The 72,089-nt window shown below is 32.2% G+C and overlaps 4 protein-coding genes and 1 non-coding gene across 6 annotated transcripts; 1 reads left to right on the forward strand and 4 right to left on the reverse strand.

The window, feature by feature from the left end:
• Positions 1-3,730: 3,730 nt before the first annotated feature.
• On the reverse strand, positions 3,731-5,714 carry LOC120276455 (NDR1/HIN1-like protein 1). Its single transcript, XM_039283208.1, has 2 exons — positions 4,935-5,714; positions 3,731-4,141 (listed from the first exon to the last, which is right to left on the reverse strand). The coding sequence occupies exon 1, from the start codon at positions 5,573-5,575 to the stop codon at positions 4,961-4,963; it is 615 nt and encodes a 204-aa protein (XP_039139142.1). The 5' UTR covers positions 5,576-5,714; the 3' UTR covers positions 3,731-4,141; positions 4,935-4,960.
• Positions 5,715-12,860: 7,146 nt separating this feature from the next.
• LOC120275854 (NDR1/HIN1-like protein 12) lies at positions 12,861-13,767 on the reverse strand. Its single transcript, XM_039282571.1, has one exon. It carries the CDS (start codon positions 13,732-13,734, stop codon positions 13,000-13,002), a length of 735 nt encoding a protein of 244 aa, XP_039138505.1. The 5' UTR covers positions 13,735-13,767; the 3' UTR covers positions 12,861-12,999.
• Positions 13,768-19,758: 5,991 nt separating this feature from the next.
• On the reverse strand, positions 19,759-23,355 carry LOC120276520. 2 transcript variants are annotated; one of them, XR_005541262.1, is made up of 3 exons: positions 22,979-23,355; positions 22,829-22,912; positions 19,759-19,817 (listed from the first exon to the last, which is right to left on the reverse strand). XR_005541262.1 is itself a non-coding variant. In XM_039283279.1 (3 exons), exons 1-3 carry the CDS (start codon positions 23,092-23,094, stop codon positions 20,254-20,256), a joined length of 387 nt encoding a protein of 128 aa, XP_039139213.1. In that variant the 5' UTR covers positions 23,095-23,355; the 3' UTR covers positions 20,215-20,253. The 2 variants fall into 2 exon arrangements, 1 of the variants encoding a protein (XP_039139213.1); XM_039283279.1 differs by lacking the exon at positions 19,759-19,817 and adding an exon at positions 20,215-20,440.
• A 10,025-nt stretch (positions 23,356-33,380) lies between these two features.
• On the reverse strand, positions 33,381-33,487 carry LOC120276560. Its single transcript, XR_005541276.1, has one exon. It is a non-coding gene; the product is annotated as a small nucleolar RNA R71 (small nucleolar RNA).
• A 1,003-nt stretch (positions 33,488-34,490) lies between these two features.
• LOC120276071 lies at positions 34,491-35,117 on the forward strand. Its single transcript, XM_039282809.1, has one exon. The coding sequence runs from the start codon at positions 34,491-34,493 to the stop codon at positions 35,115-35,117; it is 627 nt and encodes a 208-aa protein (XP_039138743.1).
• Positions 35,118-72,089: the final 36,972 nt, after the last annotated feature.

Consider the following 72,089-nt stretch of genomic DNA (forward strand, 5'->3'; position numbering starts at 1 on the left):
CTCATAATCATAGTTTTAATTGGTCTCAAAACTTATTCTTAATCACATATAGTTAGTCAAGTAATAAAGTGGGAAGACCATTAATAAGATAGACAATCATGATAAAATATATGTCATGTAAGAATAAAAGTACTCGTTTCCTTAATACAAATTACATTTGTATTTTGCAATTCCATTTGATCTATTTTCTTTGTCACATCATTAAGTACATTGATCTTTTTTAATTGTATTTTCAAGTCGGATATTTTGATATTTGAAATACATCTCAAAAAGGCCATTTGCATCCACCATCATCTCAACTTATATATATATATATATATATATATATATATATTTACTTTACATAATAAAAGATCACACTTTCTCAAAGAAATTATCAATATAACTATGAAATACAATGTTTTTTTAGTAGTTTATAATTCATAGAGCCAATATTAGTATTTTAATCGAACTTCAAGTGGTAGGTTATTCAAAATTAAACTAGTTTAATTCGATTCTTCTGCCAAACACACAATATGGGTATGGAGACATTGTTTTGGAAAGATCGTTGGGTGAATGGTTGTGCCCCTATGTACCTTTGGCCTGAGGAATTCAGATGTTCTCCGGCCCCCAATGGCACGATTAGAGAATTGAGATCTCTTTTAGATCAGGCGCCCTTCTCTGATAATGTTGTTGCGTCTGCAGGGGCCATTGGAAAGCTTGGGGGACAGGAAATGGTGGAGGCTGACAGGAAATGGTAATTTCTCCATTAAATCCTTTTATAATTTCCTAAACGATGGTGGTCTGCGGTGCCCGATTGTGAGATTTTTCTGGCATAAGGGGTGTCCTAAAAAAATTTCTATCTTCAATTGGCTTGCTTGGCATAATAGGATTCTCTCGCTTGAGAACTTGGCCAATAGAAGATGTAATCTACTCCCTTCTGCTACCTGTGTGTTGTGCCATGCGGGGATAGAAAAGGTGGATCATCTGTTTCTACAGTGCTCGTTTGCTAAACAGGTGTGGAATTATTTCGTGAGGGTACTTCGTCTCCCGGATCCTCCTATTTCCTTGTCCTTGGCTTGGGGATCCTGGAGAACTGTTGTGAGACCGGCTTGCAGGGATGTGGGTGATCTTGTAGTAAAAGCTATTGTGTGGAATATCTGGTTGGCTAGGAATGATTGCATATTTAATGCCAATTGCTTGTCTGTGCATGCTATTATCATTAAAATTGACCAGATGTTGTTATCTTGGTTCTCTACAGTTGCTGAGGGTCCAAGAGAGAAGATGGAGGATTCCATTGTTGCCATCCGCCGGAGTCTGGATTTTTTAGGCCCGAGGGTGGAAGAGTCAGGAGGCATTGTTCCTTCTGAGGAGGTTCAGACTCAGATCACGGGCTGATTGTTGTTGTAGTTTCTGTTTTTGCCGCTTAGTGGTGGCCTATGTCGTGGTGTCTTTTTGGGTTGCCATCTCTCTGTGTTGTGCCACTTCTTGTGGCTTTTTTGTTGTTTCTTGTTTTGTTCCCCTATGTCGGTATGTGTGCCGATAGTGGGAGACCTGTAGTTCTGTTTCTTAGTTCTGTTTCATTTAATTGAAGTGGTTTATCCACCTTTTCAAAAAAAAAAAACAATATGGGTATTGGGATTATGTCACTAATTATTTTACAATGTGTAACAAATTAAAATAATTTTTTATATATTAATATGAAATGTTATAATATTGACATATACTTTACATTAATTATAAACATAAAATTTTATTTGAAACTTTTTATATTAGTCCCTATTAAAATTAAAACTGGGTCAGTTCTAAATAAATTATTTTTCTTCAAAAATATATATATATATATATATATATATATATATATATTTATATTTATATTTGAGAAATATAGATAAATCACAAATTGAACCCTCGACTTTGATCGGAGAAAAGGAATGAGATGCAAACACTTTAAAAATAAATTCAAATCTAAATTCTAAAAGTACCCTTTTAATTTGGCTCAACCAAATAACATAATATAATTTTTATAGAAGAGGAATGTTTGAAAATCAAATTTCTTCTAAACTATGTTACACCCTAACTAGAAATAGTTGTTTATCTATATTAGAGGCCCCTTGTCAATACCCTACCATGCCAAATTTATGTTAAAAATAAAGACATCTTCAACTGCACTTTTCTCACCCCTTAGATAAAGCCGAAAACTCTCTACGAAAATTATCGTAGATAAAGCATAACGGAACAAAAAAAATTCACTATTCTCAACAAATTTTTCGTAACTAAATTTCGTAGAGAAATAAGGACACCATTGCCTATAATTTTATTCGTAGCCAATAATCTTTTCCCTCTACGATTTTTAATTTAGCCACGAATATTGTTTACATTTCTCTATGAAAATAACGTAGAGAAAGATTCTAAGTTCCGGCTACGAAAATAGGAAATCGTAGGTAAATACTTTTACCTACGGGCCGTTCTCTACGTTTTGTTCTACAATTTTTTTTTGTAGGTAATAATATTTACCTACGATTGTGATATATTTCCCTATGAATGGTTACCGTAGACATTAGTCAAATTTGTTGTAGTGTGTTTAATTAATCCCAATGCATAGTATGTATTTTCCCCCTTTTTGCAAATTCCAGTTCATCTTTGCTTTTGCATCTTTCAATCTGTTTGATAAGGTTGTTGAACAAAGCATGTTCATTATATATATAAGTCAGTGTATTGATATTTCCAAGGACCATTTGTTCCTTAGGAGACATGCATCTTCTTTAGACAGAAAAATCATGGTACCATCAATTTTAAAAAGTATTTGTTTTGAGTTTCCCTTCATTTGAAGGTGAGATGATTTGATTTGTCCCAACAACATAAACAAAAATAAGAGTGCAAGGTTCATGCACAGGATATGATGGTTGGTTTCAGTTGGTGTGTTGACCAATGTGGAAGTTGCCCACTACATAAGCAAAGGAGGAAAAAAGCTGTTGAGAGGGAAAGAAAACAATAGAGGACAGAAGAGAAATAAACTAACAAAATAAATTTTTTGTCACCTCAAGTTTTTCTTCAAGATGCACCAATATAACAATTATATAAATAAATATATTTTTAAATATTAATTTATTTTGTTAATAATTATAGGTAGAGCTAGCTAATCGACCAAATGAACTTGTCCTTCTATCCCGAGTCAACAAGTATAAACTAAAATCACCTGTAAATTTATATGTATACAATTGATTTATAAATGTTAGGAAAGCTGTTATATTTTAAAATATGTTTATTTATATAAATTTTATATTTATGCACTAAAATCATAGTTGAGAGATTTAGTTTGAAATTATTTGAATATGGGAGGAGAAAGATAGTTTTTTTTAAAAATAATTTAACTATTTAATATAATAACCCATAAGTAACCAACAGTGGTGTGTACATAAGCAATAACATCAATTTTTCTATGGTGGCACATGATAGACAAGACTTTATGGTGTGTATGTGTAATTTTATATTTGTCCAAGGGTAAATATGTAAACATACATTTTTCCAAATTTAAGACCCCACCACATTGGAAACTGTGGGCAAGCGTATGAAATATAAATAAAAAATAAAAAATAAAAAATGAAAACTCACAGCCACAAGAAAGTTTGACATTAATAATTAAACGAATGAAGTCATCATCCTTGAAGCATCCAATTCATTAAATTATAGTCATCAATTGAATATGTTTACTCCTTTTTATATTTAATAGAATGCAGCCTTTACTAAATTTGATTAATTTACGGACTCTATTTCAACTCATAATAAAATTTACATGAGAGTACCACCAAGTTTATAATCGATAATAATAAACACATTGGAATATGAAACAAAGCCATTTTTATATTAAAAAAAACTATTGCAATTTACTAGTAATAATAATACATTACTAATAATAAATTGGGTCCTTGATTGAATAATTAAGTAGGAAAAGGACTAGTGACCAGCTTGATTCTTTCACAAATGGGACACTCTTCAATCCCATTCACAGATGACTCCTTGTTTGTTTTCATCTCTTTTTTTTCTTTTCTTTAAGCTCATATAACCTTATCCTTTTGTATTGATTGGCATTCATAACATCCTCTTGCAAAGTCCTAAGAAGCTCCAACTTCTCTTCCAATTCATGTCAATCTACATTTCTCTGCATTTAATAATATCTTTCTTTGTGAGTTGTTATATCAACTTTTGTTTCTAGTTATCACCATATAATGCTTGAGAAATTAAACATAATAAAGACATTATTTTCAAGATCAATATAATAATAAGTGCTAAATTTAAGAGAAAGAAAAAGAAGAAAACAGTTACGAGTGGGAGAAGGTGGATTTATTAATTTCTTCATCTACTTGATTAAGTGACCACTCACATATATTTATGACAAATAATTCAATATTTAATGGTGATCAAAACAAATCCATAATTTAATGGTCCTAAAATTTTCTTCCATTAGGATTATAGACTTGAAATTTTCTCACATTTTAATCATCAAATTTAGCATAAATAAGAATAACTTATAGAAAATTGATATTAGTGGGCAAATATTGAAGGCACTTCATACATATAGGCAACAAATAGGATCATCCCATTTCATTTTTATGTTTATAACTAGATAAAATTAATTACCTCTAATCTAAATTTAATAATAATAAAACATATCATCTCCATAAAGAACTACACATATAAAAACAATAAAAAAAAACACTCCCCTCACTGCATTTAATATAAAATTAATCCTATTCATTCAAGAAAAACCCAAACTAATTAACACTACTTCATACTGTATAATTCAAATTTTTTTTCTTTAAAAAATATAGAGAAGCCAAACTGCAATTGTTCAGCAGAGGAGAAAAAAAAAACATATGTATATATATAAGCAATATTATCATGAAAGAAATGATCGATAATGAAGAAAAAATAAACAAATGATATTTAATTACCATGATGATGATGTTGCAAATTAAGATCAGACATCCACAGTGCAAGAAGTAGGTTGGCGAAAGCGGAAAGAATACTTAAGACCATCAAAGGTGAAGAAGGCAGGGCAACGAACAGTAATATGGTATTGGCCAGACATCCAACTGCCAACCCTCCACCTCAACTTCCCATCAACCTGTACATACAAAAGCAAGAACCCTGCATTCTCATCCTGCTCCAAAGCAACCGTTAAAAATGGAGCCAAAGGAACGTCAGTCCCATACAAATAAGGAGACCAAATGGAGACATCATGGTGGCCTTGATAGCCATTAGGAAGGGCAGTGGCAAGGGTTATTTGCTGCCCTTTGTAAGTGATGAAGGTGTCAAGACGGTCATAATAAATGCCGATGCGATCATTAGGGTTGTGAGAATAGAGGGTGACTTGGAGAGTGGTGGTTAAGAAGTTGGTGTTGGAGGAGAAGTTGAGTTGGATGATGGAGGAGTCTTGGAGGGCAAAGCCAGGGCGGGAAGGACGGAGAACGAGCCAGACGATGAGGATGGCGAGGAGGATGAGGATGATGAAGAAGATGATGGTGAAGACGATGCGGCGGTAGAGTTTCCGGTGCTTGTGGTGGCCGTGGTGGCCGCAGCTCTTCTCTGACATGGGTGAAGGTTGAAGAAGAGAAAGTATCAAGAGTTTTTAGTGTGCAGTTGGAGGAGTGGGATGAAGGTGGGAGATGTTATTATAGAATGGTATGGATGGTTGAGGGGTGTGGTGCTTCGCGGTGGAGAATAAAAGTAGTTCTTGTTAACGTGGTAAAGATTAATTATATATATATATATATATATATAGGTGGCCAAAGGGTTGATAACTCGGCTGCTTTGGTCTCGCTATCAAAGGTATTAATATGAAAATTTATGAAAATTTAAGAGCCATATATTTAAATTTTACTAAATACAATAATAGATGTAGGGTTATAGTTTAAACCCTGTGTCACCGAATGAGGATGCATAATTAATTCCAAACCCTTATGCAAGCCCTTAACTATCTTATACTTATTAAATTTATCAAAATAAAATAATGTTTAACACCTTACTATTTTCACATTATAAAAAATCTATTATTTTCTAATGAAAGACTAGGAGAGATTGAGGGATAAATTTATTTTCATAATATTAATTGGTTGGAGTGAGTGACTTATTTATTTTATTAAAAAAATTAATTATTTATTATCAGTTGTCTAATATGGTGATAGAACCAGTAACGACAGAGAAAGATATAAATACCTTTTAAAAAATTATGAAGTTATGCATGTGTATATATGTATGGTTTTTAGGGAGATTAGATAAGGAAGAGAGCAAAAATAAATTAAAAAATTATATATATATTTGTGAGATTTAATGAGAAATTAAATTCAGGGGATTAAATGATTGGATCTTCATGAAAATTGAAAGATAATAATGAGTCATATAGTTTGGTGACAAAAAGGTGATTCTTTTTTTTTTTTTTTAATGTTATGATTCAACCACTCTATATGTATACATAAATTACATATGAGTACAACGTTTCTTTCAATTTAGGTGGTGACTAAGTGAGGTTGGATGATAGAGTGGGGACTTTTGAATTTATTAAAAACATTAAAAGCATATGTAAATGGTTTTGGGTTTATACATACATACATGCATAACTTTTTTTTGTATTTTAATAACAGTTTGTGTAATAAATTTATATTAAATATATTGTTTATGCACTTATTTTATTGCGAACTAACTAATTTATGAAGAATTTACATTTTATTTATTTGGTTAAGCCAAACCCCAAATAATGCTTAGTGGGGACAGAACTATATATGAAATTTCAAATAAATTTGAAAAATTAAAAATTATCTTCAAAATTGTTTCTCCATATATCTCCAAAGAAATAAATAAATAACTAGAGAGAGAAATTTATTTATAAAAAAAAAAAATCATGGAATAAGAGACAATGAGGTAATAGATGATGAAGGTGTGATGGAAGGAAGCTCTTAAAGAAAAGTTGAAATGGTCATATTGTGCTTTTAGAAAGCAAAGTCTCTTTCTAGACTTCAATAATAGATATATATATCTATACACACAAATATATATATATATATATATATATATATATATATATATATATATATATATATATATATATATATATATATATATATATATTAATATGTGGATGCACTACCTAACTTCTTTTTCTTGTTGATAATGATATGTTATTCCACCATCCTCCTCTTCCAATTCCTCATTATTATATCAACCACTAAAGTTGAGGTTGTTAGCCCCTTGGTCCTCTACTAAACTTCACTAAACTATTTATTACCCACACTTATACAATTATGTGTTTAGTTGAAGTTGGAGAGTTAGTTGCACAAAGTGTTGTGATTCTTGTAAAGTTTGAATTTTGCTTGAAAATAAAAATTTAGATTTAAAAAAAATAGATAAACCACTTTAAACATATTTGAAAAAAAAAAATATTATAAATGTAGATATAAAAATAATAATATGCACTAAAAATGTATAAAGGAATTAAGTACACTTAGAAATAAATAATGAAAAACCGCTAGTGATTATTAAGTTACTTTACAATGATGACATAGTTTTGAAAACATCATAATTTAAAGAAATTATTTATTTATAATCGCTCTATTAAACTGGAACATTAAAGATCACTTTTAAAATTCTTATAATAATATATATAATTCTTTGTTTACATCAAAAAGGAGAATTTTTGCTTTTGTTCATGTGTTTATAGCACATAGACTTAACAATTATTTCCCTAATGACACAAAAAGAAATTAAAATTAAATATTTGTTAGAAGAAAAGTGGGCAATAAAACATATTTTTATATTAACTATTGTTAATATAGATATCAATCAAGTTCAACATGTAAAATATCTACTTGCTAGTAAAATACGATAACCAACAATTTATTAGGGATGTTGTTTTAACTTAAAACATCAAGCTATTGTTATTAATATGATGATTTTTATCAAAGTTTTTTTAATTTATTATTAAGCTCAAAAACTTGTTTCTACAACAATTAATGTTTTTAAATATATATATATATATATATATAATTGTCAATCCACTAAAAGACTATTTAAATTTAGGATTGACAGAAGTGCCACAGGTGGATGACATTCCTCTCATGATTATCTCCTGAAAACCAAGTATGTATGTCACTTTTATTTTTATTTTTAATATATATCCACCCTTTCATGCGCAAACTAAAACCCTTAAAAATAATCTGCAAGTGAAAGTGAAGATAAATCTGCAGGCATGCGACAACCAAAAGCAAGATTTAAAATGATGGATGCTGTACTATAAAATAATAAAAACTAACGCTATTTGATAGTGATCAACCTTTAATATTGTCCAAACAAACAAACCCTAAATATTTTCTAACTTTTAATTCATATAAATATTACAACCTTTCAACAACACTCTTAATGTCACCATCTCAATTACATTTATGAAATCAGTATAATGCTTTTAATTATGTGTTACGAAAATTGATAGCAAACAATGTGACATATTTGCTTGTAATGAGTATTATCAAATAATAATACTATCAAAAAGAGACAAATTAGAAGAATGAAAACAAAATTTACATCAAATTTTTTTTTAAAAAAATTTGAACATGTGCATTAAAATTTTCATGTCACTCAAAAACCTCAAAAATATGTTTCCTTTTTTTTTGTAATAAATAAACTTAAAAGATAAAGACATGACAAGGAGATGATAAGATTATCCCTGTTTTTAAGAATTTCATATTAACTAAAAACAAGCATGAATATTCAAAGAAAAAGAAAAAGGGCAAGTTGATAAGCCTGCTGGGCATTCAATCAAGCAAAGGATATCCCTGAACCTCAATGTAAAAGAAAACTGAAAAAGAAAAGGAGATGATTTCACAAACAGAGAATTTCAAAGGACTAATTCTTAATTTTCCCTCCTTAAAAAGTCTTACGAGGTATCTTTATAAGCACAATTTTGAACATTAATGAAAAAGGAACAACATAAAAAAGCTTAAAAGGAAAAGAGAGATGGCTTCACAAATGAGGGATTCTATGAAAAAATGAAAAAAAGAGAAAAGCATAACAGAGATGGTGATAGAAAAGAACAAAGAATAAACCAAACTAAAAAAAATTGGTGATACAACCAAATTGTTCTATTGCATTCTTTTCTTTCATAATTGAAAGAAGAGAAAAGGAGAGACAAAAGGAAAAAAGAGATAAGACCCTGGTATAAAGTGTCAAAGAATATACAATCAACAGATAATGTCAAGAGAATGCATTTCATGGCCTTGTAATTACTCATTTAGACATACATTGAAGAAGCATTCTTGCAAGAAAAAGAAAAGATCAAAATGAGCAATTTGAGAACAGAATGATATATTCTAATGATGATGAGAAAAAAAAAAAACATGAATAAATTTTAATATTAGAGAATTGCAGAAACAGTAAGTACAAATAAACTGAAAAGAAATGATATAATTAGAACAAATGAATTAGAGATTAGTTTCTGTTTTCTTGATTCTGTATCCTAATTGTCAATTGATACTATCCAAAACAGAGTAAGATATTTTCCAACAAAATAATGACCCATAACAAAAGCAATGAAAGGGATTGAGCAAGGCTGATAATTTTCATAATAATACTGTCAAAAGATAATATAAAGAGATGTCTGGTGGCTCATCACATCCCAGACTCAAAACCAATACTAGAGGAGGATACGTCACCATAACAAATAGTCGGTTGAGTCATCCTGTCAATTTATTTAGGCACCCGTCATATCATTTAAAGAATCATCCAAGCAACCAAAAAAATCTAGGGTCCCTTGATACCTCAAGAACTTAATATTTACAAAGCAAAGCATATCCCATAAGAGCTAAGCTCTTCAAAGGAATCATCATTTCTAAGGAGAAAATCACAACATACTAAAATTTCATTATTTGTTTCCCATTTTTTTATAATTTAGGATGCAAAAATTGCAACTAATGAAGCAAAAGACATTAGCATCTCAAATGGGTTATAAATCCAGATGCTGTAATATAAATGAAAATATTCAAAATACTCCTGGGCCAGTAAATTTATAAAGCAGTCTTAAGTCATGCTAACTCCCTCAACATTTTCTGCTTTTATTTCTCATTCTTCCACATTTCAAAACAAAAATTGCTTCAGTCATTGGATATATGGTGAGCTTAACAATGTTACGGAAGATGCATTGAACCTGACTCATCAATAAAGCTTGAGATGGGAATTCTTCACCCAATATATTGATTTTCAAATATACATTCATGAATAACAATTAATGTTTTCAAAGTATATATAGAAACATAACTATTAACAATTTCTTGAAACTAATAATACATAAATTCATTAGACTTCTGTCAAAATAACACTATATGTTGTTATGTAATCATTCGTTTGAATAAGAGAAAGAGCAATGAACACCAAAAACTTACATAATAAGGGTTTTTTTTTTCTTTAGTTTTCTGTCATATAAGACCCTCAAGTAACAGGTAAAGCAAATAAATTGCAATTACAAGTTCCTATTAATTAGAATATAGTAAAAAGTCTCCTGCTCGGATAAAAAAGAAAGAAGGTTTATACCGACTTCACCTCTTAGTTTGAATTAGGATAAAGAAAAACATGAGGAGAAAAACTTAATGCAACATACTCAAAGGAGATAACTACAAGCTTTGCTAAAACATTTAATTTGAGCCAGAAAATTCAATGTGCATGCAAAAATTCAAAAACAATCAAGCTGAGCCAACAAAACTCAACATATAAGAGATCCCTTAATGTGAGCAATCGAACCAGAATTAAAACATTTCTAACAACAAAATTAAGAAAGATGCAAAGGGTCAATATAACAGTGGCAGAGGGTGCAAGATCATCATTATATTATTATGGTTAACATCCAATATGCTGGGTTACGCTGTTTCAACAAAACAGTTTCAGACTTGATGAATATGCCATGGAAAGCCTGAAAATTCAGGCCTGTATTTAGCACCAAGAAGATGGACATGTTTTCTGTAAAATAGTCTGGACTCTAGCCCTGGAGAAATTTGGTCCATGACTGATCAAGGCCAACTGTTAACAGCATTGTGTCATGCAATGATTGGCCAATCTAAGAAAACCATAAACATCCAAAGTGATCTTGAAGATTAAAAGAACATACAATCAGTACTAAAAGTTTCTCTGCAAGTTGCAAGCAGTTTGTCACTGGGTTGCTCCCCTCTCCCCAAACTAGTATTGACTCTCTCAAATTTAACTCATAACAGCATAATCCATGCAAAGCCAACTGTTAACAGCAATGTGTCATGCAATGATGGCCCAATCTAAGAAACCCACGAACATCCAAAGTGATCTAGGAGATTAAAAGAACATACAATCAGTACTAAAAATTTCTCTGCAAGTTGCAAGCAGTTTGTTACTGGGTTGCTCCCCTCTCCCCAAAGTAGTATTGATTCTCTCAAATGCAACTCATAAAAGCATAATCCATGCAAGGCCAACTGTTAACAGCAACGTGTCACGCAATGATGGCCCAATATAATAAAACCACGAACATCCAAAGTGGTCTTGGAGATTAAAAGAACATACAATCAGCACTAAAAATATCTCTGCAAGTTCCAAGTAGCTTGTTACTGGGTTGCTCCCCTCTCCCCATAGTTGCAGACAAATGACATAATTATGTCATTAAAAAAAAAGCATATTAAAAAATTAATTAGTTCTAGTTCTGCTTATGTTCTCACATCACACAGGTGCCTTTGAACATATCAACAACAAAAAGTTCAGCATAGCTTCCAATTACTTTACAAAGTAACTAGTAAATCTGTGTAAAATTACAACCCACATTTTAGAAAGAAAGCACAACAATCAGATTCATTACAAGCAAACATAGCATGTTGACCATGATTTTTATAAATTTAATCGAGTATACCACTTGTGTCTAAAAGAATAAGCTAACCTGACAAGAAAGGGGCCAGGCATGAAAAATTGTATAAAACTAGACAAGGAGTGGTACTCTCCTCTCCCTAGCTTATTTATATGCTGTGGTCTACACATTCAATCAGAAGACAAGGAGCATTATCCTCCTCATTAAGCTTTTTCTAATTGCATCACTACTAACTTTCAGGCCAAGATGATCCATCCAAGGAAAAAAAAACCTGTATTACGCATTGCCTAAGATTAAGCCAAATTACTCTGAACAATGCAATTCACTTCAGGGTGAAATCTTTTCTGAGCACTTTCATAAACAGAAGAAGATAGCACTTACCAGTAGGACAACATTATACTAGTATTTATCCAAGATAGAACAGTTTAAAATTCTATTCTATCAAAGCACATATTCTTGAACAGCTTACTTTTTTAGAAGTCGTTGAAGCACTTGCACATAATACTTACACAAGCAAAGAGGAGATATCAGCTAATCAGAAGGCAATGTCTTCACCACTTTCTAATGATAGAAGAAAATCTAACTTGTAAACTCCAAAGGATATATACAAACACAGAATAAACTGAAAGAGATGTAGTCCATGCTTCACGTTGTTTGCACTTCCCAAACAAGAGAAACACAGTAGAACAAGGACAAAAAAAATAAATATTAAACCATAATGCTGCTTACAACAGGTAGTTAATCCAAGGTGACACTGTGACATCCGCACCCCATGAATATGGCATCAGGCATTCAAAAACACATTATTTCTGGTACAAGGGCATAGTCAACCAAGATTCAGCAAAATACTTTAAATTGCTTCGCACAAGCACAAAATTCAACAATCAAATTTGTGGAACGCCAAAAACAGAAGATATCCTAGATTTTCCCTCAACCACACAACCATTCCCTGAATACCCCCCCTAACCTTTGAATATCAGCAAGAAGTTAAACTGGAACAGAGATAAGCATTTCCACAGTAATATAATTTCTTATGGGATACATTAATTAGGAAAAAAACAGAAACTTGAAAGGAATCCATTCAAAAAAGAGAACCAAACACAATCAACAACAAGACCATTATGAACATTAGGAAGCTTATAAACAAACAATACTCACAATCTCACCAAGCAAGGTTTGGCAGTCCCATCAAGCAACCCACCATTTGCAGTAGCATTTGCAAACTTGATCCTCACATCATCGCAGAAGACCCTCAAAACATTCGTTCTCGTCCACCAGAACCCTGAGCTATACCTCACCAACGACAAAACCCTAACTTGGAACCCCACCGTCCCCATAGTACGCCTTTCGCTCTCGATTCTCTGGCCAACATCCTCCCCGACAAACTCCCCCATGGCCACCAACCTCGCTTTAATCTCCGTCACATTCCCCTTCTTCTGATCCATCGGCGGAAGCGCAACATCAGAAATAGTATAAAAATCATACAAAGCCTCCGCCCGGAAATCGTAGTAATGGATGGTCATCTTGTGGTTAGGGTTTTGAACAGAGATGGAGACGGAGAGATCAGACGAGAGCTGGGAGGAGGAGAGATTGAAGGAGGATAGAGATGCCGAGGAGATGGAGAAGATGGGAAGGCGAGGTCGGAGAACAAGCCAAGTGATGAAGATGGCGACTCCGGTGGCGACGATCGTAGCCGCGATGATGATGAGGAAGCGGCGGAGAAGGGTGGTGCTCGAGTGCTGAGCATGTGCCGGTGCCGAGTAGTATCCCGGATACGGCTCCCCGTAGTATCCCGGGTACGCCGTCGGAGCGCCGTAGGCCGGCGGTGGCGGTGGTGGCGGCCGAGCTGCCGGGTTTGCAATGCCGGAGGGTTTGGGATCGCTTGCCATCGAAGAAGAAAACGAGAGTTCAAGAAGGAAAGAGAAGGTGGTTTGTTTTAAGGCGGTAATCCAGTGTTCGGTGTAGGTTAAGATAACGTAAACTTCTACGTGGCGAGATGTTATTGGGTGAAGAATAAATTAAGGAGTTAGTTATCAAACTTATCGTGTTCCTGCGAAGTGAGTGGAAAGATTGCAGTTGAGAACAAATGGGATGGACATGGATGAAGGTTTTCTATAAATGGCATCCATGTAATTTAGAATAATTAATTTTTTAAATCAACATTATTATTTTAATTAATGTTAATTAAAGTATTCTGTATTTTTATGAGGTTGTTGTTTGCGATTTTTTTTTTAATTAAAGAACAAATTGAGCCATTTTTATTCATCCAAATTTATTTTATGTTGCTCTAAACAACTTCTGTTTGGAAAAATAGTATGCATGCCAAAATAATAATAATAATACTAATAATAAAATCTACAACTACGTAAAGTTATAAGCACAAACAAAATTTATTTTCACAACATACAAACTGATAAAGTTATTTTTAACATTTTTAATATATATATATATATATATATATATGCAAGAATTGCTCTATAATATCCACATTGATTTTATTTTTTTTAAAATCCAATTAGAGCTATTAGTGAAGTTTATGGATACAGATCAAGAATTAGTCATTCAGTCCATACACTTTTATCTAACAATAGAGAACCAAAGGTTTTAGGCTACAAATTCATACACACATTAAGAACACGTCATCAAGGGCAGTTCAAGACTTATAAAGACCTAAAGCTCCGGCATAACACGGGGCCCTAATTAGTTAATAAGAAAAAAAAAAATTAAATAAACCACAATGTAAAAAACAACCAACATAAAAATAATAGACATTAAAAAAAAAGCTATTATAGAATAAATCTAGTTTAAAAAGAAAAGCCTTCTTTTACATATATCTTCCACCTATATCATTCAATTAGGTAGATCAAAACTTTTGGGATTTATACTACCAAATTAAGCAAATTTATCCGTCATTAAATTCTGTTGTCAGGGAAAGAGCTTCGGCATGATGTTGGACCAAGTCTTTAGAAGTTATTCAGTTGACTTGATATCATCTTTGTATCTCCAAAGCATATCTATTTCTTCATGTTGGAAAAGATCAGTGAGGCTCAAGTAATCTGACAAAATACAAGTTGATCAAAGTCTTCTTTGGGAACACAGCTTGAGCTTCGTAGCAATTGTAAAAGTTTCATTTTAGCTTGTATGCTTGAAAAAAAAGATCCACAACTAATGCAGCGATGAGTATCACAAACAAGAACTCAATAGCAATTAGTAAAGATAAAAAACAAAAAACGGTTGAAAATAATTAGAATCTTGATTTATAATAGAAATTAGAAAATATGACTATTACACCTACATGAATTAAGAACTTAATTTATTAGTTTTTATTTTAAAAATCTAGTTGAGGAAAGATTTGAAATAGGTGCAATATTAAATAAAAAGTTTAAATATTAACTAATTATACAATAAATATTTATTATGATTACAAAATTAAGATTTTAAAACTTTTAAAAATTTAAAGTTAATAATGAGGCTGTAAATTAAATTTATAAATTATTATGGACCCGGTATATAGTTATTATTATAATCATAGTGATAAAATCTTAAAAACTATATTGGTTTAAAATTAGATGAGGCCTACAATTTATGGGGGCCTAAAGCGGTTGTTTGATTGGCTTTACCCTTGAGCCGCCCCTGCACGTCATCACCATATGAATCCGATGGGACATAAACTCGGAATACTGAAAAGTTTTATACCACATCTTTCACAATAGGATCACTATTACTGGACTGGAACCCTTTTACTACTCTAAAATATACGTTGGACATTCTTTAACACATAAGAGTTGATATTTCAATTGTTAAATCAAATTTTAAAGATTCAAACTAGTGATTTATCTGTATCAATCACCAATATCTCTTAATATATCACTACAACAAAAAACGTTATTTGTGACACATTTTTCAAACACAAAAAATTCAAAATGTGTCGCAGAATACAATTTGCAACATAATTTGCCACAATAAAATGTGTCGCGTTTCAAATGTCGCAATTTTTTTTGGCACTTTTAAAAAATGTGTCATAAAATTTGAGACACAACAAAAATATTGCAAATCTCTTCGCAATTCATGGGTCTAATACAATATTTGTAATTCAATTTACAATGATATGTCGCATTATTTTTGACACATTTTTTTATCTCAAATTGTGTTGCACCTGTGTAAGACTTTTTGCAACATTCCTTCCGACACATTTTGATTGTCACAAAACTTTTTATAGGTCACAAATTGTGTTGGAAGTGTGTGAAACTTTTTGCAACAAATCTTGCGACACATTTCGATCATCCCAAATTGTGTCCCAAATTATGTTGCAACTTTATAAGACATTTTGTGACACATTTTTATTGTCACAAATTATGTCATAAATCAATTATTCATAACAAACAAAATTGCGACACGATTTGCAATTATTTACAATAATTTTTTAAACATTTTTTACAAACCTGAAGCCTAATTTTACAATCCTAAACAATAACTTTTATAATATTTTGCAAAATAAAAATTCCGATCTATAAGTACTAGTATCCACAACAACGATCCAATACAAAATATAATAGACCAAATATCAATACAATAAACCAATACAAAATGTAATTATCCAAACATCTTATAGGACAATCCAATACAAAATATAATAGTCTAAACATTTAATATAACAATAGAAAGTTATAAAAGTAACTAATATAATAATCCAAAACATCATATCATTACACCATAAAAGGGTCTTTCTTTGCGTTTAATTTGCGATCTTTAGTGGCGTTTTTAATAAAAGCCGCTATATTTTTAAGTTAAAATTTAAAAAATGATGAGGTAGCGGCGTTTTTAGATAAAACGCCGCTAAGGGCCCATTTGGTAGTTTGCAGATAAAGTAATTACATGTAAAGCTTTTGCAGGGAAAGATTTTGCATGCAATTACTCTCCCTGCAAAATAACATTACAATATTTGGTGTATGCAATGAAAATTGTAATTAAATTGCATGCAAACTTAATTTCTCCATTTGGTATGAAAGCATTTGCTATGTAAAGTTATGTTTATTCTCAATATTACCCTTAGTTATTTTAGTTATAAAAAATGGATTTCTAATAAACTCTAATGACATACTAACTTAATCCATATAATAATCAACCTTTTCTTCGTAAAGTATTTTTATATTTTTTTAAATATAGTTTTTATATTTTTTTAATACACTAAAAATAATATATAGCTTTAAATCACCATGCGTTCCTCAACTTTTGTCCATTATACAATTTTGTTTATTTTAATATTGTCATGATTAATATTATCCAACAATGCGTTAGAGTTTTTTTTTTTTAAAAAAAAAGAAACAAGGAAGAATTTTTATTTGATAAGAGGGTAATATAGTAATTTAACAATAATAAAAAATTTTCACCCAACCTTGTAATCACTTTCACACCACCCCCCATGTGAATCACTTTCTATGGTCAAAGGGAAAGTGATTGCAAAGAGACCAACTATTTTTAAGTAACCAAACGAGTGAAAGTGATTTACTCCCGTTACTTTGCTGGAAAGCTGTTACTTTCACTCATATCAAACGGGTCCTAAATTACAAATTTTTTAATTTAAAATTTATAGAATTATAACCTTTACCGGCATTTCTTCAGATAAACGCAGCTAAATTATAGTATTTTTTAATTTTAAATTTATATAACTAAATATAGTGCCGTTTGAACAAATAAACACCATGAAATTATAGATTTTTTTTTAAATTTAAAATTTATACAATTAAATTTAGTGGTGTGTGGTCACAAAATTATAAATTTAGCGGTGTTTTCATACAAAACCACCGCAAATTTTGAAAATTCAAATTTAGCGCCATGTATTTTGAAAAATTTAAATTTGGCGCCATTTATTACAAATTTTAAATTTGGCGACTTTTTTTTTCCTAAAAAAGCCTCCAAATGGTTAGATTTTTTATTTTCTATAAATACTCTCTTCAATTGTAAATAGGTGGATGAAAAATTAACAAGAGGAAGAGGGCAGAAGAAAAAGAAGGGAAAAGAAGAAGAAAAGGAGAAAGTAAGATGATGATGGTGATGATGAAGGTAGAAGAAGAAGTAGAAGAAAAAAAGAAAATAATTAAAAAAATAAAAAAACTAAAAAGAGAGAGAGAAAAATTAATAACAATAAAAATTGGAGTTAATTTATTTTTTAAAAGAAATCCGATTAAATTAGTGATATTTTTTTATAATTAATATTTTTTAAACATCGGCGCTAAAGGTCATAAAAGCGCACCTAAAATAGCGGCATTTTTAGATAAACACCGCTAAATTAATTGTTAAATTAATTATTTTTTAAAAATATAAAGCACTATTAAACGCCGCTAATTACTGGAACATTGCCGAAACCATCTTCATTGGTGTTTTCCCCGTCATTTTTTGATAACGCCATTCTAATATTTAGGGGCGTTTTAAAATTCCACTGAATATTTAAATAAAATGCCGCTAAAGGCCTATTTTGGTGCAGTGTATTCATTTTTTTGCAATTTCAACGACACTGAAAAGTAATTCTTTCTCTCTTCTTTCCTAACTGGTGGAATAGCGAGCAATCCGAAACCTTCTGGGGACTTTTCCTTCCCGCGTTTAGAAGCCGTGCAAGTAGGTGTGGACGAAGCCGAAGCGAGAATGTCTGCTTGAGTAACGCAAACATTGGTGAGAATCCAATGCCCCAAAAACCTAAGGGTTTCTCAGCATGGTTCGTCCACGGAGGGTGAGTTAGGGCCTACACCTTTTATCTTGCTATTGGGATGAACGCTGAGGCTGTTCAACATTATCTGAAGTGTGAGGGGCATGAGAAGCAGACTCCCCAGCCCTGCAATGCCATGAGAGCTTCTTCTAATTAATTCTATGCCAAAGAGACTTTTTAATCTGGATCACTTTTATACTCTTCTTCATATCTCAAAGCAACACCATATGACAATCATAGTTAAACCTGTGGGTTGAAAATAAAAATAAATTAATAAAAAAGATATAATTAATATTATAAAGAGGATTTAAGGAAGAGATTTTCTGGAACAATCATTAACGGAAATGATCTCCAAGTTATACAAAGTGGAAATTAAGAGATGGCAGAACATAGAGATAAACAAGTGTGAATATTCCTAGTCACCTCAAAGTGCAATAAAAGCAGATGATTGAATGGAAATTTAATTATTTTAGCCACCTTCTAAAGTTTAGCATGCCATGAGAAGCTAACACATATTTTCCAAGAGTTTGCATGCAAGGTATAAATCTCATTCTCAAACATGCTAATGTTCACTGAGAAATCAGAACATGAAAGGAAATGCAATAAATTTAGCTACTCTAAAGTTTATATCTATCAAAATTCTATAGCTAATGTGGTACAAGAGAATAAATGCATGGCATAAATCATTCTAACACATCCTAGATTCAACATGGCACACAACACAAGCGAAATCGGCTAACACATCCTAGATTCAACATGGCACACAACACAACACAAGAACTTATCCTAAAGAATTCAGTATTCAGAACCAACTTCAGCGTACTCTATTTGATGACAATATCTAATGTTCACTGTGAAAGCAGAACATGGACGGAAATTTCATGAATTCAATTCTACCTAAATTCTATAACTAATGCCGAAGACATTGACAACAAGAAAACACATGCATGGTATTAATCCTCATTTCAGCAAAGCACAATAGGTTACCATCAATCGTGAACAAGAATAAAATTAAAACTTCATTCATACAATGGCAAGGATTCATCTTTGATCAAAATTAAAACTTCTCCTTTTTCATTCATAGCGTGGCAAGGATACATCTTTGATCAAAATCAAAATTTCTCCTTTTCTTCTTCTTCTTCTTCTTCTTCTTCTTCTTCTTCTTCATGCTCCTATTGCATTGGTTGTTTAGAATTTCTCTTAGCCAAAAGCTCCAAGTCCCTCTTCAACATCTCCACAAACCTTTCCTTTATCTCCAACAAAGGATCCCTATACACAAGCTTTCCAATGAAAGAATATATATATATCTATATATCTATATATAACATCACACTTATGAAGATTAAATATATATATATATATATATATATCTATATATATCTATATATAACATCACACTTATGAAGATTAATGTCATTTGCTCATGCACAATGGAAGATAATAAAAATAACTTGAATAACAAAGATCAAATGCAAGAAAGAGCCTTCTTTCATAATGTTAAACTAGGTGTCAATTCTGCCAACCAAACTGCATATTGGCAAACATAAATGAGCAAGAGTGTGTATATTTATATATATATTGAATGTTTTTAGTCTATTAAAGAAGGATGATCATATAAGACCAAGTGGAAAATCGGTTTATATGGCCTTGATTATTCTCAGCCACATTGACACCAGAACAAAAATAAATAAATACCGATAGCATCCTAGCAGTTACAAATTGCATTAATCTGGCAAGAATTTTTATATATAATACAGAACAATAGAGCCTGACATAATATACTTTTTTTGACAAGAGAATTGAGGCAAACAACATTTTTCCATGCAACAGACACTTCATGCTGTGACTTTCCAAAGGCCGAATTTATGGAGGCGAACAACCAATCATTCCCTCTGTGTACAAATAAGTAAAACTAAAAGTCATAAATTAATGAATATTGATATGTTGCAGAATACAGGCTGGTAATTAACATGATTTTAGAGACTTCAAAACCGATATTGCATAGCTTAACACTCCATAATCAGAGAACATGCAATCAGAATGATGAAAATAATTTATGAACAGATAAATAAGAGAGACATGAAGACGAGACTTTCTCCTTAGACCTGTGATATGGATGTTACAGATAGGACTATAATTTATATGCTCACAAATATCTAAAAGAAATCGATTAAAGAACCATTCATTCAAAACATCAGTCAAATATATTACATAGAAGAGAAGAAACTTAATTGTAAGTGTATTTATAAAGAGAAGCTTAACTATTCTCTCAAAGAAAAAAGAAATAATTATTCCCGAAAACCAAATTAATCATGAAATAACATTCTTTTCTAATAATAGGATACGTCATGCATTTGATGTTCTACAAGGAATTTAAAGTATAGCTATTTATTTCACATTCCTCATTAAGCATTTGACTGCAATATATGATGCACAACTTGATACATACGATCTGCATAAGTCACTAATTCTATAGCCACCCAAGTAACCTTTTCAAATGCATCCTTTGATCCATATTGAAAACCTTGGATTATATAATTGGGTACAACATACTTTAGCACTATATTGAACCTTGAAGCAACAAAATTGACTACTCTAAACCAAGGTAGTCAAATCAAGATTCGAATCGTGAATCAAAATTCTAAATTTGTGAATCGAGTATCGTGAATCGAATCGAATCGTAAGATTCGGTTCAACATTTCAAAGTCATATATATATATATAACATGATTATATAAAAAATAAAAAAATAAAAATTCTAAGCCATGAATTAAATATAAACTAGTTTGGAAGACATTTTCTTAGTTTGAGATCCTGTTTTGAGCTTAGAAGACATTTTCAAGTATTAAGCAAACCTATATATATTTAAAAAAAACATTCAAAAATAGTTCAGATTTAAAAATCAATATAATAATCACAAAAAGATTAAATTATGTTAAAGATTAGTTTTTAAATTAAAAAGATTTTTTTCATAACAAGAGTTTTTAAGATAACAAATTAATTTGATATTAAAAATTTAAAAAGCATTATCTTTTTAATTAATCTTTGAATTTGTTTTTTGGATAACAAATTTAAAGATTAATTAAATAATCACTAATTTAAAAAAACTTTTATAATAATTAAAAATAGTTGATCGCATGCATTATAATAAAGAATTTAAAAGAAAAAAAGAGAAGAATGTCGAGAAAAGATGAAGAGATGGTATAAAAATGCCTATGTTGAGGATGTTGGAATAAAAACAACAAAAATTTCTCCTTCCTCCTATATTTCTTACTCTTTTTTATTCTTCCTTTTCTTTTGATTTTTTTTTAATTCAAAACTTGTATTAACTAGGAATCGTTGATCCGATTCATATCGATTCGACCGATTCGAGACAGATTCAAACGATTCATTCACGATTCTAGATCAATTTCGATTCTTTTATAAGATTCGAACCGTTACAGATGAAAAACGATATGAATCGTAAGATTCGTATCGAGAACCGTACGATTCTAACTACACTGCTCTAAACCTACAAGTCTTTGTCCAAGCCAAGTGTAAAATGATTAGACTAAATAAACTATTCCCAGAGGAAGCAAACAATGGTGGTACGAAAAGAGTTGAATGCTAAATGTCACAATTGTGAGCCATGAGATGCCATATCTTAGACATGTGACCATCATGTATAAGCAATTAGAACTTCTGAAAGTGTCAGTCTTACTAAAGGGTTAAAAGTAGGGGTTGTAAACGAACTGAGCCAGAGCAAGGCCAGTACTTATACCTTTGCAAATTCAAGGAAAGACAACAAACTAACTTTTACTTTGTCATAATGGAGGCGATAAGACAAATTTGTACTATCAAGATTGAACTTGAATGAAAACTGCAACAATTGACTACAGCGTGTTTAATCACCTAACATCTTAGCTCAAATTTAAATGATCTTGAGTGAACCAAAATTTGAGCAAAACTCAAGCTGTCTGTGAATGGCTTAGCTTGTTTGAAAGTCCACAACAAGTGATCGATGGCATCAGTATATGTTCAAGCATGTTGAATACTAGAGCTTATTTATGGTTTCTTTCATATAAAAAGTAGTGAAATTGTCATCACAAATGACAGCCTTCAGCCAAGATTTAAAGTTTTAATGATTTGAACAATAATAGTAAAAAAATCACTTATTATACAGCCATTTGTAGCTCATAGCTGTCACCTCATTTTGATTAGATTCACTATAGCACAAAATTAATTTCAATAAGTATATATCTTCAAATAAGGATAGAAATGAGGTCTATATAAGTAGAATACCTTCTGACGCTTGGGATTAGAGTTTGCAGGTGGGTCACGCTGACTCTGAGGATGTCTTGAATCAGTGTCATTCCCCCTTTCATTCTACAAAAACATACATCAACATTAGATACCAAAAAAAGTCAGAAAATACTAGTCTTAAGTGAGTACCTGTGCAGATGAAGAACTGTTGGTTGGAAACGAGCCAGACAGATTGGATATATATAACTTGGGGTAGATGGGGCATAGTCTGCAGAGCTTGGGGACGATAAGAGGCTCGTGCTCATCTTGGATCCGAGATTTGTGGGAGATGAAGTTGAGGAGGCGCGGCAAAGGGTGGAAGAATGGGACGGGTGGGGGGCTTGAGGAGATCCGGGTAGAAGTCGAAGAGAGAAGGGTAACAAGAGATAAAGGTTTTGTCGAATTAATCTTGTTATTGCATTTATTACCCTGATAATTTTATATATTGTTTTTTAGATTATGTTTTAGGATCAAGTTAGTTAGTATGTAACTAATGTATATTAGTTAGTTAGTATGTAACTGTGACGAACAGCTTATAGGTATCGAAATTATGCAAATATATGAGTATGTAAATATGCAATTAATACTACAATTGGTCTGTTATACCACAATTGTCAAGTAATATCTCGTGGGTGAATCGTATTTCCCCAAGAACGGTGATAGGCTTCCTTTTCACTTAATCAATAGGCTAAACGTTTACGCTCTTTCTTTAGTTCTACTTATACAACACTATTAAACAATACTATTGGAGACGACGTTAAGCACACTTAGAAGGAGTTGGGAGTATGTATTAAAGTTATCCTGATTATTAATTATGGTAGGCATTAAGTGTCAATTATATTCTATGTTCGAACCGGGGGAACTCAAGTGTCTACTATATCCCCAATAAGCCATGATGAAAACTTAAGATGGAATCTCTTCCACCCCAGCCTCATATGTTTGCCTTAAGTACAAGAATCCCATTAGAAGAGATCAATTAGACCCTAAGCCTGAGGGACAATCAATCCCTAATCAGGAAACCTAGCTATGCCACTACAACAAAAGGGTTCTTGCAACATTTGGCATGTGTCATAAAATAGCCAAAAACCATTGCAAAAGCTCTGTATCGGCTTTTGTAACAAATGTCTATTATATGTTATAATTGCCATAGTTGGTATACTTTGTTGTGACATTTTGAAGAAACTTCGGTACCTATATATTCTGACGTTTATTGTAATATTTATCAACATTTGTAAATAGTCTCAATATAGACTTATTCGAACATTTATATATGGCTTGAGCAACATTATTTTTTATTTTGTGCAACATTTGCAGATGTCTCATTAAGTTTTTATCATATTAATTTTGAAATATTGTAACAATTGTAATTGTTGTTATAGATATTATATAGTAATATTTGTTAAAGGTCTCTTAAATTACTTATATCTACTTTTTGTAAATATTGGTTTAACATAATAGCAATTGTGAATCCCAATTTAAGTCGACATTTGTAAATATTGGTAAAAGTTATTCATCATATATAATTTTAAAATTAAATTTTATTTATAAATATTTGTACAAAAATTATTTAGTAACATTTGTTAAATGTCTCTTAAAACTCTTTTATCAACATTTCATTATTGTTGTTTTAACCATATAGTATTTATGGATAACAACGAAATGCAACATTCAAAAGTATTAAAAAAAATATTGTATAATTTTTCACAATACTAATTTAAATATTATTTATATAAAATTTAATATTTAAAAATGAGATAAAAAATTAAATTCTATAAAATTAATTTACATAATATAATAAAATAGTAATTAAAATGATTTATCAAAAATTTAAAAATTCCACCTAGCACTAAAGCACTAATTAAAATAATGTTAACATTATCTACAAATCTCAAAGAAATATCTTTCAAACATTATAATAATTCTAACTCTTCAATCCTTTGAATTGTCTTTAAATTTATCAAGGTGGCATCTTATCTTATAGATAAAATATACAAATTCATTAGTGGATATCCAAATCAATTTAAAAGAAAGTGATAAATAAATAATAAATTTTAAAAATATAATCACTAATGAAAATAGTGTTAACAAGATCTACAAATCTCAAAAGAAATATCTTTCAAAAATTATAATAATGGTAAGGCTTCAATCCTTGGAATTATCTTTAAATTTATCATGGTTACCTCTTATCTGCAAAATAAAATATGCAAATACATTAGTGATATCCAACTCAATTTAAAAAGGAAAAGTGATATATAAATAATAAAAATTAAAAATTAAAATTTCAAAAATGTAATCACTAATTAAAATAATATTATCAAGATCTATAAATCTCAAAGAAATAGCTTTCAAACATTATAATAAAGCTAAAGCTTCAATCTTTGGCATTGTCTTTAAATTTATCATGGTGGTTTGTTATCTACAAAATAGAATATCAAATACATTAGTGGATAACCAAATCAATTTAAAAAGGAAAAATAATTAATAAATAATAAAATAATTTAAAAATATAAATGTAATTAGATGATATTATAAAAATCATACAATCAACCGGATCATTATAGCTATAATGAAATTAAGAAGTAGTTAATTGAGAACAAGGACTACTTCTAGTATCACCAACCTACAATAATTTTATATTTAATAAAATCAATATAATATAACAATAAAAAATAAATTAAATTAAATATTGACATATATGATATATTAAAATCAATAATATACTAATTTGAAATATATATAAAAAAAACTATGTGGAGGATGTATAATTTGCATAAAAAAGAATGCAAATAAACTTTTTTTTTATTTAAATGGAGAATATACGATTTGTCAAAATTTATCTATGTGTGGCATAACTATAATAAGAACCCTTAAAAAAATTAACTTAGAAAAAAAGGTTAAAATATAAAATTTCAACAAACCTACCTATATGTGGGTCATAATTATGGCGATAACCATATAAAAAATAAAAATTATATAGGTGTAAATTGCAAAATTTCACCAAAACTATGAGTGTCTCGTAGCAAAAACCTTATAAAAAAAATAAAAAAATAAAATAAAAAATGGAGTTAATTCTAAAACTTCAACAAAAGTAGGGTTAAATAAAAAAATAATAATAAAAGGCAATCTCAATGATTGAAGCATTAGATCCATGCCATGACCACATGATATCATGACCTAACTATCATCAAATCGGCAAGGAGAAAAGGCAAAACATATTTTAATTTCCAACAAAAAAGGATATCTTGGACATTTCATCCCAATTAAATTAAATTTTTTTTTTTTTTATAAAAAAATATTCTCAAACCCTACTATTAGATTATTTAAATTTCTTATATTTTTTTTATAACAAAAACTAATTAAAAAATTAATTAACTATCAATCATCCACCAAAATAAACAAAAAAATTAAATATTTAAATAATATTACATGAAAAACAATGCAAAAAATACTATGGAATAAAGAAAAATCGAGATACCTACTTTTTCTCCGGACAATAACTTTACTTTTGGCCTTTTACATTATTAGGGTTTCTTTCATGTCTTATAGATCTTGTATATATAGGCTGCGTAGGTTTTGGCGCTCATAAAAAGAAATTGGCGCCTAATTTTTGGCACTCTTGAAATTCAAAATATTTCAGCGCTTTTATTTTCCTTAAATACCGTTTTTATTTCAAATTATATTTCATGTTTTTTGAATATATATATATATATATATATATATATATCCAAACTTAAAATAACATTTTCAAATATGCCATAACAAATTAATGCAATAAAAGTCATATTGAATTATGACATTTATTACATAGGTCGTAATAAGCATCTTAACAAATAAAATTGCACTTACATTTCTTTTAACTCTACTAAAATTTTCAAAATATCGCAAAACAAAAACCTATTGTGAATATATGTAGAAATGTCATTATAAATGTAGGAACAAACAAAAGTTTACCAACATTTATTACAACTATCGCTTAAAAGTCATTTTAATGATTTTCAGTAACACTTATCAACAATGTTGTTTCAAAAATGTCACAATAAGCCTTTTTTTGTTGTAGCAGTGTGCATGCCTAACCTCTTAAAACATGCATAGATCTATCATGGTATGGGCGTCAACAATATGGGGGTATATCATCCTCATCCACATCAACATGCAATAATCAATTAAAAACATGCAACGTGAAAACTAGAACAATTTATATTAATCAATCAAGATTCATAAATAATAACAGAGGGACCTAGACATACAATTCCCCTCGAATTAGGTTCTTATGGACCATACAAAACAAAGCATCAAAGCACAAGAGAACCACAAGACCAAATAAAGAATAAATAAGCATTTAATTTATTCCTAAAATAACTCCCTTCAATAGTTCTCCGAAGACGGAGATTAGAGAATCCCAAGATTGTTCGATGACGTGTGTCACTCACGCACCTCTGATGATGATCTTTGAAGATGCATATTACACGTGATCCTCTCCAATGATGCTCGTTGACTCACTTTTGAGAAATCCACCGGAATCTATTGGAATATGGAAGAAATTCCATCTCCCGTAGCTAAAATCTTTAGAAATCTGGTCGCCCTAGCTTCTTCGGTAAAAGAGTCTCCCTGAATTTTGAGAATACTGGGGCATTTATAGTAATCGGCTCCGCTACGGCCTCACCACGGGTGTTATGATACCCGTTCTGAGTAAGTTGTTGCTTTGGCTCCAAGTCGCATCCTGGCATGGTCTTTGGGCGTTATATGTCTTGACAATGCCCGCTATGGACTTCACAACGGTCATTGTGAGACCGTTATGGCTTCTATGCTGCTACTAGTGAGCTCATGCTGCCATGTCTTGATCACAGTAGCGGTAAGTATAGATAACGAGCGTTGTGTGTTGCCAAAACGCCCATAGTGAGTTGTGGTGTAGCCTTGATTCAGCAACTTGCTTCATTTTGCTTCAAAACATTCTCGAATTAGCTTCTTTAATTTCTTTCTAAAACAGAAATAAAAGTTGTTGTAAACAAAAAGATGAAATTTTATATTATTGAGATACTAAACAAGTACAATTTTATTCTAAATACAGTATAAATGATATAGAAAATATGATCAGTTTAGAACTTATTAAATATCCCCACACTTAAGCGTTTGCTTGTCCTCAAGCAAATAAAATCGATAAAAATTGAATACATGATAAGTGCTTGATCTCTGGAAACTATGTATGGAGTTTCAGTAGTACAGGGGAACAATTAAATGCTAGGTAGCATGATTATTCCTCTACAAAGAGTAGTCTACTCTACGACAAAAAGTACTTTCCTAAGTGCCGGTATCGTGGTTCACTCTTTAATAGTCTAGATTGTGTAAATAAACTTTTTTAGGGTTTTCTTTAGTTTCAGTCTTACACTTTTCATAGTTTTTATACATGATTACCGTTTTTCTTTCCCTTTTTGTTTGTTTTTTTTTTGTTTTTGTCTTTTTTCATAGTCAGTAGTTTTTACACTTCGCAGAAGGTAGCCCTCTCTCCCACTAGAGCATACACTTCCTATCTAACTTGTTGGGAGTGACTACGCACTATCAAGGAGGTAGCTCTTTTTGTTGTATATATATCTTATAGTGGAACAATAAAGTAAGTACTCATCATACCCCCATTATAAAACACCACTCACTAGACAAACATAAGGTGCAAGGTGAAGTCAAGAGGGACATAAGGTAGCTTAAAGACTCGCAGAGCAGTCAAACTCTCGAGAGGGAATGAAAGAATTTCTAGTCTAGCATATCATGTCCCTAGACCAAAGAAACTCAAACAAGTGAGTTTACAAGATAGATAGCATAGTAACATAGTATAGTATTGTACGAAATTCTCAATAACGTGTAAAGAAAAAGTAAACCTACACTCCCTCCCCACACTTAAAGATGTACATTGTCCTCAATGTATGCCTGCATGCACAAGTGCAGTGCTATATAATAAGAAAAGAAATAAAAAGAGTGTATGGTTACTAGTACTCTCCTGATTTCTTAGTTTGGACAACCAGTGCAATGAAGTTACCCTTATCCAAGCAACAAATTATGCGGGTCAGAATAGCACTCGATTACCTTAAACCCTAATGAGACACAATTGGAGTAGTTAAATACATGGCAAACAAAACTATATACTGCTATAAAACAAAATCCACTAATATCAGAAAGTATAAAAGCAGCAGGGTAAGTGTCTCTTGCTGTAATAAAATGTATAATGTACTGAAATATCAAAGTACAAAAGTGGGTATAAAAACAAAAAGATGGAGTTAGAAAGAGGAAATCTAGCACGATATATGATCGGTGAAGTACTAATGGTGTCGGTGAAGCGGGAGGAGACTCTGGCACCACTAGAGCTGTAATGGTTGGAGATGTAGGCGCCGGAGTGGTCGAGGGGTCTTGACACTGCAGATGTGCCAGGATCTATTGAAGTAGACCCTCGATCCTCACCTGACCCTCCTTAAGACGTGGCAATGCTCTTGAAGAGCTGATGTACTCAGTGCGGTAGTCGTAGGAGGAAAAGGACTAGCAGCAACAACAACAGCAGAAGCTGGAGCTGGGATTGGGGGAACTACGGTGGCGGTGGTCTCTAGAAGAGACTCCTCATCGTCTGAAGACTCGGAGTCGGTCCCATGGACTACTCGGTACTACACCCTGTGGGATGTGTCCCACCACTCAATCATGCCATGGCCCATAGTGTCGTAGCTTTGAGCGGCTGCATGCCCCCTACACGGTGCATGCGTGCGCAGTGATCGATCAGACGAAGCCCCCTTGCAAGCCTAATAATGTAAGAACCAAGGAATATGGTCGCTAGACAGGGGTCTTGAGATTGATGTCTCAACTGGCAGGCTAGCGAGTGACTGATGTAATCGGCTCTCAAGCTACTATGTTGTATAGGTAATACCTCGTGGGTGAACATGAGGGTTATATTTCCCAGGAACGGGGAGAGACTCCTATTACTTCTTTTTCACTTAATCAATAGCCTAATTGTTTACGCTCTTTCTTTAGTTCTACTTATACAACACTATTAAACAATACAATTGGAGATGACATTAAGCAAACTTAGAAGGAGTTGGGAGTATGTACTAAAGTTATCTTGATTATTAATTATGGTAGGCATTAAGTGTCAATCGTGTTCTAGGTTCGAACCGGGGAAACTCAAAGGCCTAATAGCCCTAATAAGCCATGACAACTAGGTCTAAATCATTAGAAACTTAAGATGGAATCTCTTCTATCCCAACCTCCTATGTTTGTCTTAAGTATGGGAATCCCATGAGAAGAGACCAATCAGACCTTAAGCCTAAGGGACAATCAATCCCTAATCCGGAAAACTAGCTATACCTAACCTCTTAGAACATGCATAGATCTATCATGGCATGGGTGTTATCAATTTGGGGGCATATCCTCCTTATCCACATTAATATGTAATAATTAATTAAGAACATGCAATGATTATGAGAACTAGAACAATTTATATTAATTAATAAAGATTCATAAATAATAACCGAGGGACGTAGACATATAATTCCCTTGAATTAGGTTCTTATGGATCATACAAAATAAAGCATCAAAATACAAGAAAACCACATGACCAAATAAAGAACAAATAAACGTTTAATGTATTCCTAGACTAACTCCCTACAATAATTCTCTAAAGATGGGGATTAGAGGATCTTAAGATTGTCCTATGACATGTGTCACTCATGCCCCTCTAATGATAATCTTTGAAGATGCCTATCACATGCGATCCTCTCCGATGATGGTTGTTGACGTACTCTTGAGAAATCCACTGGAATCCGTTGGAATATGGAAGAAACTCCATCTCTCTCAGTTCAGATCTCTAGAAATCCAGCCACCCTAACTTCTTCGGCAAAAGAGTCTCCCCAAATTTAGAGAATACTTACTAGGGTATTTATATTAATCAGCTCGGCGACAGCCTCACCACGGGCGTTGTGATGTCTGTTGTGAGTAAGTTGTTGCTTGGGCTCCAAGTCACGTCTTGATACAGTCTTTGGCCGTTATGTGTCTTGATAATGGCCGTTGAGTGGCTGTTATGGCTTCTATGTTGCTACTAGTGAGCTCATGCTGCTACGGCTTGATCACGTAGTGGTAAGTATAGAGAAAGGGCGTTGTGTGTTACCATAACGCCGGTTGTGAGTCATGGTGCAGCCTTGATTTAGCAACTTGCTTCATTTTGCTTTAAAACATTCTCGAATTCACTTCTTTTTTTCTAAAACAGAAATAAAGGTCGTTATCATTTAATAATTAATTCTAGATAAGTACAATTTTATGTTAAATGCAGTATAAATGATATAGTTATCTTTGTAATAAGTTTGTTTTAATAATTTAAAAACTTGGGAGGAATTTTTCTCTAATCTTTACTAACATTTGGTATTAGAACAAGATTTAGAGTGGATACCAAAGATCATGCCGACTGGTTTATCGTTAAGGAGTAAAACAACCGTCGATATGGTGACGTCGAATGCTCCGACAAGAAGACATTTCACTAAGTCTAGGGACAACAAAATTACAGGCATGAAACAGGTGATAACATCCCCAAGTCTAGCAATGCCTTAATTAAAAGGACATGGTAGCTAAAGTAGTAAGAAAAAGCTCAATCAGAACCAATCCACAAATGAATTAAAGTCCAATACTAACAACACCATGGGCATAAGTGATAAAATTCCCAACTTTGGTAGTCTCTTAGTAAAACACAAATAAAGAATCGCAAAACCTAACATATGACCACTGAACAACAGCATGATCAGGCTTCTTATGGTGAAGCTACAAACAAACAAGAAAGCGTAACAAAAAAACCTCAACTTTCACATTCTTTCAGTGAAAATCCCATATATTATAATTAAAAAAAGGCATTAAAAATGCCACTGATAAAAATTACAACTGATAAGTGTACAATGTTCATGTATTTCATATCTATTTATACACTCATTGATATATATTAGAACTATAATATGGAATTTAATGCTAAATAACATGTGTTTTGTATTAACATGCTTAAGGCAGTGCTTAAAGATGAGGAAGAGCCAGATGAAGCATTTTAGACCGAAAACGATGAAGTTGGAGCTCTCTCGGTATCATTAGAACAAGGACAAAGCAAATTAGGTGGCTTATAGGCAGGTTGTGGTCAACCTTACCGCTGTAAGTTTAGTCTAGAAGACCTTGCAGGCATGATTATGCTCGTAAGGGGGAGACAGAGCCAATCCAAAGGACCTTACAGGCAAGGCTTATGCCCATAAAGATGCCCGTAAGGACCATCTAGAAAAGCTTATGACCACAGCAGACGCCGATAAGGGCAGTCGCAAGGAGCATCCAGTGAAGCTTATGGTCCAGCTCTTACGGCCGTAAGCTAGACCGTAACAAAATCAGAAGATCTTACGGATGGGGCTTACGATCGTAGACATTCCCGTAAGGCTCACCACAATCTTCTCCAGCTCTATTACGGTCTAGGCCTTACGCCCGTAAGCAGCCTGTAAGTAGTCGGGTATAAATAGAACTTATGAGGATTTCTAGGGCATACTTTATTCTATCTTTTAACCTCTTTGTTGGTAATTCTTGGAGGTGAAGTTGAGGAAGAAGAAGGCTAAATCTCCAGTACCTTAGGTAAGATTTGGAGGGGGATTTGGCCTAGTATTCAAGGGGATTGAAGGTTATAACTGTCTAGTTCATCTTGGAGGCGTGCGTGGAAGCTACCTCGACAACTCTCCATCCTAGAGAATAACAAGGGGTTTTTAAGGATCTTGTGTTTACCTCTATTCTTTGTATCTTGAGTGCTTGCCCTCCATTAATAGAGGGCTAATTTGTAGATGTTCGAGCATAGTTGATCTCTATGTTTTATTTCTATGACTTTGGTTGTTAGATCTTTAATACTTTAATTGATTTCATATTTGCAATCACATCTATCTAAATCTAATTGCGTGTTTGAATGCTATGCTGCTAACGAGGTGAAATCTCTAGCTATCATGTATGATGGGTTACATAACAAGTAGAAATACCCACCTAACGAGGTGAAAGCTCTAGCTATCATGCATGATAGAAATACCCACCTAGCATGATAGCTAAATTGTGAGTAAGCCTTGGTATAGGCTACTTTGGAGACTACGCCTCCCTCAATTCTCCCGAGTGAGTTGTTGGTAATCTCCGTGCTCTTTACAATTATGTGGAGTGGATTTTAGGAGAAATTACATTTCTGCTCTGTATTTGGATTAGGGATAATCTCTCTCTTTTGGAGGAGACTATCTACATAAGAGATTATCATTGGTTCACAGTGAGGTTTCATAGAGTGTTAATGCGATTGTGTGGATGTCTATATTAGCTATGCATATATTTAGTTACTCTTCGCCTTAGAAATCACGGTTTAATAAAATTCTGGAAACCTCTCGGTTCAGTTAAGATTGCTTGTTTAGACAACCATTGTCCTGTATTCAATAACCCTAGAGGGAGACTATTCTCAAACATATTTTACTCCATTTATTATGACTTGGGAATAGCTTGTCAGAGCATTCTTGGCCTGTTATTTCTCTCATGAAGAACGACCAAGTTATGTCAAGAGATTACAACATATATACAGTAAGACATTGAATCATTATTTGAGGCGTAGGAGAGATTTAAATATTTTTTGAGGAAATGTCCCTATCATATCTTTCCTGATAGATGGAAGTTCAGATTTTCCATCAAGGTCTCAATCAGAGTACCCGACAGCTCATTGATTCGGCAACGGGAGGATTGCTTGGTAGTAAGACCTCCAAGCGACCAAGTAGTTGATAGAAGAGATAGCCATGAACACTTATCAATGGAGTTTGAAAGGCAAATCGGTTGCTAAGCCAACTGGGGTGATTGAGGTTTGTGAGGTTACAACATTACAGCTCAAGTGGAGGCATTAAACAAAAATATTGACAGTTTTTCTACTCAAAAATCAGCTACGGTCATAGTTTATGATACTTGTGTGGGAGGACATGCTCCCTTGGATTATTCCATTGTAGGGGCGGCACATAGACCCATTGAACAAGTGGATTTCATCAGTAGTGCCCTCAGACAGTAAGTAAATTCTTACATTGGCACGTACAACCTTGGATGGCGTAATCACCCCAATTTTTCTTGGGAAGGTTAAGGACAACAACAAAAATCTCTACCCGGGTTTCCTTCTCATTAACAAACTGACGAAAGACCCACATTGGAGAAGGTGCTTACTTGGTTCATTCAGAGTACGGATATTAAGTTCCAACAGTTAGATAATAGATTTCAAGGCATAAAGGCATTATTGAGAAACTAGCAGGCTTCTCTTCAGAATATGAAAAACCAAGTGGAACAGATTGCCAAATTATTGTCTGAACGACCTCAAGGGAGTTTACCGATTAACATTGAAGGCAATCCCCATGAGCATCTCAAGGCAATCACTCTTTAGATTGGTAAAGAGTTGGGGATGGGAAGTAAGAAGGTGATGAAGAAGGAAAAAGAGCCAAAAATTGAATTTGCAAAGAGTCCAACAAGAGAAAGCGAACCTACTCTGATAGTTGAGGAAGAAAACGCTACCAGCAATGAAGGAATACACCCCCTAACTCCCTTATCGATCCTTTAAGGATAAATAATGATCGTAAGGATGAACAATTCAAGAGATTTCTGGACTTGTTGAAGCAATTGCACATCAATGTACCATTTATGGAAGGCTTTGTCCCAAATGCAAAAGAACGCTAAGTTTCTCAAGGATCTTTTAACAAACAAGCGAAAACTTGAAGAGATGTCGATAGTGACATTGAGCAAAGGGAGTTTGGCTTTGCTTCAAAACCTGCTACCTAGGAAGCAAAAAGATCCAGGGAGCTTTACTATTCCTTGCAACATTGATGATTTGGTTGATGAAAAAGCCCTAGTGGATTTGGGGGCTAGCATTAATGTAATGTCATTCACCATGTTTAGTAAACATGGACTATGTGACCTTAAACCGATTAGGATGACATTGCAACTAGTGTACCTCTCCATTAGACATCCTAGGAGAATCATAGAAGATGTTTTGGTTAAGGTTGACAAATTTATTTTTCCAATAGATTTTGTGATTCTAGATGTAGATGAGGATGTTGAAGTGCCCCTCATTCTTGGTAGGTCATTCCTAGCCACCTCCGAAGCCCTTATTGATGTTAGTAGTCGTAAAATAACACTTAGGGTTTGGGATGAGGAAGTTATTTTTGCTTTATCTGATGAAATTAAACATCCCTTTACTTTTGATGATACATGTTACTACATTAATGGAACTGACTCGCTTGTGGATGAATGCGTGTAGGAGACATTGCATAAAGAGCCTTTCGAGGAGTCATTTGATGATACATGTTACTACATGTTACTACAACAAATTTGATGATTAGTGGCGATTTTCTATATGACATATTTTTCATGTCACTAAAAGGGCATATAATGTGACAAAAATCAAATATCGTCACTCAATTCCACAAATTGAATATTGTACATGACAATGCTTGATAATGTCACATAGAAGCGTCACACAATGTCTGGCGCCAAATTTTCCCTTCAACTGGAGATGGAGGGAAATATTTTTAGTGACACTAATAATATTTGGTAACGCTCTCATTTTGTCATCAATGTTTTGCATTTTTTGTGACGATTATATAACGTAATTTTTTTAAAACAATTTTTGACATTATGTCACTAATACCATTGTACATTATTTGTGACCATTTGGTTTTGTCATGTATGTTTTAATTATTATGTGACATGTATGTATGTCACTAAAATATAAGTATTTGTGATAGTCTCATTGTGTCACCTATATATATATATAGCATTAGTGGAAGGAATTACAAAATGTCACATTTGTTTAATTTGTGCATGACATAAAGTTTTTCTCACAAATGAGATATCATTTTTATTCTAATGTGAGAATTTATTGTTGAGATACCTTGAATTATTTCTTCGTGCTTTGCTTTGAATTATGACCTAAATCAAAATTTTAGGAGAACGATGAAGAAAAAATTAAAGGGTGGGTACAAATTAACCCTTTATTTATTTATTATTTAAAGCAATCCAAACCAAATTTCTTGGGGTTTGTATTATTTATTTTGGCTTTAAGGGCTCTTGTACTTGTTGCATCAGTTTTTCTTAAGAAAGAATAAAGTAAGTTTGTCCCTCTACATGTGGATGCATGTCACATTGACCGGAGCACGTGAATTTTTGTATGGTTTTGGCAAAGGTGGAAAGAGGGGGTCAAGAGTGTGTTCGAGCATCCCATTATCTGACAGGGTGGGTGTTCCACTTTCCCCATCCCCTCCCCCTTTTTTCCGCCTTTTTTTAAAAAAAGTCAAGGTTCACTGAGGCTACAACACCCTCAATTTATTTTATTTTTCGAAAATGTTAAATGTTTTTATAAATTAATGCATATAATTTAAAATTTTATATTTTTTACAAAAATATTTTGGAAAATATATTATTACATCCTTTAATTTTTTATTTTTTGCAAATTCACTTTTGTAGTATAAAAAATTTTATTTTTAGAAAAAAAAATACTTACAAACATATATTATCTCACAACATTTTATATTTTGCAAATTAGTATATAAAATATTAAAAATTATATTTTTAGGAAAATATTTGTTGATATTTGAGTCTCCCTAAAAAATTCAACCAAGTCACTGGTTCACCAAAATTTAACTGCTTAGGTCAACGATTTGCTCTAGGGTTATTCCAAATCAGGTTTTCTAGTCGAAAAAGATCGGTCTTAAAATCAATTACAAGTCAACAAAGTTAGACTAACAAGTTTGGTCCGAGTTTGAAAATTTCGGGAAATAATACTTAAAAAAATAATACTTCAAAATTTTCTCATTATATTTATTTTTATTTTGTTTTATATTTGTATGCTTAGTGGAATATGATTAAATTATAATGATGTTATAAAATTTAATTTGAGATTTATATTAAAATTTATAGTCAATTTAAAACAATCAAATGTTATAAATAATCTAAATCATTTAATATGACAATTAAAAAATAATAATAATTTATCTAACAAATTATAAATATAATACGATGCTAATGAAAAACAATTTGGATAAATTAATTAATTAATTAACTCACTAACTTATGTAAATCACTTAACCCATTATCTTGTATAAATTACTTTGTTAGATATAACTTATTTATTAGAATATATAAATTAAGATAAATAATGTTAAACTAATAACCAACATTGTAGATCCAAGATCAAGTAATATATAAACTGTGAATTTTAAATTTTAGCAAAGTATAAATTTGTTAACCCCAATGTTCAAAAGATTGATTAAAATGCATATTTTCTCCCTTCTTGCCAAAAATGGTAGCTACAATTAAGTACAATTAAGATCCAAAAAATTTGTATCAATTAAAATTTACCTTTTTTGGCTCCTCCAACTTTCACCAATCTCTTCAAATCTCTACTTAATTTTACTATTTTCTTCACTCCCCGCCAAAAAATAGTCTTTAAAAATTTGTACCAATTAGGAGCAATCACTCTCTCTTCCAAATTTCACCAAATCTTCTCACAACTCATTAAAGAAAACCTTTTTCTACATTGTTCATCTTCTTGATTTCCTATCCGAGTGAGAAATAATATATAAATTTCTTCTAAGACAACCATTAGGCTTCTTCACACAAAGAAGACAAGGTATGTATAAAATATATCATTTTGATTTAGAAAAAATATTTATTGCGTGTTTTAGGTGAATTTAATTTTTGTTTTTTAAACACGATTGCTTTATTTTATTATTGAATCAATTGACTAAAAGCTTCTCTGTTTGGATATATATGATTTTATTTTATTATTTTATTAAATTAGTTATTTGAATGTAAATATTGACCCAAGCTATGGTTGATTATGAAATACACATGTCTATGCCATAATTTTTGGGTAATAGTATGTTTTAGTTTTATTTTACCTTACAATGTCATTTTTTTAAAATTTACTTATCACGACATTTCTTTACTTTTTATCAATTATTTATTTGTTTTTATTGAATATTTATTACAGTTTCAAGTGGTCGGGTTCTTCATCAACCGAATCTTTGGCATAAGAAGAATCAGATTGAAAGATAGCGAATAAGCTGCAACACATGTCAACTAGCTTGGTTTTTTTTTTTGGGGAAAAAAATTTGAATTTATCAAGATGTAAGGATGTTTTATATTTTTCATGATCACTTTTCCGTTTAGATACTTTATGTGTGAAATCTAAGTGTGGAAATTGTATTGAATTCATTTTATTATGTGTTCTTTTATATTATGATATAAAATATTATATATTTTAACAAATGACGTGATGAAAAATGATATTAAAATATTCATGACGAATGGTAAATGGGTCACAAAATAATTATGTCATATTTTCATTTAGCAAACATCATAAATATTTGGTGAGTCTATAAATGCCACCTATTTGAGTGACGAATATACTAATGTTACGATCAATTTCACATTTAGAATATTTTATGACATTATTTTCTGAAAATCAGTGGCAAAAAATTACGCCACCTTTTCATGTGACGTTCATGTTTTTGTCATAAATAGATGCACATTTACCTCGTATTTCTTGACGATATAAGTTATCTAGTGACATTATTTTTAAATAATCGGTGACAAAAAAAATTATGTCACAAATTTGGGTGACAGTTATCTTTACGATCGATGATTTTTTGTGACACCTTATAATATGTTTTATGACAAAAATAAATGTCACAAAAACATAGCTATAATGTGACATTTATATATGTCGTCACGTAAATTTTAGCATTTGGTGACGACAATGTGCATATCGTCATAGTATATCTTTAGCTACGGTGCAAAGGTGACAATCGTTGTGACGGGGTGTTTAATGTCATCAAATATTATACATGACAAGAATTTCTCATTTTGTGACACTAAATGGTGCGCCATTAATCATCAAATTTGTTACAGATGTAGATAAGGATGTTGAAGTGCCCCTCATTCTTTGTAGGTCATTCCTAGCCACCTCCCAAGCCCTTATTGATGTTAGTAGTGATAAAATAACACTTAGGGTTTAGGATGAGGAAGTTATTTTTGCTTTATCTGATGAAATTAAACATCCCTTTACTTTTAATGATACATGTTACTACATTAATGGAACTGACTCGCTTGTGGATGAATGCGTGTAGGAGACATTGCATAAAGAGCCTTTCGAGGAGTCATTGGATGGCCCTCACATTAAAGAGACCACCTCGTTGCTTAAACCTACCATTTTTGAGGAATGTACGTGGAAGAAGCAATGGTGCAAGGTTACTTCCCCCAAAAAAGGTGAGAGAAAACCTTTGCCCTTGGAGGTAACCCCCGAGTCAGTCCACTAAATTGGTAAGTTTCCTATTTTCTCCGATCTTGCACTTGGGCATTATTTCGAAGACATTGGTTCTAATTATGAGGAGTGTTTTTACTTAGAACCTCCATGAGATGTGTGTTTCAAGTACATCAAGCTCGTGATATTAAACAAGCACTTCTTGGGAGGCAACCCAAGATAGATTTTCTGTATCTTGTTGAGTTTGAGTATTTAGTAGTAGTTGTGTAGTTTTGTTTGAATTTGCAATAAATTGCTCAGCTTGTTGTGATTTCCATGTGTTAGTTGGATGCTTGTGATCATGGACACTCATTTTTTGCTTCCCAGGTCATATATGTATTTGAGCTTGACTGTAGAAAATAGGGAAAACTCTAGTCAATTTTTCAGGACTCTTACAAGCTGCTTACGCCTGTAATCAAGGCTGTAAATCTCAACCAGAGAGATTTATGGGCATCTTACACAAGTAAGCCACCCCTCAAGGGGATTTCAGATAGCCTTACGAGTGCACTTACAGTCCGTAAGTCTTAGAGAGCACAGTTCAGAGGTTCCTTACGGGTCTCTTGCTTCCATAAGTGAGGTCGTAAGGGTCATCCAGTACATCTTGCGGCTATATCTTAAACTCTTACGACCCGTAATCTTATCGGGAGTTTAGCCTAAGTTCCTTGCGGGTATCTTACGCATGTAAGGCTGATAGTAACAACAAGACATAGAACGTTATGAACTATAGTGCTAAGCCTCTTACGGTTGTAATTTAGGTTGTAAAAGAGATGTACACTTGTGGGGTAGGCCTTACGGCCATAATACTCTGGTAACTGTTCATTCAGAGAGACTTACAGTCATGGCTTAGGAATGTAAGCGGCCTATAAGCACCTAGGGTTTAAGTGTCGTTGGTGACCTTTGATCTGCATTGGATTCTTGGTCACCGGTGCTCATCCCTCCTACCATTCCTTTCCTATTGTTTTCCTTTTCTACTTTTGGGTGTTTTTTAGCGGGATTGGACCGATCTTTGAGTTTCTTACCGGCCGGTTTTCTCCTTTTCTCTTTATCTCAAATATAACCTTCATTTTTCATGATTTTTGAGCGTATTATTTGATTTTTATGCATGAGAATGGTCGTTTGTTATTTAGCATTGCTTGAATGTAAGTTTAGAAGAAAATTTTGTAAATCTTTGAGCTCCGTTTTAAAGAAGGGAGTTTTTATGGCCTGAGCTCGTGGCTTACAGCCGTAAGGTCACTGTAAAGATGACTTTTCCTAAGGTTTAGGCCCGCAGGTCTTCTCATAAGCAGGCCATAAACACTAGAGTAGTGGGGCTGTAGGAGCTCCTATTTCTCTACAACCTTGTGGAGCACCATCCCATCCACTTAGGCTACATGCTAGCAGACTTCATTGCTCATCAAGGCCAGCACGTATGCCTCACTGCAATCTTTGCTGACCCATACATCACAAGACTTATCAGAGGGATAGGGTTGGCGGATCGACTCTAGGGACAGGAATGCTTAGCGGCACCTTTCCTCTCTGCCCTAACACCCTATAGCTGATGGGGATAGTGGTGCGTCACAGTGGGCATTTCATCCTCACCCCGACCACATCACAGGCGCCAACAGAGGGTAAGGATAAGGATGATGAGTCAAATGATGAGTTTGATAGTGAATCATCCTTACCGTTAGCCACCGAGCCTGGGTGTCTATCTAGCTTAGTAGTAGCTCATCGCCGATGCAGATAAGATATACAGGAGCTGCGGACCGCTATGTTGTATCTACAGGAAGGCCAGAGGACTATCATGGTGACCCAGGCACGGATCGAGGCCAACCTTGATTGTGCCTTGGATTTTCTTTTGATATTAGTCCCTCCTCAAACTCCAACTCTCCCTGCATCGACTCCTCCTCCGTCTCCGCATTCGCCGACCAAGTCTACACCGTCCGAAGATGTCGGACATTAGTTTTATTACTATTTTGTAGTTTCATTTGAGACATTGTATTCAGTATTTTTGGCAAGGGTTGGCCCTGCCTAGTTTGTATTCAATGTTAACTCTATTACATGTTATGTGTGGCTTATGACGGTATTTTGAAATATAGAGGAGTTTCCTAGTATTAAGGTGGACACTTGCGAGTTTGTTCCATTTTGAGTCCTATTTTTTTAGTGTGCATGTCATTCTTGGTTATTTACCTAATTAGAGCACATAACTTCTTTATTGTAGCAACTTGGACCATGTTGGACTTCCTTTAGTTGTATTCATTGTACTTCTTGTGGCAATTTTTTTTCAAATTTGAAAGAATTATTTTTCAAAATAGACAAGCAAAAAGTTTATAAATGGAAAGAACTACCCCTATTAGTAGTGTGAAGCTACTCTAGACAAATCAGATACTATGTATGCCCTAAAGAGAGAAAGAGTTACCTCTACAGGTGAGTGAAAGCTACCATAATTTTGTTAGTAAAAAATGCGGAAAGAGCTACCTCTCTTGTAAGTGTGAAAGCCACCAGTTGAACATTCATGGGAAAGGGCTACCTTGGGAGATGTGTGAAGCTATCTTCTCGTGCATGAGAAGTTGTTTGTGTGATTATTTTCTCTTGAAAGTCCTCTAGGTCAAAATAAGTGAATTGAGAAAGTTGTATCACATGCAATGATAATCTTGAATAGAATGTACACTATTTTTGGGGCTTGAAAGTTTTAGCATGTTTGTGTTATGGATACCTGAATTACTCATGAAACTCCTGAATTTTGTAGCACCCGAGGTTGTACACTTCCTACACTTGGGGTGTAATGTTATATTTTAGTTGAGGACAAGAAAAAGCTTAAATGTTGGAGAAGTTGATGAGTGTACAATGTTCATTCATTTCATATCTATTTGTACACTCATTAAGTATGTATTAGAACTATAATGTAGAATTCGTTGCTAAATATTGTGTGTTTTGCATTAACAAGCTTAGGACAGTGCTTAAAAATGAGGGAGAGCCAAATAAAGCATTTTAGACTGAAAATGATGAAGTTGGAGCTCTATCGGTATCATTAGAACAAGGACAAGGCAAATTGTGTAGCTTACGGGCAGCTTATAGTCAACCTTACGGTCGTAAGTCTAGTCCAAAAGAATTTGCGAGCATGCTTATGCCCATAAGGGAAAGGCAGAGCTAATCTAGAGGACCTTAAGGGTAAGTCTTATGCCCGTAAGGACCATCCAAAGGAGCTTACGACTAAGCAAACGCCCGTAAGGGCAGTCGTAAGAAGCATCTAGTGAAGCTTACTGTCCAGTTTTTACAGCCGTAAGCTGGACCTAACAAAATCAGAAGATCTTATGGATGGGGCTTATGATCATAAGCGTTCCCGTAAGGCTCGCGGCAATCTTCTCCGGTTTCCTTACTGTCTAGTCCTTACGTTCGTAAGCAGCCCGTAAGTAGTCGGGTATAAATAGAACTTACAAGGATTTCTAGGGCATACTCTATTTTATCTGTCAATCTTTTTGGGGTTGATTCTTGGACGCGAAGTTGAGGAAGAGGAGGGTTAAATCTCCAGCACCTTAGGCAAGATTTGGAGAGGGATTTGGCCTAGCATTAAGGGGATTGAAGGTCATAGCCGTCGAGTTTATCTTGGCGGCGTGCGTAGAAGCCACCCCGACAACTCTCCATCCTAGAGATTAACAAGGGGGTTTTCATGGATCTTGTGTTTATCTCTATTCTTTGTATACCTCTATCTTGAGTGCTTACCCTCTATTAATGGAGGGCTGATTTGTAGATGTTCGAGCGTAGTTGAACTCTAGGGTTTTTTTCTATGACTTTGGTTGTTGAATCTTTCATGCTTTAATTGATTTCATAGTTGCAATCATATCTATCTGAATCTAATTGCATGTTTAAATACTTGGTTGCTAACGAGGCGAAAGCCCTAGTTATCATGTTTAATGTGTTACGTGACAAGCAGAACTACCCACCTAGCATAAGCATGCCATGATTAGAGAGGATTGTGAGTAAGCTTGGGTATAGGATACTTTGGAGACTCCGTCTTCCTCAATTCTCCCGAGTAAGATGTTGGTAATCTCTGTGCTCTTTATAATCATGTGGAGTAAATTTTAGAAGAAATCATATTTCTGTTTTGTATTCGGATTAAGGATAATCTCTCTATTTTGGGAGAGACTATCTACTTAAGAGATTACCATTAGCTCACAGTGAGGTTTCATAGAGAGTTAATGTGATTGTGTGGATATCTGTATTAGCTCTGCACCTATTCAATTACTCTTTGCTTGAGAAATTAGGATTTAGTACAATTCTGGAACCTCTTGGTTTAGTTAGGATTGCATGTATAGACAACCATTGTCCTGTATTCAATAACCCTAGAGGGAGACTGTGCTCGAACATCGCTTCCTTCCTTGATTTCTCTCCTACTATTTCCTGTATTTCTTTGTTTTTTCTTTCTCTTGTTCATGCACTAGCACTTCACTATTCAGGCTATTTTTCGGATCTAGAGTTATTACTAGTACTCAATTTCTTCGATACTTTGCATTTACGCACACTTTATTACGTGATCAGCATGTACACTTGCGTCCCTATCAACAACATCTGAAACACCAAATCAAATACGGAATTTTTAAGTGAAAAAGAATTAAACAAACATTGAATCCCAACTCTCTCAAGTTGAAATTGAGCAGAAATGTAGTAATTGATTGAGGAGTGTGGATTGGGCACAAAGGAGGCGGGGCACGAGTTGGGGACCATGGAGGAGCCAGTAGTGGGAGTTTTTGAAAGGGGAAAGCCGCGCTGCGTTGATAGCAGTGGAGATGATGCTGCTGTGGTGGCGGCGGAGGTGGCCAGAGAGAACGGAATGGAAGGGACCGTAAGGAAAAGATTATAAATTTTATTCCCCTTATAAGCAAGGCATGTTGTATATTCTTCCTGGTCATGTTTATTTCATTGATTTTAAGGATTTCGTTAATTAATGACATAAAATGTTTTTGTATTCGTAAGTTGCTCATAAAGACATTAGAGATTTGCTTAAGTATCTATTTTCTACCATATTTTATATAACTTTTATTTTGCATTTAAATTAGTAAATTTCTTCTTGGAAATAGATGTGAACTTTTCATTAATTACTTGGATATAATTTTGGCCTTTGTTATAATATATGGCTAGTCCAACTTACTATTGTGTGAAATCTTTTGTCATATCTTTTTTCCCCTCTAGAGAATTTATTATAATAAAAATTGAATCGGTATTCTTCAATAATTCAGAGATGTACTGATTTGCTAAAGAACACATTTTAATTTATATTTGTTGTAAACTAAGGCCAAAGAGGGCTGAAGCTGCAACTAGGCTCCCCTTTGATTTGCCACAAATGATGAAGATGAGGAAGAAATTGGAGTTGGAAGGATCAAGTCTCACTATGAAGAAGCACATCTCTGCTGCCAAGTAGGTCATTTGGAACCACTATCAAACACGAACGGAGAACCTTCAGGAGCTCAAGAAAAGGGTCATGTGTTTGATCTTATATCTATTTGGTATCTATTTGTTTTGTTATGTTAGATTTTATTTTCCTCAAAACAAACATCTGAAAAGTCTTCAGAGTGGTTGACCATTGTATGCAAATGATGAGAATATGATAGATACTTAGAGGTGTAAATGATGCACCTCTACTCGCAAGCAGGGACGAAACCAGGACTTGATGGTAGGAGAGGCTAAAGTCTAAAGGCAAAACATAAAAATAAATAAATAAATAAATAAATAATCCAAAAAAATAATTATTTTAAATGAAGAATAATGTGCTAATATAATAAAAATTTGAATACACATATTATAAAAAGATAGGGTTTAATTTAAATTTTTATTATTACCTATAGTAAATATATGATATTTTCAATAATTCAACTAATAAAAATACATCTCAAGTTTGTATTCTTTAAAAAATACTTGTATATATATGTTATAATATATTTGCTATGTCTCATGATCAATTTAAAATTTTTTAAATTACTAAAATTTTTATGTAAGATTTTTTAATTTTTTATAAAAAAAATTTGAAATCCTAGTAATTTTCAAATTAAAAAGATAAAATGTGAAAAAAATGTATGCACCAAAGAGGATTTGAACTTGGGTTGATTAGGATCACATGCTTTATGACTAGACCCACTAACCACTCAAGCACAACTACATTAAATGCTTTTGAGTGTCTAAATAGTCTATTTTAATTTAAGTATAGAAAAATCGAAACCATAAAACTTTATATTGCCTGAAAAGTGGTGTCTCAGCCTTTGCTAGCCCTCCCTTGATACCGCCCTTGCTCACAAGCTCCTCGAGCTCAATTCGATGAAAACTCAAACTCGGCTTGGTCAAAATTGTGTCGAGCTCGAGTAGTTGAGCGAGCCAAGTTCAAGTATTTTGATATTTGGCTCAAGTGCTCGCTAGCCTAATCGAGCATATATATAATATTAGATATATTATAAAATTATCATTTTATCCTTTAAAAATAAAAAAAAAGATTAAAATTTTTTAAATTATTAATTTTCTTTTTCTTTCTTGCTATGCCCGTCCACCGTCCTCTTTTAAAAAACAATCTAAGATTCATAATAGGGTTTTCTCTGAATTAGGGTTCCCATCTCCCCTCTGTGCATGTGATCAATTAGAAGAATCTCAAGGCTCAATCATCATCATCAATGGATTCAAGTGCAGGTACACTTCCGCAATTTATTATTTGTTCCCAAATAATTTTCAATCAAGAAGATCTTGGCTTTTGATAGGAATTATTCCCATTAGAAAATCCATCAAGTTATATCATGTATTAGATTAATATTATGGAATTTGATGTTTAAACATTGTGTATTTTGTATTCTCAGGCTTTAGACAGTGCTAGTTTAAGGACGAGAGAGAGCCAAAATAAGCAATCTAGAGACAAAGTAATGAAGATGGAGCATTTTTTGGTATCAATTAATGAAAAACATGGCAAACTAACTCACTTATGGGAACCTTACGGTTGTAAGCATCTTCTAAAGAACCTTGAGGGCATGTTTATGCCAGTAAGAAGAAGCTTAAGTATAACCAGAGGGACTTACGGGCAGGAATCACGCTCATAAGTCAGAATGTAAGGACTATTCTAAAGGATCTTACTAGCACAACATACACCCGCAAGGGTGGTCGCAAAGACTACCAAGAGAAGTTTACAGACTAGTGCTTATGACCGTAATATAGACCGTAACACAAACATAAGACCTTACAAATAAGACTTATGACCGTAAGTGATCACGTAAGGCTCAGAACCCATTGTCTCCAGCTCTTTACAATCGCGTTCTTACTCCTGTAAAAAGCTCGTAAGTGGTTAGGTAGAAATATTTTTGACGAGGATTTTGAGAGTATCTTTTGTTCTATTCAACAACGAGGCTTGGGGAAAGAAAGGAGGTGGATTTCCAGGTCTTTGGAGGCAAATTAAGAGGGAGAATCAACCTACCAAGTTTAGATTAGAGGGATTAATGGAGCCGTGAAGGGTTATCTTGGTAGCGTTTGTCGAAGGTCCTTTGACATTCTACAGCAGTCACCTCTCGGAGCAATTAAGAAGAGGGTTTTCATATATTCTTTTTTTCTTGTTATCTCTTGTGGCTTGGATGATTACTCTCCTCGAATAGAGAACTAATTTTCTAGATGTTTGGGCGTAGATGAATTCGAGGGTATATTTTGTTTTGACATTGGTTGTAGATCTTTATGCTTTTATTGTTTCTTAATTGCAATCTATATTATTTGAATCCAATTGTGTGTTTTCAATATATTAATTACTATCATGGGAAAAGCCCTAGATTTTTGTATGTTGTGCTTTGTGACGAGTAGAAATACTGAGGAGCGCACAAATATATAACATTTAATATTATTTTGTGCACTCATTTGGCATGTATTAGAGTAATATTATAGAATTCGATGTTGAACATGGTGTATTTTGCATTCTCATGCTTCGGTCAGTGCTTGAAGATGAAATAGATCCAAAAGAAGCATTCTAGACCAAAAACGTGGAAGATAGAGCTCTCTCAGCATCAATCAGTGAATAATAGGCCAGGCAGACTCAGTTACGGTCAACTTATGGCCGTGCTTACAGCTAGGGTGTTACTATTCATCCTTGCAAGAGGGGTTTAATATATTTTAGAATTTCTCTCGGTTCAAACAGGATTGCTATACTTATACAAGCTTTTGTCCCTGACTTATAAAACCCTAGAGGAACTCTACGCTCGAGTGATTTCATTTTCGTATTCTTGCTTTTTATTCAATTTCTACTTATTTTATTTACGGACATCACAACTATTTATTTAGACTAGTTTTCGGAGTTAGGATTAGGATTAATACTAGTACTCTCAATTTTCCTTGTGGATCGATACCCTGCCTTTGTGCACACTTTACTACTTGATAGATGCTTGCATCTCCTATCAAAACTTAACTTATTCAACTTTTTAAAACAACAAACTTGATTAAAAATTTGTTTATTGATTTTCCCATTATACATTGAACTATTCTACAATTTCTTTAAAACAATACTTTTAAATATCTTAAGAGTTTGAAAACAAAATAAATACTTTCAATCTATGACATATTGAAGAGATATAATTAATAAAATTATTAATGATATATATAGATGATGCATTGCTAATCACTTCAATTATTTTTTAATTCTCTAATCAAAGTAGTTGAGTACGAATTTGATATTAATGTTTATAACAAATAATATAATCAAACATTATTGTTTTCATAGAACCTAAGATATAATTTTGAGTAAAATAAAATTAAGACAATAAAAAAATATTTTGGATTAATAAAAAAAATACAATATGATAAAATTGTATATAAAAGATGAATTCAATAGTCTTCAATTACGTATTATTTATAATTTATTTTTTAAAATAAATCATAATTAATTTAGGACTAAATTGTAAATACTTTTATTATTTAGCAATTCAATCCATTTAATAATTTGTAATTAATTTAGAAATTGAATTACAAATATTTTCATGCATTTCAATGCACCCTCTGATCATTTATCATTATCTACGCCTCATTTCAGTGTTATTTTTATATTAAAATTTCCCCAAATTTTGAAAATTATCAATAACTGTTTTTAATTACATTTATATATTTATAAATATTAGTAATTATTAGCATAAATTATTGTTTATATTTTATTTTTTTTAAATTTAATTAATGCAAGGTCAAACTTTTTTCACTTGGCAATTAATTATCCATTTTGCTCATAATTCTTAATTTAAAAATTATTTTTAAGTAAATTTTAACTTAATTTATATTGGGAATATACAAGTAAATAATAATAATTTATTACATATATAAGTAACACATTATTTTAAAAAAAAAATATAAACTTAGATGTTTTGGTATGAAAAACAAACTTATTTAAAAATTACTTAATTTTGAAAATATAATTTTAAAATTTTAATCAATATTAATTTGATTAATTTGATTGATTAATGAAAATTTAAACTTCCTAACTATAAAAGATAAGATAAGATATTTTTTAATTTTATGATTGGATTCATAATATTATAATTTGTTAAATAACATAATTTATGATACAGTACTAACTTATTTTCATGATAAACTAAGCTATTTTTAAATTTTAAATAATGAAATAATATCTATTTAATTTAATATTGTTATATATATATTTTTTTGATAAATTGTTTCATCATTGACAGTGTCACATATTTGCTACTTTAATATATATATATATAGACAAAATTTCTAATATTTCAATGAAGATATAGAGAGATATTTATTATTATTAATTTTTATATACTGTTGTATTTTTAACAAACTATTTTAAAATATTAAAAGAAAAATATGATATTTATCATTATTAGTTTTATAATTTGATAAATAAAATAGTTTAATTTATCATCAAAGAGATAACCTATTTCTACTTTTAAAAGTTTAATAATAGAATAATTTAATGTAATATGGCAAACTTATATTCTACTTATATATATATATATATATATATATATGATATAAGATTATTTGAATGAAAACCCCAATAAAGAGATAGAGTAGCATTGGGTTTGTCATTAAAATAAATCAAACAAAAAATTACAATCATCACAACATGTAAAAAATCTAATTCAAAACGTTGAGTTTTCTTTATTCATAAATTGCACAAACTTTAAAATAAAAAACTAAAATTAAAAAAAAAAAAAAAAATTAAGCTACATCTCCATGACTAGCCCTAATTAGTACTATAAAGTTTTGGATACCCTAACCTCTCTGGAATTCTCACAATATTGCATTGTTTCGGTACACCAAGCATAAACGCAGTGGTGGTAGTATCATTGCCGAAAACAAACATAACATCATCGCATTTAGCGAAAAAATCCGCCCAAAAATATTCTTTAATAATATTTGTATGTGTTCGCCAAAACACATTAACAACAAAAACTTACATGCCAGAGGCTTCTCTTGTTTCAATTGAGATGTGGTTTCGGTTGCACTAAATACTTGAGCGGAAAAAGAGTGCTCTCATGCTTAGCCAAAGAAAAGGATGGTATAGGCTTTTTATCAGTAAAAAAGCTGTGGGAGTATAAAACTTGAGCGTGTAAATCGAGATATTCGATAGACGGATTTCGATGTTGATTATGCATGGCGAAATTGAATGCGATTTCGTAGCAAATTTGAAGAGGCAAATTGGCAGAAGAGTGATTGAGGTTGAGATTGTTGTTGTAGTATGAGAGTGCAGCAGAGGTTACATAGAGTCTCGGTGCAGAAGAGTGATTTGGTCACGAGTCATAATGGTCAAATTTAAGTGGAAATTGCTAAAAACACCCCCAAATTTTGCAATATACACAGATTCTTCCTCTAAATTTGAATATCCATAAAAACCCCCTCGTTTTGAATACAATGATTTTTTAAAACCCCAAGCATCTAACAGTGATTGATAGAGTTAATTTGAAAATATTTGGACGAAATTATCCCTTGCGTGGGAAGTTGTGGCAAGTGTGACAGATGTGGTCATAATGCCTTTGGGTGCAATGAGTTTCTATTTAAAACATGACATTTCTGTTTAAAATATGAGATTTCTCCTATTTAAAAAATAAGTTTTCTGTTTAAAAAATAACTACATGCATTACTCTGCTAACCTAAATTCTTTTCCAAAAACTTATTAAAATTTTAATATAAATATCGTTATCTCCATATAATAAAGAACGGCCTTGGTTGTCTTTATTTAATGTTTTTGTTTATTATATTGTGTTTACATTTAAAAAAGTGTTTAAATATTGTTGTTTCTATTTAAATATGTACGCGTGACCAAGATTACGAAGTTTTTATACCAAGATTAATTTGTTAGGTAAATATTAGTTTTCTAAGTTCTTTTTTTAACATATTCTTTTGTTTCTGTTTCTGTTTAACAAAAAGGAATGCAAAAAGAATAAAAAAATGTATGCAAAAAGGTTTAACATGATGTGATTAGGCGGTTGTTTTCCCAGGGCAACGATGGAATTTCATAACATGGAGCAAGTCCTAGTGACCTGCAGGGGCAAAAATGAAGTGAAACAATAAAAGAAGGGTTGTTTGAGGTATTCAAAACTCACAAAGCTGTTTGGGAAGTTTTGAAATTTTTGAGAGGTAAACAATAATTTTCTCTAAATTTAACCTAGCCATTATCTTATGCAATTTTTTTTTTTAAAACATATTACTCTGCTTAAAAATATTTGGCAGATAAGAAAGAGAAAAAATTCAAATGACAAAAGTAGAATCACATATGATATTGTTTAATTATTTTTAAGTTTTACACATATTAAACTAATTTAATTTTTTTCAATTTCAAATAATGTGTGTGTATTTATCACTACAAAATTTAAAATTTTTTCTTTATATCAAAAGAACGCAACGTAAGCTAGAAAATTCCTACTATTGTAACATTTGCATGTTTACTCATGTAAATATCAAAATATATATTATCTTACATTTACATTTGTTTTCACATTTTAAAGGGATATATATGTAATTACAAATTTAGTGAAGGTATATATGAAAAAAAATCATACATTTCTTTTATACCATTTACCAAAGCAACTTAAAAATTATTTAAATTTTCTATTCTTTTTTGCAAACACACGCCTTAAAAAGAGAAGCTTTCTTAGTTAAAGATGGTTAGTTACAGGGTAAATATGCATCTAAATTAGTTAAATTTCATGAACAAAGAGAGCTGAATTAATATATATATATATATATATATATATGGGCAATGTGACCAGTGCTATGTAGGGCATGGACACTGAATAGAAAAATGTCCAGCCCATGTACCCCGATTATCAGCATTGAGTCCAATGGAACTTAAACTCAGCATTTGTGCCATACCAACATCTTTTGTATTGGGACCAATATTGTTAGGATCGGATATGAATTCTTTGATGAAATATAAGCCAAATAATTACTTCCGAAATTCATACAGATATACCCTCATTAATATTATTTTACAGCAAAACCCTCGTTTATGGAGAAAAAACTTTGAGTTTATTAATTTGTTTCAATTAATTTTTTTGATTAGTTTTAATAAGTCAAATATTAGTTATGTAATCTAAAAGATCAATTAAATGTTAAATCAATATTTATTAAAAATTTTAATCTTCACATAATAAAAAATAAAAAATTTGAATGCTGACATTGATTTTTAATTATGCAAGGGCTAATCATCAAGCGCACTACTTTCTTAACCTAGTCGATCATCTTTCAAAATAATATATATATATATATATAATTCTCTCAATAAATTTTGGATTTTTTCAAAACTTACATTTTTAATTCTTTTATTTAAAATTCTAACTTTTTAATCCCCTACTATTTTAATTTAGTCATGTCTCTATAAAAATTGTAGAAACTAAAAGATTACAAATCAAATAAAGTTTATAAAAATAAAAATAAAAATAAAAAGACTATTAAAGAATTATATATATATATATATATATATATATATATATATATATATATAAGGTTTTAACCGCCCATTCTCTCCTGAAGAAGGCTTTTTTTAGATGCATTAAAAATAAAAAAAATATTTTTAAATTTGTCAAAGTTGGATAGCTATGGAAACAAGGAAAAATTATCATGCTCATTGCAATTATAATGATTTTGTTTGTTTTGATATGATCTAATTTTATTTGAAAACTGTGGTTTATCCACATTTATTTATTTATTTGAAAATGTTATTGCTTTGTTTAGACTTTGATGGAGTTGGATTTATTGTTGCACTTAGATTTGACATGGTTGTTTTCCGATTTCCACTATTTGTTGTAGTTGATAACATATAGGTTTACCGGCATTTAAGCATGTGTGTAATTTAAAAAAAAAAATATTTCTTTGTAACAATAAATAGCGATATTGTTCATTAAAAATTCAAATATAAAATTCTAAGCAAATAAAAAAATATTATATTATTCAGATATAACTTTAAATTTAAGTAAAATATAATATAACAAATCACATATAAAAATCAAGTTCATGATTTGAAAAACAGAGCTAGGATTACACCAAATCAATGCAAACAAGATTAGTCATTTTATTAGTTTGGCGACGATTATTTGAGGCAAATTTGATGAGAAAGGAAAGAGAGAAAGGATGAGTATTTAGATTTTTAGAGTAGTAAATTTATGAGAAGTGCTCGATAGAAAAAAAAAAACTCTTTTGCTGGGTATGATAAGTTTCATATAAACTCCTAAATTTAGACAATTTAATAAAATAGCAAAAAATCACTAATAGGTTAATTTAAAAAAATATATATATTCACGGGTTTATATCAAACTTTAAATTTTATGTTGTTTTTTTTTTAATTAAGAGGAGCAAAGATAATATCAAATAATTTATGTCAAAACACCATAAAATTAATTAAGTTTGTATTTCTTCCCCAAGCTTTTACTAATTGAATTATAAAATATAAGCACAGTAACCAAACTAAAAACCAAGAAAAATTAAATGGCATGCAAACCCTTTTGCTGGGTACCAATAAAAATATGAAAACTTTGATATAAACTCTTAAGTTTGGACAATTTAATATAACCTACTAATAGATTAATTTTTTAAAACATATACTATCACGGGATTATATCAAACTGTAAATTCTATGCTGATTTTTGTTTTTAATTCAAAGGAGCAAAGCTGATACCAAATAATTTATTTATTTATTGAAAACGTAGATCAACCACGTACATTAACGCCAAAGATACCAAATAATTTAAATAAAAAAATCATAAAATTAATTAAGTTTTTTTTTTACCACCCAAATTTTTACTAATTGAATTGTAAAAAGAAAAGCACAGTAACTAGACTAAAAACCAAGAAAAATCGGCATGCAACTCTTTCTAAATTTTTCACTAAATAACCAAATCACAAATGAACGACAAATACAAACTTGACATAAACAAAAATTAGTAGAAAAAAAAAAATTTAAATAAGATAAGATACGATTATCAAAAGAAAATATAATTCAAAACATGAAGTTTATCTTTATTAATTATCCATAAATTGTAGTCTAAAAACTAAAGAAACATTGGGTTACACATCCTTGAATTACGTACCTTAATTATGATCATAAGGTCTGCTTTGGCTTGTTCTACTCTAAGATCCAATCAACACTGCATTGTTTGGGTTCACCGAGCATAAACGCCTCAGTGGTGGTGGCATTGCCAAAACTTAGCTTTATATCATCACACTTAGCCAAAAAGGTCCAACATTGACGAGTCAAATAGATCCAACACAGAGGATCCAATTTAATTTGCCATTGCACATGGACTCCGAAGACCAACACGCCATCGGCTTCTCTTGTTTCAAGCAACTCTTGATTGAGCTCTGGTTTAGGTTGCACCAAATACTCGATCGGGAAGAAAGTGCTCCTGTGCTTAGCCAAAGAAAATGTTGGTATAGGCTCTTTATGAGAAAAAAAGTTGTCGCAGTAAAAAGCTTGAGCTTGTACATCGAGATATTTTAAAGTGGATTTTCGATGTGGATTATACATGGTGAAGTTGAATGTGATGTCGTAGTAAGTTTGGAGAGGTAAATTGTTGTCGTGGTAAGTATGGAGAGGAAAATTGACATTGTTGTTGTAGTATGAGAGTGAAGCAGAAGTTATGTTGAGTGAGGATTTTATGTGGTTTACATCACTTGCGTAGTCATACCATAACTTACCAACCAGAAAGCACAAAAGGAAAACACCAAAGAATGATTTTAAGCAAACCACGTGATCATCAATATCTTGAAGGGAAAGGTGTGTGACTGGGTTGCCTGTGGCCACAGTGGAACTAGGGTTAGGGTTAGGGTTGTTTGCCATGAAAGGCAGAAAGGAAGGAGAGGGGGGTTGAAGGTTTATAGTTGTGTAGGGTTTGGGGTTTGCAAATGTACGTGAACCAGGGTTTAATAGGAGTAAGAGCAATGGGATAAACCTGATGATGATGATGATGATGATGATGATATTTATTTTAATTTTATGTTGGATTAAATATTTATGGGTGTATTGGATGGAGTGGATAAATTTAATTAATATTAATGAAAATAAATATTTTGTAATTAAAATGTTGGGTTTTTTAAAATAATGAATTTTAAAATTTATAACTAAAAAAATATTTTTAAAGATGGTAAGGTAGGTTCTTTTATTTAAAAAAAAATAATTAGTATGTTATAATTATTTAAAAACTACCAATAATTACAAAATTATATATTTTTATTATTTAAATATTTATTTTTATCAATATTGATTAAGTTAAAACCGGATAAAATCCATTTAAAACCTTCCTCCTAAACGATTTGTTAGCTTATATATATATATATATATATATATATATACATATAAAGCCATATTTATTTTTATTATTTAAATTTTTATCAATATTGATTAAGTTAAAACCGGATAAAATCCATTTAAAACCTTCCTCCTAAACGATTTGTTAGCATATATATATATATATAAAGCCATATTTGTAAAAAAAAAAAAAACCCTTGATAAAGTATAAATTTACTCGAGATATTATCATATGCAAACTTTTTTTTCTTTCCAAATAAAAATAAAAAATACTGCTCCTATAGATATTTGGTAGACCAAGAACACAAACAAAAAAAAACGATTCAAATGACAAAAATATGATTATATATGATATTATTTAACAATTTTTTAATTTTAGCACATATTAAATCAATTTAATTTTTTCAACTGTAAATCGTGTGTGTAAATTGTACGTATGTCGCTACAAATACGTCCCATTTCTCAAACAAAGAGAACCCAGATACAAGTTATATATATAAAAGGATAAAAGTCATAGAATTACTCCGAAAATTCATACAAATATACCCATATGTCAATATAATTTTTCAAAATACCCTTCTTTAAAAAACTTTAAATTTATTCTTTTATTCAATTAATTTTCACTGGTTTTAATAAATCAAATATTATTTATATGTAACCTAAAAAGGTCAAGTAATTGTTGAATTGATATTTATTTAAAATGTTTCCGTCTTTTTATAAAAAAACAAAAACAAAAATAAACGTTGATATTGATTCTCCCGTGGGATGTTTTTTGGATGGATCTTCTAATATCTCCAAGTGCTTAAGCTCGAGGAGTTCTTCTATGTCTAAGCCAAACTACATATCTTGTGAGGAAAGAGAGTTAGTTTAAATATAATTTAGATTTAAATTATCTTCATGGTAATAGAAAGTTAAGTAGATTTAAATACTTATGGTGATTCATACTATTACATTTGAATTTATATATATTTGACATTTTTTATTATAATTAAATTTTAAATTTAGAATTGAGTTAATTCTTTGATGGAAGGGAAAGATTACATATAGTCAACCATTGGATAGCCCAATGGTATGACATCAAAGTGTAAGGGGAGGTCATGGGATCAAATCTCTCCCCCAATAGTACTCCCCCAATAGTACTGTTCCCCATACTGGTTATATACTGTTCACCCAGGATTTTTATACTATTCTCATCTTTCGTCATATCTTGTACATCCGGGTTCTAATCTCGTTTATATTCATAAAAATGACGCTTGTCGTCTATTATTCAAAAAGATTACATATAAACTAGAGCCGGGGTCTCAATTAAATGCAATTGAAAGTACACTGATATATTGTTTCTTTAATGATATCAATTATTTAATTTGGTATTAATTATATAATGGTTATTTTTAATAGAGAAAAATATTTTAGAATTGTGTTTTTTTTTTCTTTCTTGTGTTATGTGTTATTCATTCTTCTCTTATTTGATGAAGTTAATTTTATTGCTCTTGAGTTAAAAGATTAAACTCCTTTAATTTGAAGATTTGTTTTCCATCAATTACTGATATTTAGATTTTTAAGGTCGAATCATGTCGTTTGTTCAACTTTTTATTTTTCCTAGATCACAAACTATTATTCATAATAAACTAATCCAACAACCCTAATTAGAAATATAACGGAAATAAATCAAATTGTAATATTGAATTTAGTTTAATAAGTTAATTTGGTCTACTTTTGATTTAATTACCTAACCTGGGAAAAAAATAAAAGAAATATGACTTTGAATCAATTAATTTATAATTTTTCCCAGACATATCCAACTCATTTTGATAATTTTAATTTAGTGAGTTGCACCCACTTCAATGGCTTTGCTTATACGAGTTAAACTCATTTCAATTAATTATTTTAAAAAATAAACTAATAAATAAATAAATATTTAGGCTTCGATTTGGTAAATTCAGGTTTGGTCTAATTAATGGGTACATGCCTACCGCTAATTTAAGAACTTATATTGGTAGAGTTTCTATACCCTATCAAAATTTATACAAGTTATAAAAAACCAGGCTTGCAAAAAATAATTAAAACCAATCTTAAAAAATATATATAGATTATTTTAATTCAATTTAAATGGTAATGGGATCCATTGAATAGTGCATAAAAAATTATCTTACATAATTTTCAAAGTTTTTATTTCAATCCAATTATTTATTTAAATTTTTTATTACAAAAATTTATAGAAACATGTTTAAATTTAAAAGGACTATGAAATTTAGCAAGATTTATGCTATTGACTTTTATAATTGATGTCGGAAATTGGCTAACATAGGATAATATGATTCTCATGTTGGATAAGCTTGCTTTCAAGACGATGTAACAAGCTTATCACACCCACTGACTCGATCAAATGTGTTCTTTGTAATATGGTTGTTGAAATGGCCAATTGTAAGGGTCGGTGCCCGTGACACCAATCATAGCTAAGATTTGGAGTCACTTCAGTAGGCTTTAGCATTTCCCAAATACCTCCTAACTCTCATGGGGCTTTGTGATTTCTTGGAAACACAATCTTCTTGCCCCTTTAAAAATAACTTAAAATATTTTATCCAAAGCGACTATTCAAAATATTTGGCTTAACTGTTATATATGGAGTAGAATTTGAATTAAAGGCTTGATTGGAGATTATTCAAAGACAAGTATAGAAGACAAGTATAGAAGATTGAAGACACATTGAAGATTATATGGGATTGAATATATACTTGGCAAGTGTTCAAATTCAAGATTTCATTAAAGAATGATTGGAGATTGATTTGGTTAATTGAAGATGGATTGAAGATCATGAAGATTATTGAAAATTTGTTGAAGACCAAATTTGAAAGACTAATGACAAGTTAGAGATTGCTTGAAGTGTTAGGATTATGCCCTCGAATGGCACTATGCCAAATTAGTGCTTTCGTGGCACCTTTATAGCGGCGTTTTTCAAACGCCGGCCTTATAATACATTGTGCGGCGTTTTTATACTAAAACGCTGGGCAGGTTGATTCCGGGGCCAACAAAAACATGGCGCGAGATTTTTTTTTTAATCGCGGCGTTTTATAATATAAACGCCAGGAAGTTGTGTTATTTGTACGGCGTTTATGTAGTAAACGCCGGCAAAGTTCATTTTCCTCAGTAAATATAAAAGAAAATATTTTACCCTGGCGGCGTTGATATTTACAAACGCCGGGAGAGTTTATTTCCTAAATACTTACAAAATATATTTCATCTCTTTGTTTCACTGGCTCTGTGGGAGTTTGTCTCTTTAACTCTATCGATCGCTTTCTTTTCCTGTGGTGGCAGCCAAGAGAGCATTGGTCCCCGTTCATTGTCTCTCGAACTGGATTGATCGCTCTTTTTCTCTTACTCGCATGCCTTGCTCCCCGATCGTCGTCCTCGCAGTAGACGTCTAGATCCGTGAGGATTTGCTCGCCGATTGTTCTTTTTCTCACCAGCCGTGCTCCCCGATCGTGCCATCAGGTATTCTTCGATCGAAGAAAACCCTTCAAAACCCATTTGCTGGGTTTGATTTCTGGTTCCCGTCAATTTCTAGATTTTCTTGATAGTTTTGGGTAATTTTCATTTCATTGCGGTTGTTATGTATTAATATGTTTATCTGTCACTAATTGGTGGTAACCCTTGCTTTGTACTAGGGTTTGGGTATTCAGTTTGCAATTTGAGATCAGATTCCCTTATATATAGTCTTTCTCCCTTTCCTTTAGTGGGGCTTTAATTTGAGTTTGAGTTCTATTTTGGATGAGATTTTGGTATGGTTTTAAGGAATAAGAAAATATAGGTTGTGTCTGTTTTATATATAAGTCTACATGCCCTTAACATATGTACTGCATATACAAGATTGAAAGTTTTGGCCATTAGTTTACATGTTTTAGATTAGTTGATTATTCTATTGCTTTACAGTGGTTGTCTCCATAACTTTCCTAGATCGTTGATTAATCTTTAATTCAGCCATAGTTCCCTAAACCTCTTTCAGTTGGAGGGTGACTCAATTATATTGGTAAACCACTGAGTCCTTTGAGGAGTTTAGGATATAAAATAGCTAAAAATATTTGGAGGATTCTTAACAGTAGAGCCCTAAAAATGCCTTGTTAGTGACTCAAATTTGTCAGAACATTTGAAGCTTCTATAACCTAGAACTTAATGTGATGGTCTTTACTAAATATGCATGATATATAAATGCTATATTTTTTCCTCTGGGAGCTAAATTGAGTATCCACATGATTCGATATTCCTCAGGTGGTTGGTGGTGTAGTTCTGGGATTCATCATAGCATCCATTGGGTGTCTGATCGACAAGGCTGTAAATGTGTGAGCTATAATGATTGATGAGTATACTTATTCACCAAACAAGCATTACTGGCCTCTTTTTTTCTTTTTTTTTTCTATTTAATTTTTTGGCATGTTAATCTATATTTGTTAAGCCCTTAATTTTTTCTGATTGTAGGTCATCTTTGAAACTTCAAGAATTGCTGATGTTGTCAATGGTTTGCTAAGACACATAACCTGCCAGGGACATACAATTGGATGGTATATATATATATATATATATATATATATCTGAATGTTTATTAAAAAATCTTTGTTAACTTTGATCTAAAATGCTTAAATTGTTTATATTAACTAAGTTTTGCAATTATCAACCCCATGTTCTGCTTAGCAAACTCAACAAGATTTTTAATGGAAAATAAAATTAGTCTAGTAAAGTAGGCAGACAACTTACATCCCATTTCTTTATTTAATGATCCTAACAGAAAATTAGATGCAAACTCTTTTTTGTAGTAGGGCTAGATGCATTGCATATTAAATTGGGTTGATTTGGATACTAGGGGCAAATGCATTGCATATTAAATTAGTTTTAAATTGTGCATTGTATGGGATATACATACATAACATTAATTGCAAGGTAGGGATTTCTCTTTTATAATAATCAATATTTAATCTTCGCTACACAAGAACATATAATTATTAAGTATCCAATTTTATTTTTATACATTAACCAGAAATGAATAAGAGTTGGATGCATAAGTCAAGGTTGAGCCAAGAATATGAACATGGTGTGGAAGAATATCTTAAGTTTGCATTCAATAACACAAGTCAAGATGGTATGATTGTATGCCCTTGCGTAAAATGTGTGAATATTCATTGGCGAACCCGTGAACTAGTGCTTGAACATTTAATATGTGATGGAATTCTACAAGGATATACATGTTGGTTTTTCCATGGAGAACATGTTCCATCTCCCACTACTAATACAACAATCACTTTCAAAGATGCTTCAATTTCCCATAACATAACCCATCAAGTTAGGAAAGATGGCATTGATGAATTGTTAAGGGATGCTCTTAACATGCATCAAGTTGATCAAGGGAATTCGGATCCTAATATCTATGAAATTGATGTAGAAGTGAATATTGGGGGATGGAAGTTACAAGGGGGTAGATGACGAACAACCTTCAGAGGAAGCTGTAAAGTTTTACAAGTTGTTAACAGAAATGAATGAAAGCCTTTATGAGGGTTCAAAGCATTTTAGATTGTATTTTTGCATTCGCCTGTTTCATCTGAAATGCATGTTTGGAATGACTGGAAAAGGGCTCGATTTGTTGATTGAATTTCTAAAAAAGTTCTTTCCCTTAGCTGTTATTCCTAGAAGTAGTCATGAGTCCAAAAAAGTCATCAACGATTTGGGTCTTGGGTATGAAAAAATTCATAGTTGCCCTAATGACTGCATGTTGTATTGGGAGCTTAATGAACATCAACAATCTTGTCATGTGTGCCGGTGTTCTCGCTGGGTGTCAAATGATCCCAAACATTCTTTGGATGATGATGGTGATACCGTTTGTAAGAGACTTGCAAAGGTATTACGGTATTTCCCTTTAATACCACGACTGCAGAGGATTTTCATGTCTTCTAAGACTTCAGTTGATATGGTTTGGCATGCTGCTGGTCGAACAAATGATGGCCATTTGAGACACCCTGCCGATGCTCAGGCATGGAAATCTTTTGATGCAAGATATCCAGATTTTTCTTGTGAACAACGAAATGTTAGGCTTGGGCTTTGCTTAGATGGATTTAACCCATTCAAGATTTTAAGTACATCTTATAGTACTTGGCCAGTAGTCTTGATTCCCTATAATTTGCCGCCATGGATTGGGATGAAGCAACCTTCTTTCATCTTATCAATGGTTATTCCAGGCGACAAAGATCCTGGAAATGATATCGACATCTACTTGCAACCTCTCATTAAAGAGTTAAAGCAATTGTGGGTCGGTGTTGAAACTATCAATGATTTTTCTGCTTACGCAAATTTATCAGGTTGGAGCACCAAAGGAAAATATGCATGTCCTTGTTATGCAGTGCAAACTTCTTCAAGATGGTTATCTAATGGGAAAAAGTTTTGTTTCATGGCACAACGACGGTGGTTACAAAATGATCATCCGTACCGATCACAGAAACATATGTTTGATGGAACAGTTGAGATGCGTGGAGCTCCTCCGGCTACTTCTGGATCAGATATTTTGTTAATGTTAAAAGACTTGCAATTTACATATGGAAAATGGATGAAAAATAATTTGAAGAAATCAAAATCTACTTCTACATCAGTGAAGAGATGACATCAAGAACCCAATGTTGACATAGACAATGATGCGGATGAGGTAGAGGAAGATGAATCACATGCGGCAATACTATGGAAGAAGCGATCCATTTTCTATGAATTACCTTATTGGGAGCATAATTTTTTGCGGCACAATCTTGACCTCATGCACATTGAAAAAAATATTTGTGAAAATTTTGTTGGGACAATTCTTAATGTGGATGGGAAATCAAAAGACAATTTAAAAAGCAGACTAAATTTGGTGGAAATGGGTATTCGTCGAGAGCTTCATCCTGAATATCTTTCCAATGGAAATACAAGACTACCACCGGCATCCTTTTCCATGTCCAACGCTGAAAAAGATCTTTTTTGTCATGTACTGAGGAATATAAAAGTCCCAGATGCATACTCTTCAAATATTTCCAAAGCTGTGAATGAGGAAGAAAGAAAACTTCAAGGGTTAAAATCTCATGACTATCATATATTACTACATGATTTGCTTCCAATTGCTTTGCGCTCATCCATGTCCAAACAAATGACTCTTGCCATTTCAGAAGTTTCAAATATTTTCAAAATCCTTTGTGGTAAAGTACTTAATGTGGAAGACATTGACAAGCTTCAGGATCGAGTAGCAATAGCTTTATGCCACTTAGAAAGGATTTTTCCACCTTCATTCTTCACTATAATGATGCACCTAGTTATACATCTGGAGGCCAAGCTTGGCGGTCCTGTTTATTACCGATGGATGTATCCAATCGAACGGTATTAGTTTTCTTGTCCAATAATTTTTATAATATTTTATCAATCAAAATTCGTTGGGTTAATATTTTCAACTATTTGTTATAGGCTTTTGCTAAGTTAAAAAATTATGTCCGAAAGAAGAGATTTCCTGAAGGGTCTATTGCAGAAGGATATTTGGCGATAGAATGTGTATTTTTTTGTTCGAGATATTTGGTTGATGTTGAAACTGTATTTGATAAACTTGTGAGAAACCTAAGCAAGTGCATGATGAGAGAATTGCAAGCTGTTATTTATTCAAAAGTGGTGGAGAGCCAATAGGGAAAATTGAGGTGGTGGAGTTGGATGATAGATCATGGGCACAAGCAAATCGTTATGTGCTATTACACCATGAAGCTATTGAACCATTCCAGAAGTAAGGCAAACATTTTTGGTTTTTTTTTGTTTAGTTAGGCATAGTGTGTTGACATGTATTATCCTTACCTGCAATGAGTATAAAAATATATTGAGAGATCAAATGCGTGCTCGACGTTCAAACGCACGGGATGTTCATAGGAAATTTATTGAAACTTTCCATGAGTGGTTGGGGGAAACTGTAAGCGATAGGAAAACCTTTTAACTATATCAATTCCCCATTAATATATGTACATTCACATACATACATTTAATTAAATATATGCAATTTGAACAGGTTTCTCAACATAGTGATGTGGTTGAAGAAGTTAGATTCCTTGCAAAAGGTCCGAACAGGGTTATAAAAAGGTATAAAGGGTTCATCATTAATGGATTTATTCACACAAAATCTCGGGAAAGATGTAGAAGAACACAAAATTCTAGAGTTCTTGTTACCTCTTCCACGATAAGCTATGCCAGTGCAAGGGATGCTAATCCATTAGAAGGAAATGTCGACTATTATGGGATATTGACTGATATAATTGAGTTGGATTATTTCAACAAGTTCAAGGTTGTGCTTTTTCGATGTGATTGGGCTGATGTGAATACTAGCAGGGGAGTTAAGAATGATAAATATGGGTTCACAATGGTAAATTTTTCTCCCACGATTCACACGGGTGAACACATTCTGGATGAGCCATATGTGCTTTCATCTCAAGTGAAGCAAGTTTTTTATTCTGAAGACCCAAAAGAACCTGGTTGGTTCATTGTAATAAGCAATCAACCAAGGGAGGTGTACGACATGGGTGATGAAATTGCAGATTTTGGACCTACAACCGAATGTTTTCCTTCCACTGATGAGGGTACTTTCAGTGCAAATGATGATTGCCATTGGGCCCGTCAAGATGGCGACGATGATATTTATGATTGTTGACAAAAAATTTTAGTAAGTTGATAGTTTCAGTTCTGAAAATATGTTCCCTTTTATATGCATTAGGATGTTCTTGCTATGTTCATATATTTTATGTTCCCTTTTAATAATTCCATAAGAATGGCATATGTTCCATGTTATATATACATTACAGAATTTGAGAAGAGGATCGAGGGAGAGGGAACATGGTGCTATTTATCTCACTCCTTTTTCTCATTGTTTGGAGGAAGAGATTGATGATCCTGAATATAAGAGATTGAGGTGTCGAGTGAATTATCATGCGCTTAGATTCAAGCCTCACATAATGAAATTAAGCTCTGAGATAGTAAACAAGATTCAGTCACAAGGTCATTTCCAATAATTCATTTTGTGGTCCTCTTTTGAATCCATATATGTATCAATTTCCCTGAGTAACAAATCATTTCATTACTGATGCATATATATATATATATATATAAACATAACATACTTTCATCTGATTAATGGATTCTGACTATATATATATATATATAAAGTTGTTTAGTTAACTAATTAATTGAAGTGTTATTTATTGCAAAGCTTTGCAGCTTAACAAATTAAGAGATGCCAAAACAGAAGAAAGACACTTTAATTAGCACTATGAAAAAGTGCATTAGATGAAGCACTAGAACAAAGTTAAGCATGAGTTGACATATATATTTGTTTAATATCAGGTGCCAATGGATTAATTAAACTCTATTAATGCTCAAATAAATTTTATTATTAAAGCTATTCCATGAGTAGTAGTGGTGTGGTGAGAATGACAAAAATAAACTCATAGCAAAGCAAGAAAGAGATCATCAATGGCATGGGCTTGTTGATCATGCTCTTTTGCTCATGCCAATGTCCTATATTGGAGCATGGCATGATTGCTAGCTACCAATAAGCTTAACAGAAAGATCAATTAAACATTTCTGATTCTAGAGGGACATGAGAAAAAGTTGGATTCCTTTTCTCCATAGACAAAACAAGAATGAGATAGATCTCATATATATATATATATATATATATGTATGTATAAATTATCAAATGAGTGGGAATTAAATTAAAGGCAAAAGAAGGACAAATCTCAGTGAACATGCATGCATGCACTTGATCACAAATATATTTATTGTTTAATTTAACTAAAGCTAGCACTACATTATCTTCAAATTTAATTCAATGGGTATATATATATATATATATGCATTTAGATACAGTGGAAGCAGACAAAGAATTCCATCAGATTGAGTGCATGCATGTGAATGTGATAGAGAATTAAGTTAATTTGAAGAAGTCCCTGGATTGTGATTTAGAAGCATTTAATCAATCGGTGAACATGGACCATGTAGTAAAAACTAAAAAGAAGATCATGCCAAACTTGTGTGTTGTTATCTATCAATAATCTTGGACCACATCATGTTATCAGATGGAAGAAGATGATAATTAATTATGATTAATTATGTGGAAGAACCTAAGTATGCAGCCTTCAAATTCAGACGTTTTGTTTCTTAACCGTTTGAAAGGTTTAGATTAATAATTCTGTGTGCAAATCAAATGGAAGTGTTGTATTTTTCTAAATGAAAAAATTTTAAGAGTTTTGTACATCTAAGCCCAGCCAAATGACTTGTTGGTCATGTTGGTGTTGGAATATGTGAATGTTGTACATTCTTTTTCTTTTTTGTGTGATTTATGGTTTTGAGTGAACCAATATTTTTACTGTTTGATGATCATGTTATGAGGTGTGGGCAGCAGTGGAAATTGGTAGGGAATAATGATGGTTTGAGTGTTCTTTTGATTTTTAATGTTCAGCTCCTTTTCTTGTTCGTTGTTGAGATTTTTTTAGGGTTTGTGTTTTTGTTCTGGTGCTATTGTTTTGATCTCTCTCCATGCTCGCCCTGCTTGTGGAGTGGTGAGTGAGCATTGTTGTTTTTATGTCGAAATCTAAAGGTACATTATTATTTTTAAATGATTTGAGATGTCTTTTGTTGGATTATTGCGTGCTTGTTTATTCAAGTGTTGTGGCCTCTGTTCTCTGTTTGTTGGTGGTGACTGGTGAGCAGTGTCGTTTTTGTTCAGATCTCAGTGCATTAAGTTTTGATTTTTAGTTTTGAGATGTCTTTTGTTGGATTATTGCGTGCTTATTTGTTCAAGCTTTGATTTTTTTTTTTTGGTTTAAATCTTTTATCTGTTTGTTGGTGGTGAGCATTGGTATTTTTGGTCAATTTTCAGTTCATTTATTATTTATTTATTTATTTTTTGTATTTTTTTGGTTTGATGAAGTGCTTGTGGATGATATGTCACCTTTTGTTTTCTAGGAAAACATTTACAGAATTACAGGTAGATGGAATCAATACTTGATATTTTTGGAAAGATTTCAAATTTATTGGAGTGCTAAATTTTGTTTAAACTGAACCCTTTTTGTTTTTTTTACTTCAAATATGAAGAATGGGGGAATTATATAAATGGACAGATTTAATAAGAGAATAGTATTGCTGTGCTTATGGTTTTTGCCGAGTTTTTGAAGTGGCCTTAGTTAGGTTAGTCTTAGGCTGAGGGTGTTGAGATTCTTGCTGGTTTAAACTTGAAATAGAATTTGTGAGAAGTTTGGTCTCTAAATCTATTGTATCTTGTTATCTTTCATGAGTTTTTGTCCAGTCCTGCTTCAAATGTTATGAATAGTAGCAATTGCAGCTCAAATGTAGCTCCTGTGCTTTTCCCCCTTTGCCATCATACATTCAATTATTCCTGGCCCAGCAAAGTTCATATCATGATCTTTGGGTGCTAGTTCTAATTTTATGCTTTTGTTTGGAATCTCTATGTGGTTTCACTCAGTCTTGTAGTATCATATTGACTGCTTCCATGGCTTGTTATTAACATCAACATTTATTATTGTTCCTGAATAATAGATGTCGATGTTAATTTTATCTAGTTTGACCCAATATGGACATAAATGGTTAATCCTACATTCCAACTATATGCGGCCATAATTTATGTTGTCTGTTATTTTGGCATTCATCAGTATCAATTTAATTTATAGCATCTTTTAGTGGTTTATTTCTTTAACTTGTGCACATGGCTTCTAAAGGGCTCCATAGCTTTCTCTTCACCTCTGCTATTTCTTAGATTTTTTCAAATTGTCATGAACTATGGCATAAGGTCATTCAAGGAAGTATTGGTTCCCATATTATTGTTATGCTAGTTAGAGATCCCATATTTATTTATCTAAATAGTTGTTGAATCATATGCACTCGTGGCGAGTTATTCCACACCTTCCTTTTTTTTTAAAATTTGATTCTCTCTTACATTTGGATATCTTTCATTTGATGTCATGTAGGAGAAAATTTAAAAAAGACCAAGAAAGAAAGAGAGGACTTTGAAAAACTTAAAATTTAGAAGAGTATCAATCTTATCTGCTATTGGTAGGTCCTGTTCTGTTGTTGACTTGCTATTTTATAGATATACAATCTTGCTTTCAGAACTTAATAAAGAAAAGTCATTTGATGAATTTGTTCAAGCAGCAACAACAATCCTGCCTACAACCAAATAACATGTAGTCAATTAACTGTAAAACAAGCAGAGACTAACAAAATGCTAGTCAATTAATTTTCATGACTTGCTGAATTCTTTGGATGCCTAGCAAGGGACTGGTATGCATTTCATTTCCTGGTTTATTTTTTATTTTCTTGTTTAGAGTCTTTAGACTTTCAAGGTTTTAGAGGTGATGATCAACTATATATTTTTGGTGTTCCTACTTCCAATAGTTAAGGAACAAAGCTAATGAATCTCTTCCTTTATTAGATAAGAAGTTCATATAAGAAATAACAAAGGTATCAAGATACGTGCTGTTGAAACTCTCATGAAACTTTCTTTTTCTGGTGATTAATAGAAACACTGGATTTGCTTGAACAATGAACTGTAAAGTATCTTGGACTTTTTTGGCATTTCTTGAAAGAACATTTTGTACATGAGGAACTGAATTTTATAGTTTTTGGAACCCATACATTGTAGACAAAAATAAACTGATCTTGGCTTCAGAAAATAGGAATGGTATAACATGATATATATATACTGACTGACGTTCTGTATTATTCTGGAAAAAACTGATCTTGGCTTCAAAAATTGATTTGTTAGTAGACAATGTCTTCACTGGAGACACAGTTAGTAGTTCACTTGTATAACATCACATCCACTCTATATATAGCATGTTACTCAGTTTTTTTAATTTCTGCAATCATTGACAAGTTTGCATCTAATTCACAGACGAGTCATTTTTTTTGTCCAGACAAGTGAAAACATGCGGAGATTAAAATTGAAAGGTATCAAAATTGTCCAATCTGACTCTACTGCGAACAATGCAAGTGGATGTGATGTTGGTGGTGCTACAACATCTAACACTTGCAGCAGTAATCCATCAAACCATGTTGGTTCTACAAGGTCTGCTCCATTACCTAGTGTTACACCACATAGCTCTATTCCATCATCCTCAGATGATTCAAACCTTAATGATCAAGTTGCAACCAGTAATACATGCACAAGATTAGATAATCTTCAACCAATCAATGAAGCCAGTGAATTAGATTCAGGTAATTTCATGCTTTTCAACTATAATTAAAAATCACTATAATTGCATGAATGCTTAATATGTTATGATATGCGTATGTATTATTGTAGTTGATAATCAAGGACAACAAAGAAAAAGGGGTCGAACCACTATAAAAGAGTTATGGACATTACCTCCTCAAGAAAGGATTTTCGTGAGTTCCAATCAATTAGGACAACCAGTTGGACCCGAAGCACAATTATTGGCTGCATTTCTAGGTATGCTTACTCGATCAGGCCAACATATTGGCCTCCAATATGAGAGTTGGCATAAAGTACCAAAACATTGAAGGATGAATTGTTCAAATTTATTGTGGTAAAGTCACTTAACTGAAATGTTCAAATGTTATGCTTATAAATAATTGAATTGTTCAAATTTAGTAAGTTCTATTACTAATCCAAATGGTTTATAATGTTTTATATAGTTAAGATTTTCCCTTCAAATTTCAAGAAAGTATGTGCTCAAATCTTTGGGGAAGAAATGGAGGGATTATAAGCATGATTTGAAAACAAAACATTTCAAATGAGAAGAAAGTCTGCAGGCGAACAAGGACAAACATCCAAGTGCTACTATTCGATGGCAATGGGAACAATTAGTTGACTTTTGGTATTCAAAGAAAGGAGAGGTTGGAGTAAATATTTTGCTTATTTCAATGAAAGTATCTTATCTTTGTTATTTATAATTTAAAATGCATGTCATATGCAAGATTCTGAAAAACTTGAGGTTGCTAGTAGAAAGCAACAAAAATATACACACACTTGTCAATCGAAGAGTTTCGAGAGAAAGGAAAAGGAAATGGTAAGTAACTATAAAATTTTTATGTTTGTGATTCAAACTAATTTGTGTCCAATTACTTGTAGGAGGTTACCACAGGAAAAAAAGTAGGTCGCCTTGAACTGTTTAGAGTAACCCATACTAAGAAGGATGGGTCTCACATGAATGTGGAAACCAGACAAATTATGGTAATACCTATGTTTTTAGTGTTCTTTAATCACTTCACAATTTGTTTTAAATTATATTAATTCTTTTAAAAATTGTTTTTTGATATAGGAGTCGGCCAATGAGAAGTTAGTTGGATATCAAACAATAGATGAGGATATGCAAATGGTTGAAACTGAGATTCTGACACAAGTTATTGGAAAAGAACGATGTGGCCGAGTAAGAGGGGTTGGGTTAGGTCCAACACCCCAAAGCTATTATGGAGGCTCGAGTACCCGAAATTCTTACAACTCAAACACTCAATCAAGTGAAGTTGTTGAATGAATTCATCAAATGGAACGAGAAATGCAAAAAATAAGAGATGAACGTGAGCAAGAATGAGCTCAAGTAGAACAACAAAATGCTCAATACAATGCTCTTCTTACCTTTTTACAAAATTAGTTTCCAGGTGTTACGATCCCCGGAATAAACAATATTGGCTCATCCTCATCACAGGCCCATGTATTATAAAAGTGCACAAATTATTTTGGTTATGCCTAGGTCCATCTTGTAATGATTTTATTTTAGTTTCAGGATAACTCTTCTGGAGATAATTAATTTATGGCGTTGGTGATGCATTGGAGGTCTTTAGTGGTATATGTTATGTTATGGTTTTATGTGGAACAAGAATCACAGAATTAGTGTTTATTGGTGTTTTTCGAACTTATTGTGTTATGTTTGGAATCCCTAATGTGTGACTTCTTGTTGGAATGAATATGGAATATTATTACAAATCATCAACTATTGTTTATGTTTAATTATTTGTGGATGTAAACAAGTATATGTGTGTTGTAATGCCATTGATTATTCCAGGTTTTTCAGAAGAAATGCCCAAAAAAATCTGAATTGTTGGTTAAATTATTCAAATATAGTTTTATTGTTCGCGGTGTTTATTTCAAAAAACGCCACGAAAACCGGGAAAAATTCTCAGATTTGGATAATATTTTCTGCATTTATTATATAAACGCCTCTGTTAGATGGATAACTCATGGCGTTTTACCTATAAACGCCGGTATAATGGCAGCAACTAATTGCGGCGTTTATAGGTATAAACGCCGTTAATAGCACCAATCGCCGTTCAACGTCGTCTCGTTCATACCGGCACTTTATATAATAAGTGCCGCTAAGTTGGCGGCGTTTATTATATAAACGCCAGGAATATCCCGACGAAAGTTTCAACGGCACTTGGCCCGGCGTTTTCTTATGTCGCTAGGATTGTAAATGGCGGCGTTTTAAAACGCCGGTAAAGCACAAATTAAGCGCCGCGAAATGTCTACTATGGTGTAGTGTGGTAACGAGGATACTTGTATTAGGGCATTTCATTTATATTATACATTGTTATTATTATTAATAGCCATTTATTTTGATGTTCATATAAATCTTATGATGGGATTTTAATTAGTTTTGAACATTGCAATCCATGTGTATTATGTTAAACTTTCCACTCTTTGTGGGATAAAGAGGAGAGCACTAGAAAGGTTTGATACTTATACACTTAAATAGTTCACAAATTGGAGAACCTTTAATTGGGCATTAAAGATTCGTAAGAATTTGTATGACATATACTTTGACAAAGAGTGCTAGTTGAACACTATAGAATAGTGGAAGTATATGTCATAAATGTATCAGTGAATTTGTGTATTTGAACATGACTCGTAACAATCCAATCACATGGGTTTTACTCTTTGACAGTCAATGATTTGAATTGTTGGTTATGATCATATGAGTGGATCTTAGACCTAAGGTATCATGATCACAATATACCTGTGACATCTAGTTTGTTACTAGAGTGGTTAGGTTAAGTTTACCTTCTGGTAGGACCAACCTCGAAGCGCGATTATGTCGGGCAAGTAGCAGTTATGAGTGATCATCAAGAAAGAATTCATTCTCTTAGAAGTAAACGAGTTAGTATCCTATGTGATTATAAGTTTGTGAGATTAGAAGACCTTGGTCAAGGCAGTCAAACTAATCGTGTGGGACACAAAGGGTAGTTTGGTAAGTAATCTCACTCTAATATGGTTATTTGCATATGATCGAGTTCAATGAGTTTGACAATTTCGATGGCTCTCACTCGGTTGGGATATAAGAACGAAGGGTTTATACATATATGGTAATCATAATTGGAAAGGTTCATAATGATCTACTCATTCGTGTTCAATTGAGTTATGACATAGGGCCACAAGGCTGGCTAGGTGTCACCCACGTCCTTTGATATCCTCCCATTGACAATCGGAACGAACCTAGGGAGTCACGTTTAAAGGGATTAAGAATCACTCTCGTTTTGAGTGTAGGGTAAAATTATCAATTTACAATTTTACTTTATAGGATAAGTGAAATTGTAAATTGATATAGGGTTTTTGTCTTAAGTTTAAATTTTGATTTGAATTCGATGGAGCCGAATAGATAATTAAAATTATAAGGACTCAAAACAAAAGTGGTTTTAGTTACATTAGGACTCATATTTCTAATAGAACTTCTATGATAATGTTTATCATATTTTGAAGGTTCATATTTTGAATAGTACTCATAATTGAATAATGTTTATCATATTATGAAGGTTCATATTTCGAATAGGACTTATAATTGAATAATGTTTATCATGTTTTATGAAGTCTTTATGAATATGACTCCTCTCTGACCTTAGAATCAATCTATTAATTTTCTAGTGAGAAAAATCCCCAAGCTCTCTCTTCCTCTCTAACCCTAGCCGCTATTTGGAGAAGAAGAGGAGATTGTTTTTTAATTCTGGTGTGTGATCTAAAGGTGTGGGACTTTCGTTCGGTGCTAAGAGATCTATGACAATCCGAGAGACAAATTCGGCATATCAAAGGAAAGGCTTTCAAACATTAAGAGGTCATTTTCTAGGACTTTTAATTAAAGTACGGTGTTCATTAAAACAATTAGAACATATCACAAATTTAA

This window comes from Dioscorea cayenensis, chromosome 14 (assembly GCF_009730915.1).
Source record: "Dioscorea cayenensis subsp. rotundata cultivar TDr96_F1 chromosome 14, TDr96_F1_v2_PseudoChromosome.rev07_lg8_w22 25.fasta, whole genome shotgun sequence".
In the NCBI taxonomy this organism is placed as follows: Eukaryota; Viridiplantae; Streptophyta; class Magnoliopsida; order Dioscoreales; family Dioscoreaceae; genus Dioscorea; species Dioscorea cayenensis.

Coding starts and splice junctions, on each gene's coding strand:
- LOC120276455 (XM_039283208.1), bottom strand. CDS start 5,575: ATGTCAGAGAAGAGCTGCGGCCACCACGGCCACCACAAGCACCGGAAA.
- LOC120275854 (XM_039282571.1), bottom strand. CDS start 13,734: ATGGCAAGCGATCCCAAACCCTCCGGCATTGCAAACCCGGCAGCTCGG.
- LOC120276520 (XM_039283279.1), bottom strand. CDS start 23,094: ATGAGCACGAGCCTCTTATCGTCCCCAAGCTCTGCAGACTATGCCCCA. Junction 22,913..22,978: donor ACAGTTCTTCATCTGCACAG/GTACTCACTTAA, acceptor ATGTTTTTGTAG/AATGAAAGGGGGAATGACAC. Junction 20,441..22,828: donor CTAATCCCAAGCGTCAGAAG/GTATTCTACTTA, acceptor ATTTGTACACAG/AGGGAATGATTGGTTGTTCG.
- LOC120276071 (XM_039282809.1), top strand. CDS start 34,491: ATGTACCATTTATGGAAGGCTTTGTCCCAAATGCAAAAGAACGCTAAG.